Source organism: Lampris incognitus, chromosome 4 (genome assembly GCF_029633865.1).
Source record: "Lampris incognitus isolate fLamInc1 chromosome 4, fLamInc1.hap2, whole genome shotgun sequence".
NCBI classification, from domain to species: domain Eukaryota; kingdom Metazoa; phylum Chordata; class Actinopteri; order Lampriformes; family Lampridae; genus Lampris; species Lampris incognitus.
Window position 1 is genome coordinate 51,141,526 of NC_079214.1, and position 72,089 is coordinate 51,213,614.

At 43.0% G+C, this 72,089-nt stretch overlaps 2 protein-coding genes across 5 annotated transcripts; one reads left to right on the top strand and one right to left on the bottom strand.

The window, feature by feature from the left end:
* Nucleotides 1–6,730: 6,730 nt before the first annotated feature.
* Nucleotides 6,731–17,173, bottom strand: khk (ketohexokinase). 4 transcript variants are annotated; one of them, XM_056278905.1, is made up of 8 exons: nt 16,961–17,173; nt 16,482–16,598; nt 15,508–15,642; nt 11,807–11,879; nt 11,454–11,558; nt 8,781–8,869; nt 8,353–8,510; nt 6,731–7,468 (listed from the first exon to the last, which is right to left on the bottom strand). In XM_056278905.1, the coding sequence occupies exons 1-8, from the start codon at nt 17,104–17,106 to the stop codon at nt 7,377–7,379; spliced, it is 915 nt and encodes a 304-aa protein (XP_056134880.1). In that variant the 5' UTR covers nt 17,107–17,173; the 3' UTR covers nt 6,731–7,376. The 4 variants fall into 4 exon arrangements, with proteins under 4 accessions (XP_056134880.1, XP_056134879.1, XP_056134878.1 ...); XM_056278904.1 differs by lacking the exon at nt 15,508–15,642 and adding an exon at nt 14,676–14,810 and having other exon boundaries at nt 11,412–11,558; nt 16,961–17,172; XM_056278903.1 differs by having other exon boundaries at nt 11,412–11,558; nt 16,961–17,171.
* A 1,724-nt stretch (nt 17,174–18,897) lies between these two features.
* Nucleotides 18,898–34,045, top strand: LOC130112064 (ankyrin repeat and EF-hand domain-containing protein 1-like). The gene is made up of 13 exons (XM_056279366.1): nt 18,898–18,951; nt 19,303–19,476; nt 19,674–19,809; nt 22,378–22,571; nt 24,343–24,492; nt 24,667–24,790; nt 27,076–27,386; nt 29,113–29,457; nt 29,658–29,827; nt 30,555–30,781; nt 31,101–31,273; nt 31,953–32,093; nt 33,887–34,045. Exons 1-13 carry the CDS (start codon nt 18,898–18,900, stop codon nt 34,043–34,045), a joined length of 2,358 nt encoding a protein of 785 aa, XP_056135341.1.
* The last annotated feature ends 38,044 nt before the right edge of the window (nt 34,046–72,089 follow it).

Here is a 72,089-nt window from a genome sequence, read left to right on the forward strand (position 1 = left end):
TTATGTGTGCGAAACTGTAACCACAGCATGCAGTTGCACAACTCAGTCCCTTCTAATGATATCCTAATATAGAAAGAAAAAGATCTTGAGGAAAAAATGCTCGAGACAGATCATTAGGGTCCTACCATAGCTTGTCCCTCTGTGTGCTGGTAAAACAGGCAGGGACAAACTTGTTCCTCTCCTAAACTCCTCCATCCCACCCATGCCGAGTCCCTCCAGGCACACGACTCGCTGAACAACTGCCAAGGAAAACATGAGAAGATCATAAACAGCTTGCAAAGGGCCATCATTAATGGAGGGAAATTGGAGTGTTTACACACAGCAGTAGATGGGAGGATGAGTCTTTGTTCCACTGATTTTAGGAGCAGCCTGTTGACTCTAACCAGAGGCACTTCAACAGCCTTCTATCTCACTTGGCTCAGATAGTATGTGCAAAGAACTCAAGTTCAAACAATGGCACTTGTTTTATCCTGCTTGATGTGCAGAGGGGTCGGGTCAAGCAAACTTCCAATCACAGGAAAGCACACTGCCGTGACTCTAAATTGAACTGTACGGCTAATAGTGTTATCCTGCATTGCAACACCCATGCACCTGGTACATTAGAAAGACTCAACACAGACCCGGGTCAAATGATATTTGACCCGGGTCTGTGTCTCAAGTTCCTCGCAGGAGTTGTGAGGGATTCTGATCACTGCTCTACCTATGTAACCACATAACGTGCTCTTTTCTAAGTTCAAAATTTATATTTTATTGTAATCAGTGAACAATTCATATAATTTTGGGTGGTAATTATGGGGGTCCCCTGTTTGGACCAAGTCCATTTCATTGGTACCAGTGGAGAAGTCTTAACACAATACTTCCCTGAAGGTCATGGTTCATCATGTAGCAGAGCAGTATTACTCATACTTTTACACAGGACTAGGGAGGTCAAGGTGCTAGAAAGTTAAAATTGCTGTCATTAAGATGAACAAATGAGGGTTCGCTTAAAAAAATAAAGTCACTGAAAAGGAAAAATTGGGGTTTGCTTATTCAGACTGGGCTGCCAGATATAGGGAAGGTAGGTCAATTGGTTTTTAATTTGGTAGCCAAATTCAGTCATTCCCAGAAATGCATGTGATAGGAGTGGTTCAGACACATACACATACATCAGAATCTCTTTGTCTGCCAAGGACAATAAATGTACACCATAGGAGCATGTCATGATGATGTCAGTTCAGAGACTTGTGTATGGATAACTGACACGGTTACATCAGTGTGTAATGACCCATTTTACAGAGACAAATAGTGTAAGAAAGACGTCAGTGTCTATTTTCACTGAGGGTATTATCTTTCTGACGGATATTGCTGTAATCTTAATCTTGCCATATGCTATACGTTAGATGTATGCTAGACTTTATGGGCACGAACAATTGCTTTCATATAAAAAAAGGACATTGTTGTTCATACAAGTAAATTGCAAAAACACACTTTAACTTTGAGCAAGCACAGATGTTTTTCAATGATACCTTGATTTTCTGCCTCACTTTCCCACAGTTACACACATGCCCACCTGGGAACTACAGAGTATAGCCACTGCCTTCTACTGCTATCCGCCAAGCAGCTCCACTAGAGGTGCCTTGCACGAGGGCACTTTAACATTCCTTGTTAAGACAAGTTTGGGGAAAGTGCACCCCACCATACACACGCACATACACTGCCCTCAAGCATGCTGGGTATTTGTGTTGAAGGTGAAATCTGTCATTTCCCCGATCCGTCCTTCGCTGCGGCTGCTAGAACTACAAACAAGGTGCACGCAGCCATAGCCGCCTGTGTGCTGTCAGCTCCAGTTCCCAGCCCTTGTTAAAAAAATGGCCTCCTCAGACCAACGCTAACACAATGTCAAACTACATGGGAAAACTGTTGTACTGTAATATTGATTGTAGAATTGGTAGATTAGCTGTCCAACAGAAGCATCGCCATCATGTTTTAATCCTGTTTCCTGTCTGAGTAGGAACGTGTTTACTATTGCACCAGCCTCCTACTCGGTCAACTATTTCAACAGCGTTACTACATGGAGAGTGTCTCCGACCATGGTCAAAGATGCCAGGATGTATTATGTAACCTGACTCCGTGGTCCAGATGGATAACGTAACTATTTTCTTAATGGAGGAATTACCAAGACGTCAGCTTTAAAGGCCTGTCAGAACAACATTCTTCCGAGAGCACTTCTTTTGCCACAGTACACACGCAGTGTTATTAGGGCACATGTGCATACTTGAAACATTCTTTGGTTTAGTGTGAATGATTAAACTACAACAGAACGAGCGGAGCAGAAACTTGATATTCTGCTTCCAGGAAGTGGAGAGGAGCAGAGCGACACTATAGCGAGAGAAGAAGAAAAGATCTCCCAAACAAGATGGACACCACTAAATAGAGAGGTAGCCAACATAACGTCAGCAGTAGCAGTCATAACAGTCATCGTTTAAACATATTTCAAGTCAGATCAGGTCAGGTATCCATCACGAGTGTTGTTAAGGTTTGAAATAAGAGTTGAAGGATTTTTTTTCAAAGTTCATGTAACCATTTTTTTTAAAACATTGCTGCGTGAAACTCCTAAGTCAAATATCACCAAAATATAGATGACTCTATCCACAGAGAGAGCTATTTTTGTAAGCAAAGGACTTGAGATGGTATGCAAGTAAATAGGGTGTGCCAACATGTGTTTTACTTTCAGGTTAGCGATCATTTTGTAACAGCTGTTGTCACTTCCTCCAAATAATGGACATCCTAACTTAAAATGAAACCATTTGATTGTTCCTCATGTTGTGTCTTCCAGCTCTGCCATCGCCTTGCCATCTTGAATGTGTCATTTTGCTACACGTGTGGTTCAAATAAAGATATTTAATTTTACACAGCCAGGTCCTCTTCTCTGTGGTTTGTCTTTCCTGATACATGAACCTGGAGGGAAGAATTTGCAAACACTTCATTGTTCAACTCTCCCATAGCTAGACATTGCTCTAATCCACTACTACTTTTGGCTGCTCCCGTTAGGGGTCACCACAGCGGACCATCTGTTTCCATCTCTTCCTGTCCTCTGCATCTTCCTCTGTCACGCCAGCACCTGCATGTCTTCCCTCACCACATCCATAAACCTCCTCTTTGGCCTTCCTCTTTTCCTCTTCCCTGGGAGCTCCATATTCGGCATCCTTCTCCCAATATACCCAGCATCTCTCCTCTGCACATGTCCAAACCACCTCAATCTTGCCTTTCTTGCTTTGTCTCCAAACCATCCAACCTGAGCTGTCCCGCTAATACACTCGTTCCTAATCCTGTCCTTCATCACTCCCAATGAAAATCTTAGCATCTTCAACTCTGCCACCTCCAGCTCCGCCTCCTGACTTTTCATCAGTGCCACCATCTCCAAACCATACAACATAGCTGGTCTCACTACCATCTTGTAAACCTTCCCTTTAGCTCTTGCTGGCACTCTTCTGTCACAAATCACTCCTCACACCAAAAAGAAAAAAACTTCAGTCCATCCGCTATTTCCTTTCATAGCACTCCACTATTGGACATGACCATTCCCTAGCCATGTGACTAATATTACATCTATCATCAGGAAACTGCCATTCCCTCGCCATGGGGCTATTATTACATCTATCATCAGGATACTGTGTCAATGGTCTTTGCACGCAGGATGGTTAATTTTTGGAAATTGGGAATTTAAGCTTTATCCAAGATAGAAAATAGCTGCAACTAAATGTCACAAGAATGTAAATGTAATTTGATTATGAATACCCAGTCTAGAACATACAGTACGTCAGCATGTGTATAATAGATACAGATATCAATGTATTGTATCTCTTATGCCTTTTTTGAGACTGTAAACATATGTAAATAAGTGGAGACATCTGTAATCCTGTAAATATCATGAGAACTAAATCTTTTTAACCACAACTCTTCCACTAGTCAGTTTTGTTTTGAGCCTTCCACTTTATAATCTCAAGATCACTTCTCTTACCCCTGACGTCTACTCAGTTTGTAGTCAGTTTAACTTCCTACGTATTTACAGAACAAATGCAGTTTTATTGTGAAGATGTGTGGCACCGTCTGCTAACATCAGAAACTCAAACAAGCGAGCTTAATCACACCTACCAAAGGCCTTTACGTTGACATCGCCCAGTGGTGATGCCGTCTGTCAGCACCGCTGTGCAGTTCAGACAGACTGAGGTGTTTTGTCCAGCAGGTCACTGCAGATATGCTAAGGCACATTCCTACTAAGCCTATTTAGGATACCCACAGTTTTTTTTCCCACCCAGTGCAATGTACCCTGACTTCGTGGTGTTTCATTATATAGATACACCATGCACTTATTCTGCATCAGTCCCATATAAATACTAACAGCTCTTAAGTCCATATTATAACATAATACAATGGTGCATCACAGCCACCCAGTTGCAAAACCATTTTCTCTGATTTTTAGTGGACGCAAGACTTGATTTTTAAAACAATTCATCCTGGGAAGAGAAGGTGCAGAGGAACTTCAAAAAGCATGCAGAAAAATATATATTTAACAATTAAAAGACATGGCTATTTAGATATATTTAGCACTATTTCGATCTAGGTTTCTCACTTCATCATGGATACCTTCCTGGGATGATTTTCATTGTTAGTTAGTACAAACAGGAACAGGGAAACTCATGGAAATACATTATTGTGATGTGTGTACTTCCAGGGAATTAAATAATGGCAGAATTTAACTGATTTTTATTTTGCTTGGGACCCTCCTAAACCCCCTGTCAAGGCCCCTTAGTGCTCTCAAGGCCACAGAATGGGAAGCAGTGATCTAGACCAAAGGTTGGAAAGGAGAGATGAGTTTTGTCTCACGCTGGCTTATTTCATTATGTTGTATTTTGGTTTTCTCTGATGTGGTTTGGAGGAATATTGGTTGCTTTTGACTTGTACTTTTACTGTTGAGCTCTAAAGCCTTAATGTAGTCCCCAGGGGGCAGAAGAGCTGTGTTCTGTGTATGCTACTTGGAAACCAAGTAAACTTTCTCCCAGGCGTACACGTACACACACACACATGCACACACACACATGCACTGCATGAGTGTGTGCGTGCATGAGTCATGCACGCTCACCACGAAACACCATTTCTGTTTCCTTTCTTCTGACAGTTGTCTTCCTCCAAATAAAAAAAAAACTCTGTTCTTAGCCTTATCCGTCCAAATACTGTTGTCCATCTTCAGCGCTCATGCAAACGAGAGAAAATGAACTGCCTTCAGCTGCTGGTTCGAGTCTCCAAAGAGTCTCTTTCCAGCCGAAAGGTCGAACAGCAATTAAAGCATGATATCAAATGTTGGAAGGAGCCCAGTGGTCGTCCTGCAAAGCGATGCCTGAATTGGGATTAAGCCTCAAAGTCTAATGAGCAGCTTTATCCGTAAAGGATACTGACTGAGTCACTGGCTGACTGAACGCCAGCCAACACAACATCAAAGAGGGCCCTTTTTTTGCTGAGCTCATATCCCCGTTTCATTAAGGAGGCTCTGTGTGCAAAAAGCCTGAGCTAGATTACTGCAAGAACCTGTAGCCCATTAGACCATCATGGCCGCCCTTCAACAGTGCTTAATTGTCGTGAGGTATTAACGCCATTCACCTGCAACATAAAAGGAGGGCGGAAAGGATTACCCCGTTCTGTTATAATGTTGGATTGTCCAGATGAGGTGATCCTGTGCACAGCGTTAACACTGTGACACACTGTATCCGGAGTGTGTGTTTTCTTCTCTGTCGTCTATTGCATGTGTGCATTTTCTGCCCTTGCACACCCCTCTGTGTGTGAACCAATCCAAGACTGCAGGCATCGCTTGTTTGTGTTGTTGTTTTTTGTTTTTTTGTTTTTTTGCGCGTCTGCTGTAAAGTGTGCGGCTCGGAGTGTGAGGGTGTGGGGATGAACCCTTTGTATCGCCAGCTGTGTGTAACCAGAACAGGGCGGGATACTAACAGATATCCTGTTTATCTTTCATCTTCACAACACAAACACGCACACACATTGACGGCGGGTGTATCATCAACACATCTGTTTCAGCCATGGAAACACATCAACAGGAGGGATTAAGCGCTGCAATCCATCCCCCTTTTTAGGGAAACAAACGTGGAGAGGAAGGAGCAGATGTCTGCTCACTGGGTAATAATTATCATTTAGTTGTTCAATGAGGAAGATTATAGTCTTGTAGACTAAATGGATATGGAGAACAAAATATTAGAATCGTAATCATGTCTCCTCCCGGGTCACTTAAATATTTAGCAGACCATGCAGTACAATTAGGTCTTTATAGATTTTAGTGGAAAACTTGATTTTGTATGAGAGTTATTTATGCTTGAAAAACAAAAAAGACTACTGTTTGGTCCTCTGTTACATGCCTAATTATTCTGTATTTAGCCTGATTAAGTTTCTAGAAATATCTACATGGCTGGGTATTGAACAACACTGATAAGGTCTGCAAAGACTTTTATCTATTAGTATAAAAAATAAAATAAAAAAACGTCAGAATACTGGCTTGCAGAATGTAGTCTGCTGTATCTGATATGTTTTAATATAACTGAGTTTGCTTCAATTATATTTCAGCGGCATGGAAGATGTGTTACACATGACACAATTTACTCCATGATATAAAATCTGGTCTTTTTACACAAAAGAAAGTCGTCATAAAAAAATAAAATAAATCTAGTACAAGTATTATTGTAGAAGACGTATTTAATTTGATATATTAGCCATACTGTAAATTTTTGAGATAACTTAACCTAGACCCAGCTGAGTCTCCATTGTTCTCCTCTACAAGATGGGGCTTGCTGTGTGTTCAATGTAACATTGACAAGTAAACATGGTGAATTGAAATTAAAAGAAAAGTCATTAAAAATAAAAGTCTTTAAAAATTAAAAGAAAAGAGTAAGAGAAAAGAGTAAAAGGTGAATTCAATTAAAAGGCAGTAGCAGCAGCAGTGGAAGTTAATCTGTCTGTTCCTAGCACACAATATAACCATGCATCACTACTTTGCAGCACAACTTGCACTGAAGACACGTCACAGTTTGATGGAGTGAAACTTGGTGCTGAATGAATCAGTCTGCTTATTCAGAGAGAGGATGAGTTTGTGTTTGTAGGCTGAATAAATTGGTTTAATTGCACCAGAAAACTCCACTAAATCAAAGCAATTAAGAGGATACCTTCCATCAGCAGCATATATTACACATGAAGGCCCTGGCTTTCCTTCATCACAGCATAGGCGGGCTCCTTTTCAACACAGCTTTGTGCACGAAATGTTGGTTTTTATTTTTCTGATGGCTCGTTGTCTTTGTTCATTTTCAGTTGTTCCGTTTTGATTTTTTTTTTTTGTCACATTACTTTGCCACGATGCCATCATAACCATGGACACCACATTTCCTCCCAGCCACTTGGCAGCCAAAGGTCAGGGCATGCTTTAAACTTCCACCTTTAACAAGACAGGCAAAGAGAGAGGCAGGTGTGATAATGGTGTCAATGTTAGAAAGTGAATTCAGGTTAAGGCTACACCTCGTTCATTTAACAGCTTATTGTGCAAGTTTTTCCACTTAATCGAGCCTACAGTCCTTTCGAAGCTCAAACATCACTGTGGAACTACTAATATTTGAATTTCCCACATGGTTTGTGGTGGCCCCCTGTATTCGGCTTCATGCATTTTTCCATCCATCCATTATCCAAGCCACTTATCCTAATTAGGGTCGCGGGATGCTGGAGCCTATCCCAGCAGTCATTGGGCGGCAGGCGGGGAGACACCCTGGAAAGGCTGCCAGTCCATCACAGGGCCCACACACACACACACACACACACATATTCACATTCACACCTAGGGACAATTTAGTACAGTTGATTCACCTGACCTACATGTCTGTGGACTGTGGGAGGAAACCGGAGCACCCGGAGGAAACCCACACAGACACGGGGAGAACATGCAAACTCCACACAGAGGATGACCTGGGATGACCCCCAAGTTTGGACTACCCCGGGGCTCGAACCCTGGACCTTCTTGCTGTGAGGCGACCATGCTAACCGCTGTACCACCATGCCGCCCTTTTTACTTATCTATATTTTCTATTTCTTTTTCATTTTTTTAATTAATTAATTTTCACCTGTGCCTGCAGGCAGGCAGCACTCTACACAGTTCACTTGGAGATCAAGGGGCTCTGAGAAAAAATGATTAATCCTTCTACACAACCCACACAGGTTTCACAAAAAAAGAGGGAAAAAAAGGAGTACATTACAGAATTCCTAAGAAGTTTTGTCCATTTTTGTTTGGGTCTTAATAGTTGCACCATACTCACTCCTTGTGTGACTCACCATTAGACAGGGTGAAGATCACCGCTGCGTTGAAAGTGTCCCCAGCTCCCAGAGTATCAACCAGAGCCTCCGGAGGAAAAGCATCTGAATGAACAGCTACCCCATCAGGACCCATGGCATCCGCCCCTTTCTCTGCCCAGGCACAGATCAAGACAGCCCTAGAAAACAAGACGGATCCAGTTAATATGAAGGAATCGGTTCTAGCTGTGTGCAGCATGTAGACGGTACACCAACAGACGATGTACCTTTGTTTCAGCAGGGAAAGAACATTTATTCAGTGTGCCGCTTTGCTTTCTAATCTGTATTTCCTTTATTTATTTCCTTTATTTATCTTGTTTAATGACCTCATTTCCTCAAAGGAGACAGTTTGGTCTGAGCTTATCTTATCTGAGTGAAGACATCCGACCTCCTTTTCCCGACTAACTCACCCCTTCTTCACTTTGCTGTAGAGGCCTTTCAGCGCAGCTTCAGCCGAGCAGAACCCAAAGTGCCTGGCCACGTCCTTACTGACAAACACCTGGAAACAGGAGAGCAAATAAACCATTGGAATAGAAAAGAAAGAGAGATTGCATCTGTGTTGCACATAAAAAAAGGAAGAAAAAAAAACAAATGCAGTAAATGCTCAGTAGGAAGAAAATCCAGTCAAGTTGAATTTGATCCTGTTCAGCAGAGATGCTTCTAATAATGATGTATTGGCAAATAAAACAGTCGAGGGTGCTATTAACTTGTGTGAGCGATGACTATAACTGGAACAACCATCAATATAAACGAATTATTTTTTATCTGATAGCTACATAGATGGTAGAAAAACACTGATGTATCATTGTAATCACAAGGGACTCCGCTGTGAGACTGAGATTGTCGAGGACAACTATAAATGGAAGCAGAGTTGCCCTTCAGGATACTCTCGTGTCTGCTCACAAGCCAATCCAAATGCACATGCATGCATGTGCATGCATGCACGCACGCACGCACAGACACGGACACGCACACACACACACACACACACAAGTGTCTTATAATTAAAGCTGCTTTGATGCCTGATTGGATTCCACACTGCACAAAAAACAAAAACTTTATATGCAACACAGTCAAAGAGTTCCCAAAATTCCATTTTGTATGAGAAACTTAATGAAATGAAACATTTACTAGGTTCCAGTTTATGTCTGTAACCCAGCTGGAGATACAAATACATATTTCTCGGTCACAGATGTCTTAAGGAAAATAAACCCCAGAAGACAAGCTCCTGGATCAGAAAACCCAGTCACGACTTCTGGTGTGACCAACATGTGCCTCGTGCAGCAACACATCTCCTTCACATAGCGTTTCATTTGGTTATCAGCTGTAGCCTCTGGAATGGGGTCACACTCTTCTTCGGTGCCTGTGTGTCGTTTCTGTGCATCGATGAGTATTCTAACACCAATCCCGAGCATCCCCAACACAGTCCTTTTTTTTTCTTTTTTGATTTTCCCCACTTTTTTCTCCCCAATTTTATCTGGCCAATTACCCCACTCTTTTTTTTTTCCTTTTTTGTTTTACCCCACTCTTCCGAGTTGCCCTGGTTGCTGCTCCACCCCCTCCGCTGATCCGGGGAGGGCTGCAGACTATCCCCTCTGCTTCCTGCGATACACGTGGATTCACCAGCCGCTTCTTTTCACCTGACTGAGGAGTTTCGCCAGGGAGACATAGCATGTGGGAGGATCACACTATTCCCCCCGGTTACCCCTCCCCCCTGAACAGGCGCCCCAACCGACTGGAGGAGGTGCCAGTGCAGCGACCAGGACACATACCCACATCCGGCTTCCCACCTGCAGACACGGCCAATTGTGTCTGTAGGGACACCTGACCAAGCTGGAGGTAACACGGGGATTCAAACCGGTGATCTCCATGTTGATAGGCAACAGACTAGAGCGCCACACCACCCCGACACCCAACAGTACTTTATTTAAACACAGACGTAATTTTTTACGGTGTAAGCAGACCGTGAAAAACTCGAATGTTTTCAGCTCCCATGAATTGTGTACAGACAAATCCTCATGACATTTGGCTGTGTATTATTAAGGAAACACAATGGTGGCTGCGGATGAATGGCTGTACACCGCATCCCAAGATTTCATCAGAGTGTCTGTGTGCCATCAAAATTTCATCAATAAAATGTACTATTATTTGTTGCCCCTAACCTCTGCCTGCCAAAACCACAGCATCACAGCCAGCATAAAGCACTCAGTTTTCGTATAAACAAAACACCAATAAAGACAACATCAGACACGCTGTCGGCCATCTGCTCGCTGTTCAATCTGGGTTCCTCCATGCAGAATGCGTTTCTCTGCATCCTAATGGGCATTGAGAGCGAGTGACATCCGATTAAAGTCTTGGGTTTGAAACGCTGGACTTGCAGCTGGAAAAGCATCATGAAGAGGATGATGAGCGCACAAACAAAAAAATTGAGTTTTTCTGAAATGGTTACTGACTGCTGTCTGGGAAACTGGTCTCAGGCAACCCTGCAGGTGTAGAGACCAGATGGAGAAGTCCTGGACTGGTGTGATTACACATGCTCTCTGGTTGTAAGGTCAGCTGGTTGTACTGCCAGTTCTTCTGAAACAATGTTGGCAGAGTCTTAAGGTAGCGATGTGAACGTTCAACAGGCTCTGGTGGACATTATTTTAGTCTCCAGTTTTAACACATCTGTGGCATGGTGGAGGGTGAAAACATTTTATAGTGGATTACTGCCCGAACCCTAATGTGCCCCATGTGTTATAATCATACGGTTTAATCTGAATCTTAGCATGTAAAACCTGTCAGGTGAACGGATTATCTTGGTGGTCTTGGCAGGGAGAAATGTTCACTAACAGAGATGTAAGTAAGCGTTCAGCCTTTAGAAAAAATAGCATTATGTGCACATGGGAAATTCTGAGATGCCTTATTTAAACTCATAAACATGGCATTAAATCTCAACAACCTGCTTTTTAAACACGGCCTACTTTAAAAGGGGATGTACCAGTGAACTGTAAGGTGTGTATGTGATTGGAGTGTACTGGAAACTTAAGAAAGGTTCCTACCACATCACCATGGGGAAACAGCTGGAAGAGAGGCTCTCTGACCTTCTCTATCTCCACCGAGATGGTGATTTTATGTTCCTCTGGCAATTTGCTGTTATAGAGCACCACCTTCTGGATCATCTTCACCTGCTCGTCTGCATTTCGGCCCTGCATGGGTTCAGGTCAAAACACTAAAGTGAGAGAAACATAGAGCAGTGGTTCTTATCCTGCAGGGCGGGACTGTATGAGCTTAAATGTGTCTGTACTGCCAGATATACGTATAGGTGGCACTTAATGCAGCTGTTGGTGCTGACGAAGTTATCATACAAATGATCAATGAACTAACTTTCAATTCCTTTACAGTTCAAGTAAGACCTAAAGAGCCGATCCTGTCATCTGGCTCTGCAGCAGCTTACCTCCAAGTGGATCCATTTGTATTGACTCAGGTCCACCTTGGAGAAGTCATCTGCTGTTACATCAGGCAGGTTCCTGATGGACAGCAGAGAGAGGACAGTGTGTGTTTCTCATTGATAAAACACAAGGTAAGGAAGAAGAGCTAGAGAGACACTGGAAAAGACAGAGAGCAGAGAGGCAAGTTCAAAACACACACAGTGCACCAAATATTTAGAAATAAGATATATCTATCTTCCAACTGCATACTTCCTCTCTTACATAAACTGCATCTCAACTGTCTAAAGTGTTAAAACCCTTCTCAAACCAAACTCTCCTCTTTCAGCTACATGTCTGAAATGGATTTCACAGTCTAACAATCGGTGTATAAAAAAAAAATTATTACCTTAATCAGTTAATTTATTAACACTGTTAAAAAGACATAAATATATGCTGTGGCTATAATGGACTTAGAGGTAGTAGCAAATAAGTATTTCAATGTCTGTTATTTTAGCATCTGAATACCAAACTTACTTAGATAACGTCACATCATTAAACAAGGCTCCACATTAATCAGTACAAATCTACATTTCAAAACCAATCATATATTGCAAATATGCATCCTGATTTTGAATCAGATAAATTTGCTTCAATCATGGTGGTGATAAATGTGCTGGCATCCCTTGGGACTGCATACGTAGTATTTGGAGTGAATGCCATTTTCATTAGACTCATTGCCTATTTTTTCTTTCTTTCTTTCTTTTTTTGCTGATTTCATGTTAAGTGACTTGGTAGATTTGAAGAGTTTGCATTCCAGAATGAAATATATTCATGTAAAAACACATTTTCTGAAGTGTATTATTCATCTTTAAACTATAAAGCCCACGTCCTGTGTGGTACAATAGGTAATGTGTGGTGGTATTTCATGACCCTAGGATTTAAGTCATGCCCTTTCTTTTATCGGACATGATTTGTTGGAATTTGTTTGTGCTTTTTATGAGAGCAGTTGTCGCTTCTACTCAAATGTTTGATATCTCATTTTGGAACATAACTCCTCTTTGAAGGGAAGGAAAAAAAATTAAACCAACTTAATATGGAAAATATCAGCGTGATATTAGGCATGCATTGACAACTAGGACCAATTGATAATGACTTCCAGAATTACTCCCACACCACTGCAGAGACTGCTGCTGTGCCAGTATGAGGAAAAGCCTGACTGATGCTCAGAATGTTTATCTGATTCAGATCTGTGCTTCTTACACGGTCAGTTATCTGGCCCTGTGTTATGCTGGCAGATCTGGGTTTGACAGACTCACATCAGGGAGACGAAATTGTCTTCACGAGGATGAAGGTCGTTTTCAACACTTGGTCAATATATCTACTGACTGCAAGTCGAAAGCAATCCATCTAAATTCATACTACAGTATTTAAGGTGTGGAGAAAGATGCAAGAGTCATAGTTACTGTGGTCCATCAATTTTCCTGTAATCCTTGGTTGACTGTGTACTACAGATGAACAGCTTGGTAAACGAACAAGAATTAAGGGGAGGGAGCAGAGGGGCTACTGTTTTTAGAATTTCTTTTCCATTTGAGCCAATTTGGGCACAGTCTGACCACCCATAATAACAGTGCACCTGCACGGATCTTAATGCCATTGTGGCCACTGCCAAGTCCTTTCTCGCATGCATGTATCCATCTTAGCCCGTCTGCATTAATACTATTTCTCAACCAGCTAGTGACCGGACCAAAACCACTGACAGCCATCATCAAATATTATCTCTTCCAACTCTACAGTACATCTCTATTTAACCTCTTTCTTACACTCAGGTCCCTCTCTGCACACAATCTCAGTCTGTGGTGAACCACATCTAAACACTTATGTTGTATTTTTGTTATTCTGACAGAATTTAATGTGCAATGAATCTGTTTTCATCATGACTGAAAAATCTTGCAGCCTGGAACTTGCAATTTTTCCAATGGTAAAGGCCATAAAAATGAGCTGGTAGCATCATTCAAGAATTAGTTGCACTTTGTCAAAACAATGTATGGGCTGGATGGATCTATACCCACATTACCTCTCTCTCTTCCCCTTCAGTTCTCTGCAGTGGATAACTTGTCCTGTATTAGACCCAAACGTGATATCAGAGGAATCCACCATGATTACATTTGTATGGATCCCCTGTGGACCTGGGTAAATAGCATTTGCAAAAGGATTTTAATTTTGCTTTGAGCTGCTTGGAGCGATGAACTGGTGGGGTATGACAACTGATGTGTCAGGCAAGCTGTCAGTCAAAGATACACCAATGAATGGCTTTAATTTTCCAGTCCTGATTGTGAAACTCATTTTGTTGTCCTGTGTAACTAAGTCAGAGATGTTGGGGTAAGTGGTTTACACAAAATCTCAGTTTACACACAGCAGCAGGAAGCTGTGGTACTTGCCAGGACATAGTGTACTGATGTGGTCTAATACTACCAATATGAATTGGTGAGTTAATCAACTCTAATGTACTGTGTGAAATTAAATTGATATAAGATACATATTTCTATCCAGCTGGAGATTTTATGCACTGTTGTCTGAATTAAATGATCAAATGTTAATGTTAAAATCAGGTAATGGCCCACAATTCACTGTCACGCTACAATCCAGACAAGCCAGGCATGAACCTTGCTTTTTAATAGACCTGGAGAGCTGATTATAGGCTTGATTCCAGCTGTTCATTACTTCTGATTGGTGGAATTAACGGCAGTCTTTAGACTTGTGCACCTAAACTGTCAGGTACAAGCTGCAGTTGAATGTCTGCGAGGACATGCAAGTAGCAATCAATACAAACAGTAAAAGATGTTTGCAAATACTATTTCACCCAGGTCTGGCGCCTTCTCATTCAATCTGTCTTACATGTCTGAGAGCAAGACCGTGCGTGAACCGCTGGCAGGACACACCACACAACATGCACAAGGGGTCTCCCCCTCCTGTTGCCAAGCCACGGCAGAAATGTCCACCCCTCTCTTGGTGAAATCCCCCACAATGAAACTGACAGATATAAAGAGAGAGAGAGAGAGAGAGAGAGAGAGAGAGAGAGAGAGAGAGAGAGAGAGAGAGAGAGAGAGAGAGAGAGAGAGAGAGAGAGAGAGAGAGAGAGAGAGAGAGAGAGAGAGAGAGAGAGAGAGAGAGAGAGCGAGCGAGCGAGCAAAAGGAAGGCCCAGAGAGAAAACTCTCTCCATCAGTTCTGGGCTCATATCAGCAGGAAAAGAAAAAAAAATGACAGAATGGTTCTCCAAAATATACCCAACTAAAAAAAAAGGAAGACTCAGTATCATCTCCAATCACAATGACGATGTTAATGAGCAGCACTTGTATCCTGAGATAAAGCGAAAAATGAAGGTTTACATGGAGGCACCACAAGGAATCAGGATTTCAAGGCGTTCCTGAGGAGAGACTGTGAGTGAGAGTGTAGCTCCACCTAGAGGCTGAGGAGAAAGACTGCAATGCCCGCTGGGGAAACGAGAGTGACTGAATTGTGGATTAGTTGTTAAGCCAACTCAAGAGGTGCCACACAAAAAAAGGACACAGACATTTCAGCCATTCAGGAAATGTTCCTATCCAAGCAAACCTACATTGAATGTGCAGCTACAGTGTCAGTGGCGAGAGTCCAGTTTGCTCAGTGACTGGCACGGGACCAGCTCTCTACTAAACCACCTTTTCGCTTTGTAAACACGTACACACAAACCTGTTCATGTGTAGAATGGTGCGACTTCCCGTGGCAATGTTGCTGATGACAACAGAGGCTGGAAAGGAGCACTGAGCATGCTCAGACAGGAGAGAGACATCAATGTGGTACTTCTGGAAGTCATCAAGAACGAAGCTACAAATACGGGGCAATTACATCAGGGTGAGAGGAAGAGAGACAACAGTGAGAAAAAGAAAGATACCAATGAAAAAAAGCAATAAAACAAGTGAGGTAATCTGAAAATGTTAATATTTGAGATGGATTAAGAAAGAAGACATGAGCATGAGAGTATATGAGAGAGAAACTTGACAGAAACCAAAGTGACAGTATAATAAAAGTGCTTTGGCAGTTGTGGGCAGTTGACAGATTTGAATTTTTCATTTATTAGACTTCTGTTAGACCGCTGTTATGTACTGTTATGCTAATAGAGCTACTGTTAACAAAACCTGCAAAAGAAGCAAGCGATAAAGAGTCATAAGAGAGACAGATAGAGAGAGGGGAAAATGTTAACAGGTGAAGATGTGAATAAAGATTCCCACAAGATAAACTACAGAGGCAGAAGACAGAGGCAAAGCAGATCAGAAATGATCCTTCAAGAGGACAGGAGGCTACAGCTGGCTGTAGCAGACATCCATCGCACCTTCATCAGCTTCGATGAAGGCCAAAACGTAAGGTGCATGTCAAAATCCTAATGGCATGACAGAGGAATGAATACACAATGTTGTTCAAAATAACATGCTGGAGATGATAAGTCTAAAAATACATTTTGTGACAGTTATGTTGCAAATCAAATAATTTATATTAATATATATATATATGTGTGTGTGTGTGTGTGTGTGTGTGTGTGTGTGTGTGTGTGTGTGTGTGTGTGTGTGTGTGTGTGTGTGTGTGTGTGTGTGTGTGTGTGTGATAATCAACATCCTAAAGCAACAGGAAGTGAATAAATACCAATAAACCCAGTACAAGATACTCACTCTGCCACTGGCCCATGGGCCAGGGATCCCATAAACCCGCACGGAGCACCAAGAAGAGATAGAACAGTGCACGAGTTGGATGCGTTTCCGCCTCGCTGCCAGCGCTGGGACAAACACCTAAGGCGCATGCGTGGATGGAGGGGAATATTGAATGAATAACACAAATCGACTGCGTTAACAAAACACAACGCCTGTCAGGTTCGACAGTCAGCAAACCTTCTCAACGATGCACTAAAAGTCTACACACAGTACCAGGACAAACTAAAGGCATTATTTGTCGATCCTGCAATTAAACATTTTTTCAAACCGCGTCGATCTAGTGTTAACAAGATAAAGTCGCAGGGAGATGAAGCAGCACATGTAAATGAAGTGCCAAGCACCGATCTCCAAGGCGCCCAGCAGTTGCGTTAACTACTGACGTCTAAACACTGAATTAAGCGAAAGTTAAATGTCGAGAGACTTATTTCTGCTAAGCAAACCTGCTGTCAGTGTCCTCTTCCGGGAATTTGTCCACCACGTTGATAATATCCAGACACACCAAACCGGCACACAGAATCTTTTTGTCGCCCATGTCCCCTGTAAATATTAGACGCGACGAGTGAAATTTGGACTTTGAACAAGACATCGCTCATTGTACGGCTTCTGACCGATGCGGGCACCCGAGCTATGGGTCGCCTCGTTTCCGGAAATCCACGAGTCTGTACGAAGGTTGAATAGTGGATTGTGCGTTCAGCGATTTATTTGTAAACCAGTGTTAACGCAAATTTGAAATGCACCTTTAACTGAATAACGTCGTGTCTTTCTTTCGGGTGGTGTTTTACGGACTTTATAAAGCCCACTGTGTTAAAAAAAGTTCTATCATAAATATTTAATAGGACCTCATTCTTGGCTTTTCCTTACAACACGCGTAGCCGCGGTTAGCGCTGCCGGGCTGGCTGGTGCCGTCTTTAAGTCTGTTGCTCTGGTGACTCTTGTTTGGGATCAAATATTGTGTCCGGCAGCTGAGACACTTCCAGGGAGAAGTCACCTAGCTCGTACCAAACGCCGTCTAGTTTTCGTAAATAAGGCATAAAATCATGGGCTTTCGGTTAAATCCAGCCAGTTAAAGCTTTCGAGAGAATTAATCTGGTAAGTTTGAAAATAAATCAGTTTAAAAGTAAGTTAGAAAGTAAGTCACAGGGTTTGGCAACCGCGTCTACGCAAGGGCAGGGGTCGTTCCTGTTATCTTGGGTTGTTTGTTGGCCTTGTGTTATTCGCTCTGCCAGTTTTTCCTACTTTTTCAAAGTCTCCTACGGTATATAACAAATTAAAGTACCCACAACCCTAACCGTAAACCTGCGCGTGCGCAATAACACTTGAAGGGCCACGGTATATGTAGGGAGAAATGACAGAACAATATTGCATGTGACATAATCAAATAAGATACTGTAGCCTATTTACTTTGCATTTCTCGGTAGTTTTGTACGTTATTATGTGTGTGTGGGGGGGGGGTTGCTGTGAAGGTCTACAGACTTTAAGATGGGGTCATGTGGTGATGAGAAATCAACCCCCAATATAACCCTACTGTTCTTAGGCTACCGAGGTACTGAGAATACTACTTGCATTTAATGATTTTTTTTAAATATTAGGTTAGTGTTTTCATGCATAATGACTCAGCATTATCTTAGCACCCCAAATGGGTTGATTTTTCATTCATAAGTACTTGCTTCACCTATTGTTTAGTGTGTTTTGTTGCCTAAAGTTACTGGGTTTAATTTAGATATCTGTTTGCCCTCTTGGTTTTATTTCTTTACTTTGTTAAGATGGAGATAAGAGGCCAGGGGTTTGATTGGCTCAGCCACCGGTTTTGTATTGCCTATTTATTTTCTGTAAAATTGCATCTCACAAAGCTGTTATCTCAAAAAAACATGTAAATATTAGATATAATTTGCTCTTATAATGTTTATTCACTGTGAACCAATTTGGAGGCCGGGCCTTGTTGTGCTTTGGGAGTAAGGGAGTCTTTGTATAGTTTTTGCTTGTTTTCTTTTCCAATCAATAGCACGCAAAATCCCTCACTGATATTTACTAGTGATATGCTTCAGGAAAGCCCAAATATCCCTTAACAACCTTAACTTGTTCATGCCACCACTAGAGGACTCCCCAGGCCCTCTGGCCGCTGACTCCTTTCTCCTGTCTCTATTGCAATAGGACGGATGTGCTCGTCACACTGTCCTAACAGAACTGTGAATTCAGCAAGTTTTAGGGTTAGGGGTTGAAAATGAACCAAATTATTGCAAGCAAGACAAACAAAACAGCAGCCTAAATAGGCCATCAATCTACAATCAGCTGCTTTGAACTGCCATGTAAATAAATGCGAGATGTGTCTGCTTCACTCTTCTCTGTAGTTCAGGTGGCTCAGGCCTGGACTGGCATCATGGATCCTACACAGATGAGGCGAGTGGCAAAAGATCGTGTGGAAATCCTCCAGGTGGATTCTGCAGCCACAACCATACAACTTCCCATTCTATACTCAATAGTGACTTATGTGACTATTCACAAAAAAAAGAAAAATTCCATTACAACTAAATAAAATAGATTGTTGTCTACTCTTTTAAGCAAACATGCATCCATTGATTCTTTATTCAGACTAGGATGTGCTTATGTTCATTGAAATGCAGATATATTGGACTATTTAATGATTTTTCTCAGTCATTATACTTGCATGTACAGTGTTCATCCAACCATCAATTCTCTATTTGTTTAGTCATTCATTCAGTCAGACATGATTTCATTCAAATTATTTTCCATCCTTCAATTTATCTATTCGTTCATCCTTCAGGTGTATCGTCTGTTGCAGCTTGTTCATAAACGAGACAAGGCCCAGATAGAGAGATTCGTCCGTCTGGGTGTTCCCAACCTTGTTAACCTGACAGAGCCCAGCGAAGGCAAGTCCGCTTTGCACCTGGCTGCCGCTGCCAATGACACATATATGGTCTCCTTTCTTCTCTCTCAGGTAAGTACTCAGTCGGTCAGTCATTTAGTCAGTCCATCAGACAGTCCCTCAGCAATGTATGTAATCATTAATCCACCCGACTGAATTTGACTCATTAAATTCATTTCAGTTAAAATAAGTCAGTCATTCATTCACTTAGTCAACCAACTATAAAAGTAGATGGCGTAATGTTCTATTGGGTTTGGCCTTACCTCCAGGGGGCCCACCCCAGTGTGCAGGACAAGAAGGGCCGGACCCCAGTGATGCTGGCTGCTGAACTGGGCCATGACACCACTGTTGCCCTGTTAGCTGAGAGCGATCCAGACATGGATATATTAGACAACGAAGGCAAAGGTATGGTACACAGATTCGCATAAACGTTCTTTGCATTGTTGGTGCAGCTCTAATGATTTTCACTCACATATGCAAACCTTTCTGTGAATGAGTCTGTGCTCTGTCCTCATCAGGACATCATTTCCTTTTAGTTTGGTTTATCTTCCCCTGTTGGCAGTTCCTTGTATAACATCAGTTTATGCATTTAAGCATGTGACCTTTGTATCATGTGTCTCAGTCAGGAAGTTGATTGTGAGTAGAACAGCCTCATGGTTTTTGTCTCCATTTGCCTTTTTCAAATCCGCTTCAATACGGTCCATGCCTTTGGGTAGCATTCTCATTTCACCCCTTCTCTGTCAATAAACTGACGCAAGACGATCCCAGTATCCAGTGATTGATGGGAGAAGGTGTTTAGCTGCTTGTCAGATTGCACAGGGTTACGTGCATGCAGGGCAAGATAGTGAAACGAGAGCTTTCTAGCAGGCTGGACAACAAATTTGAGCTGGTTTGAGTTACTGCTGCTACGTTACAGCTAAGAGAGAAGGCTACAACAGAGGCAGCACTAACACAAGTAATCTCATCCTTTACCTTATAATGGAAGACACACGAGCAACCACATTTGAAACCAGGTCTGTTGCCCCATGCTCTGGGAAAAGCTCAAGCAGTTCATCTATAAGTAAAGCAGCAGCCATTGTGCATGCCAAAGCAGAAGCAGCAAGAGCCTGTGTTTCCTTTGCTAAAAAAGAAATAAAAATGAAAGTAGAAAGGGCACGTATAGATGCATCACTAGATGTATTGATCACGGAGAAACAAGCAGCAGCTACCATTGCTGTGGCAGAAGTCATTGGGGCAGCCACAGACACCAATGAGGAAAAACGTAGCTGCAAAGTCGACCTCCCATTCAAGCCCAAAGACCCCAGTGAACGTACTTCAAAATATGTACTTCAGCATCCGAAATCTCACAATGCCGGAAATGTAACCCATCCGTGGTTATGAGTTAGGATATGGAACCTCAATGCCTCAACAAGATAGCACTGTTCTAGCTCCACACCACAACCAAGAGAATGATGACAACACTCCCCTCCAGAGTAACGACCCCACACACCAGCCAGTAAAAGTGGAAATTAGAACAGATCGGCCCTGTCCTGCTGAAGAGAGACAGGATGATGGTTGGATCAAGGCACTTAATGTAAACCAACCAGAAAGAGGGCTAAGAATGGTGTGGAAGGAACTGGAGCACTGCTATGGATTACCAGAGGCCATGGAGCGCGCACTCTTTGGGAGACTTGATGGGTTTCCCAGGATATCTGGTGGAGATTCTGGGAGTCTGGTAGAGCTGGGTGATCTGATGATGGAGGTTCTTTCTGCCAAAACTGAGGGAGATCTACCAGGCCTCACCTTTCTGGATACCTCACGCAGTGTCAACCCCATCACACAAAAATTGCCTTGCAGCCTACAGGAGAAATGGATGGGTGGAGACACCGAATACAGATAATGGGGTAGAGTGCCATTTCCACCATTCTCCTTTTTTGTGGACTTTGTCTGCTGCCAGGCAATGACTGGGAATGGCCCTAGGTTTGACATCGCCATGTTCAGCATTGCCCTGTCTGGCTCAGAGAAACCTGTCCTCCAGCACGGCAATCGGAGAACATCTATTTCAGTCCATGAAGCTGAGGCGTGTTCCCACTCCAACGCTGAGAGGACCGAAGGTGGGACTGAGGAGCCTGGCGGGCAATGGCCTATGCATGGGAGGCCTCACCCTCTCTGGGGATGTCACGGTTTCAGAGAGAAATCTCTTGAAGATCAAGGAGCCTCCCTTGGGAAAGGTGGAATCTGCTGCAGATGTTGCGTATCGGCATCACATCTTACCGGACACTACAAGACAGGTGTCAAATGCTCAGAGTGTGGGAGTGAAGGTCACAACACAGCCTTACATCTTGGACCTCCACCCTGGATCACAAAGAGTACAGACGGAATAGGTTGTCACCGTGCTGTGCTGTGCTGTGTTTAGGCGGCCCAGTGGCACAGTGGTTAGCATGGTTGCCTCACAGCAAGAAGGCTCTGGGTTCGAGCCCGGGGTAGTCCAACCTTGGAGTTTGTCCTGGGTCATCCTGTGTGTGGAATTTGTATGTTCTCTCCGTGTCTGCGTGGGTTTCCTCTGGGTGCTCCGGTTTCCTTCCACGATCCAAAGACATGTAGGTCAGGTGAATCGACCATACTAAATTGTCCCTCTGTGTGTGTGTGTGTGTGTGTGTGTGTGTGTGTGTGTGTGTGTGTGTGTGTGTGTGTGTGTGATGGCCTGGCGGCCTGTCCAGGGTGCCCCCCCCCCCGCCCAGTGACTGTTGGGATAGGTTCCAGCATCCCTCTGACCCTGAGAGCAGGATAAGCGGTTTGGATAATGAATGGATGGATGGATGGAATAGGTTGTATCTATATGATGACTACCTACAAAGAAAATATCCTTTAGGAATCCATTTTATGTCAAGTATTTCATACGTGTCTCTCTTTGAATGTATTTGTTCACGTTTGTCTGTGTACATGGGTTCATATGTGTGTGTCAGATGAAATCTGTGTATTTATACTCCCCAGGAGTGCTGTTTTACTGCATCTCTCCTACCAAACGTCGCTGCCTGCAGGTGGCACTCAACAGCAAAACCAACGTCAACAATGTGTCTCTGGCAGGGATGCCTCTGTTCCTGTTGGCCTGCCAAAATGCTCGCGAGTGTAGCAGCATGTGTCTCAGCATACTGGAGAGGGGAGCCAATCCCAATGCTGTTGATGAGGTGAGAACATGGCACATCACAAGATTCTTGTTACAAAATGACATATCTCGTATCATCTCATCTTATCATCAGCTGCTTCTCCGGGGTCGGGTTGCGGTAGCAGCAAGCTAAGTAGGGCACTCTAGAGTCCAGACATCCCTCTCCCCAGCAACTCCATCCAGCTCCTCCTGGGGGATCTCAAGATGTTCCCAGGCCAAATTGGTCGTGTAGTCCCTCCAGCGAGTTCTGGGTCTACCTGGGGTCTCCTCTCAGTTGGACATGCCCGGAAATCCTCCAAAGAATGGTGCCCAGGAGGCATCCTAATCAGATGCCCGAACCACCTCAACTGGCTCCTTTCAACGCGAAGGAGCAGCAGCTCTACTCTGAGCTCCTTCCGGATGTCCGAGCTCCTCACCCTATCTCTAAGGCTTAGCCCAGACATCCTATGGAGGAAATTCATTTCAGCCGCTTGTATCCGTGATCTCACCCTTTCGGTCACTACCCAAAGCTCATGACCATAGGTGAGGGTTGGAACGAAGATTGACTGATAAATTGAGAGCTTTTCCTCCCAGCTCAGCTCCTTCTTCACCACAATGGTCCAGTACAACATTCGCATTACTGCTGATGCTGCACCAATCTGCCTGTCCATCTCCCACTCCATCCTAACTCTCTCGTGAACAAGACCCCAAGATACCCCAAGATATACCACTTCAAGTGACATATCTACCATTTGAAAAAGTGGAATTTGTTCCTGCCATACAATCAGTAGCATTTACTATGGCATTTTCAAAAGATGGGAAGTAAGCTTTTAAAATAAAATGTTTACAGCGTTGGTCCTCTATAATTTTGTAGTATTTAGATATATTGTCCTCTTAAATATAAATGTAACATTTTGGAAATGAACTTTGGGACTAAAGGTTAACAGACGTTCGGCTCTTTGATGGCCTGGCGGCCTGTCCAGGGTGTCTCCCCACCTGCCGCCCAATGACTGCTGGGATAAGCTCCAGCATCCCCGCGACCCTGAGAGCAGGATAAGCGGTTTGCATAATGGATGGATGGAAAATATTATAAATTAATGATAATATACTTCTGCTGCTACCGCTTTGAATGATTATAATTGTCATAAGAATTAGAACCTTAAAACCTGAACAAAACAGTAGCATTGCTCTATAGGATGATGTAAAGTACAGTAACTAGAGCAGTTATTTATTTTATGATGCTGGTTGCTCAGGAAATGCCTGTGACAGGCAACTAATGTTGTTTCAGTGTGGCTGACATGGCTCAGGAGGTAGAGCGGGTCTAGTAATTGGAAGGTTCGATCCCTGGCTCCTCCAGAGAGTGTGTCGAAGTGTCCATGAGCAGTACACTGAACCCCTAACTGCTCCTGATGAGCAGGTTGGCGCCTTGCATGGCAGCCTCCACCATCAGAAGAAGAAAAGAGAAGAATACTCTTTATTAGTCATTTTGTACATGCATACAAATGAAATGTACTCTCTGCATTTAACCCATCCTAGCTGTGTAGCTAAGAGCAGTGGGGACCAACTTGTTATTTCTTCCTATTGCCTTGGTCAGGGGCACAGACAGAAGTATTAACCCTAACATGCATGTGTTTTTTGACTTTTTTTTTGTCTTTTTTTTCAGTGTAAGAATGCATGGGTGAATGTGAGGCACACATTGTTAAGTGCTTTGAGTGGTCGGTAGACTAGAAAAGCACTATATGAACGCAGTTCATTTACCATCTTTTTTCTTTCTTTTTTTTAATCAAAAAAATTCTGCCATTCTGTCCTCCCAGAGAACGGGTGTTACAGCTCTGATGGAGGCATGCAGGGCCGGGGCTGTGGACCTGGTCAGGGCCATTCTACAGCTGAGAGGAAACCCCAATGCCCAGGATAAAGAGATGATGAGTGCTGCCCATATGGCAGCTGAAGGAGGCTTCTTTGAGGTAGGACAGGAACCTACATAACCACTGACCCACCTCCCATACCCGCTCTATGCTGTTTTTTATTATTTTTTTCATTTGTCTCTACCTCCATCTGTCCATGTGAGTCTCTTCATCCCTTCATTCATCCATCTTCTAGTACATCTCTGGTTACAGTCCCCCACTCTTCCTCCATAGGTGATAGTGTTGTTGTCTGCATATGGAGCAGACCTCGGCATGGTGTCACTGAACCTCACTAATGCTCTCCACCTTGCTGCAGCTGGAGGCTTTGCAAAATGCTGCAGGTTCTTGGCTCAACGAGGTGGGTGGATGAGTTCTCACTACACGTGTTTTTGGGGCACCGGTCGTCTCCAAAAATGTCTTAACCTGCAGTTTCCTCATTTCATTTCACACCAAGGCAAAGACTTGGAACTAAAATTGTACCAGAAACCATAACACTTCACCTAAATCCTCTTATTAATGCAGATACGCATTATTTTTTTCGAGTATAGCAGCTCATTCATAACCCAGTGTAGTGTCATCAGAGACAAATAATGCTAACTAAATTGGTCAGTAGGAATTAGTCACACAGTGGCTGATTCAAAGTTTGCAGGACCTGCGCTTTTACCCACTGAATGCACAGGTTTGCATCGAAAAACATCATGTTGGTGACGTGCGAGTGTGTTTGTGAGATTTGGACTGGTCAGGTTTATGCAAAGAAAATATATTGCGGGCGTCCGGGTAGCATAGTGGTCTGTTCCATTGCCTACCAACACGGTGATCACTGGTTCGAATCCCCGTGTTACCTCCGGCTTGGTCGGGCGTCCCTACAGACACAAAGGAGGGTCAGGGGGCCCGTTGAGGGGGAGGGGGGACTGGGGGAAATAGCATGATCCTCCCATGTGCTACGTCCCCCCAGTGAAACTCCTCACTATCAGGTGAAAAGAAGTGGCTGGTGACTCCACGTGTATCAAAGGAAGCATATGGTAGTCTGCAGCCCTCCCCGGATCGGTAGAGGGGGTGGAGCAGCGACCGGGACAGCTCGGAAGAGTGAGGTAATGGACCAAGTACAATTGGGGAGGAAAAAAAAAATATATATGAATGTATTGCCATCTGCGTTATATGCACTATGAATTTTACTTGGTGATAGTACAATTAAGAATGCAAAAAAAATACTGTCTTAAAATAAAAATAAGAATGTGATATATGTGTGTGTAAAAAATATAAACAGTAAAAGTAAAGTAAATGTACTATTCTTTATACAAATAGTAATATGTATGTGTGTGTGTGTGTGTGTGTGTGTGTGTGTGTGTGTGTGTGTGTGTGTGTGTGTGTGTGTGTGTGTGTGTGTGTAGCTGTTGGGGGGGCAGTGGGCCTGTTGATTAGTCTGACTGCAACAGGAAGAAGCTGTCTTTGTGGCGTGAGGTTTTGGTCCTGATGGACTCCAGCCTCTTGCCATAGGGCAGAGTCTCAAAAAGGTTGTGTCCAGGATGGAAGGGGTATCTAGATTATCAGTATAAATCAATTTGCAGTTAACGTCCTAAGCTACCTGAGCTAATTTCATTTGGATAATTTATCCTAACCAATGCTGACCTACCTGAGCAGCCAATATGTTCAGGGTTTCAGCCCACACTTGCAATCAACAAAACAAATGTGCAGTGTACCTGCTTCAGATGTGCTGATCAGATGCAATGATTTATTTTGCTCCCATTACATGCGGAGCACACACGGCACCTGCAGTTTAGAGCAACACGCGACGTCAACATTTCCCCAAGCTTGGACAATTCTTGTTTCCATTGTAGGGTTAGTTCCTTTATAGCCTATTAATAGATCATTTTTCTGAGTTTCAACAATATGCCTAAAAAGCTTACTAAGCAAAGATCCAATCTGGCAGCCCAAGACTGTGGTATAGTCTACCATTTATGTAAGCCTACACAACTAAATCTATGAGCAGGGGAAAAAAAAGATTATAGCATTTTCTAAAAACCGGGTTTGAAATCACAGGTCGTACCCCGGTTTTCCGTTTGACAACCGTGGGTTCGGATGCAGGAGGAACCGTTAAAGCTGCAGACAGGTTCAGGTGGCTCCAGAGCTGACCCGCGTATTACTTGTATAAATGCCCAATGGGAAGATTTAACGATAAGCCTGAGAATGGGTGAGGTGGACCCAATGATTTTATCATTGTAAGTGCTGTGGGGGTAAAACCTGTTCCACTGGTAGTCGACATATGACCTGCTGCTGGTTTCAATCCCCAGGCCAATCATAAAAATCTGGATGCTTAAAGTAAAAAAAGAAAAAAAGGCTATCTAATTCAGCAACTTTCACTGAGGTGTCCTCGCGCAAGACATTTAACCCCAGTTCCTCATTGTCCCTGCCCATCCATCCATTATCCAAACCACTTATCCTGCTCTCAGGGTCACGGGGATGCTGGATCATTGTCCCTGTGGCACACAAAAAGACTACTTCTAATGGGTGGCTCCCTGGATGGTGGGAATATGTGTAACAGTGTAAATGTAAAGCAAGACCATGCTGAGAAAGAGCATGCATTCTCAGCAAACCTTCCTAAGATAAATGATGGGGGTCCATGTCTTCTACTCTCCTGGGTAGGCTGTAATGCTAAGCAGAGGAACTCGGAGGGTCTGCTGCCTCGTCAAATAGCCAAGGACAAGGCCACTATCAAAGAACTGAAGAAGGCTGAGCGTCTGCAGGGAAATCTGTCAAATCCCGACACTGTGGACCCAAACGAGCCCTGGAGGCTGTTGCTCCATGACTGGTCCTGTGAGCACCAGGAGGCCTTGCGTCGTGCCATGGAGTTACTGGAGGAGGCAGAAGGTCCGTTGGATACCATCACCAAGGACACATTTATCACAGCCATGAAGGATAACAATGTGCCTGTTAATGATGACCAGCTCCAAATAGTAAGACCTCTCTTTCAGTTATTTTCTTGTTTTCATGAATTGTTTTCACCTTGTAAGATGTATAAATCTGTTTACTTTTTCATTTTATTTTTCTGTAAGCTACAACATGCAATTACAAGGAGTCTCTTTGGTCATTTATCCTGATTATATCACACATTTTGACTTCAGACAGTCATTGCACAATTAAATTAGAGTATTGTAACACAAAACAAATATGTCTCTCAACCAACTAGCATGTAAACTATTCTGTATTCTGAAAAAAGAGCGCGGTTTGATTTTTCTGCACAGTTATTTGTAGAGATGTAGCTAGACTGCACTTTGGTAACTACATAGAACGTCTTCAGCATTGAAAGCTACACAGAGAGTAAGTAAGTTAGATATTATGCATGCCTTGTTTCAAAAGTAATATCATCTGTTTCTCTATGAAGCAGTAATTTGTTGCACCATTTGTCAAATTGGAGGTCAACTCTTCAAATTGTGTGAACACATGCATGCTTTCGCATAGCTAGTCACTAGTTATGTGAAAAGCAATTCAGAGGATAGGCATCAGATGCAGATTTTATTCAAATTCAGTCTGATATTTACTGGAGATGATAACAAGGCTAACCTCGTTTTTTTTCACCTGCAACTTAACTTTATGCTAAGCCTATGGGGTAAGTTGTCCCCATAGCTTATGACTACTACTGCTGCTGCTCTCAGCTGCTCCCGTTAAAGGTCACCACAGCAGATCATCCGTTTCCATTACTTCCTGTCCTCTGCATCTTCCTCTGTCACACCAGCCACCTGCATGTCCTCTTTCAGCACATCCATAAACCTCCTCTTTGGCCTTCCTCTTTTCCTCTTCCCTGGCAGCTCCATATTTAGCATCCTTCTCCCAATATACCCAGCATCTCTCCTCCACACATGTCCAAACCACCTCAATCTTGCCTCGCTTGCTTTGTCTCCAAACCGTCCAACCTGAGCTGTCCCTCTAATGCACTCGTTAATAATCCTGCCCTTCTTCATCAATCCCAGTGAAAATCTTAGCATCTTCAACTCTGCCACCTCCAGCTCCCCCTCCTGTTTTTTCATCAGTGCCACTGTCTCCAGACCATATAACATAGCTGGTCTCACAACCATCTTGTCAACCTTCCCTTTAACTCTTGCTGGTACCCTTCTGTCGCAAATCACTCCTGACACTCTTCTCCACCCACTCCACCCTGCCTGCACTCTCTTCTTCACCACTCTCTCTCTCTCTCTCTCTCTCTCTCTCTCTCTCTTTCTATATCTTTTTTTTTTTTACAAGTTAGGTTGGGCAGAATTGTTCTGTGAGTATGGTTCAGTTTAGTTACATTGTATCCTATGTATTGGTCAATGCCGAAATTGAAATCAATTTTTTTGCTTTATCTACACTTTACTTCTGTAAAAAGTAATGACATTACCACATTACAATTCCCTATTGGTGGACAGTAAAGGGTTAACAAATGGGTTATTAATAAATTTGACAACTGTTATAATTTTCTCTATACTTAGAACATCCTTGTGTTGTTTTTTTTTTTTTTTGTGTAAATCATCCAAAAGAATGACTTACATGGCTGTTGGTGGTCCTTACCCATGGCTTATTCATTCCTTCATATATCCATACATCCATCCAGCCAGCCATTCATCCATCCAGCCATTCATCCATCCATCGATGCTTTTAACTGCTCTCCCTAAAGCTAAAGCTTTGCTCATGTTTATTGTACAGATCATCCAGGAGCACGACAAGAGCCGTGAAGGTTTGATTAATATCACAGACTTCTTCAAGGGAGTCCACTTTCTGCAGAAGGCCTACACCCTCCCATCCTATGCTCCTAAAATGAAGAAGGTGGGTAAAGGAAGGAAGGCGGCAAAGAAGGGGAAATTTGTCCTCCCCATGCCCATCTGTGTGCTCCCCCCAGCACTCAACCTCCGACGCCCAGACGGCGGCCCGCCCCAGTTCATGATCGAGAGTTACCAGCTGTACACTGACAAAAGGCGCTTTGACCGGGACCATCCGCCATGCCACGCCATGCAGGATGACTCACCTTGGTATATAGAAGAGCCTGAAAAGGTATGTACCATGACTGGTAATGGTTGCTTTCACATTAGTTGCTCTTACCCTTATTACTAATGCTTTTAGTGGTAGAAAGAGAAGTAGTTCAAGTTATCATGGTAATTGTAGTAGCAACAATGGTATTAAGTAAAAGGCATTTGAATTGTAGTAGTATTAGATGTATATGTTGGTTCTATATTCAAAAATTATCGGGACAGGTGTTTGTCAGCATCAGCAACTGTGTGAGAAAAGCTGACATGGAGTCCCTGAGCTTGGCCTTCAGTCAGGGAGTACCAGTGGATATTAAAGATCGCTACTACAAAACACCACTCATGATCGCCTGCAGCAGCGCAAACCTGGAGGTGGCCAAGTTTCTCATCAACCTGGGGTGAGAACACTGTTAGCTCACAGAAGACTAGGGTCACATAGCTGCATCCTTTGTTGGAAAGGCAGACATGCGTATAGAGAGGATGTGTGTGTGCATGAATACATTTGGTACAGCTGTCATACATATGCAGGTACAAATATGTAAACATATATAAGCACATACCAATGTGTATAATAGTGCAATGTGTGAAGAGTATGTGTAAACTGTTTGTACATGCAAATACATTAATTGTCCATACCTGTGTAATCAATTTCATGGTCATGGGGAGGCTGGAGCCTATCCCAGCAGACAGTGGGCAGAAGGCAGAGGGACACCCTGGACAGGTCTCCAATCCCCTATTACAGTGCCAACACACAAAGCCACTTACATGCCATTCACACCTATGGGCAATTTAGAGGCACCTAACTTGCATGCCTTTTGATTGTGGGAGGAAACCAGAGTACTTATAGGAAACTCACACAAACAAGGGGAGACTATGTAAGCTCAACACAGATAGGCTGGAATCCAATCCAGGACCCTCTTGCTGTGAGGCAACAGTGCTAAACACCAAGCTACCATGACAGCCTCATATATAAATATGATATATATTGTACATGCATACAACCCACATACAAAATATGTGGGCATAAATTTATTAATTCTCTTTGTGGGATCAATTCAATAATTTATTCATACATTAGTTTCTTGATTACTGATCAGTGTCATGTACCTCTGCTCTTTACCAAAGTGCTGATGTGAACGAATGTGACCAGTTTAACTGGACACCACTTCACCACGCCTGCTACGCAGGCCAGGTGGATATCATTGAGCTGCTGGTGAATTCTGGGGCGCAGGTGAACGCAGTGACTATGAATGGAGCCACCCCACTCATGAGGGCCATCCAGAGTTGCAGGCTTTCCTGTGTGGACTACCTGATCAAAGCTGGCAGCGATGTACATGCCAAGAACAAGATGGGTATCAGCTGCTACAGAAACATAGAAAGAAGCGAAGCTGGAGAGGAAACACCTATATAGCTACATGTAGAGAATACATTTTCCCAGGAATTTAGCAAATATAATCTGATTGGAAATTTTACATTTAATTGTCTCAGTCCAATTGACTCATAATTGGGCAACACAATTATTAGCTTGTACCTACCGTTGTGCTGCTCTTTTACCAAGATTGCAGATCCAGGGATTAGCTTACGTTGATGTGTTATTTGTAATGGAAGCTAGACAAAAGAGCTGTCAAAAAGTGTAGAATATAGATGGTTATTCCTTTTTTCTGACTTCAGAGCAGAACAGCTTGGATATTGCCAGAACCTACGGTGACAAGAGGATTGCTGATCTGGTCCATAACAAGTTTGACAGCCTGCCTAAGCTCAAGGAGCAGAAGGGGAAAGGTGCAGGGAAGGTGAACAAATCAAAACCTGCCAAAGCCATAGCCTCTGCCTCTCTCAGCACCAAAGTATGAAATTATTTTTATTATTATTATAGTCAGAAGCAGTGATTAAGGGATATAAGACCATTTGGAGAAATAGCGTGTAGAGATGGGTCACAAATCAGTTGACACTTCTATCAGGATAGACATTAGCCAATGTAATAGATACTTACAGGGATGAATGGTTCATTGGTAATGAAGTGGAAAGACATAATTTTAACTATTTAGCCCCAGAGGATTTGTATGATATGTTGTGGAAACTCAGTGTATCTACGGATGAGGAGATACATTTTACTGAAGTCACTGCCAGTAAGGTGCAGTAAGGTGTAGAGGAGTGGAGAGGAGTGACCATCTGAAGTACTGCAGTCAACAAAGATGTGAACAACTCCAGGGGTCTTCTGAAAACTTCACCTCCATATCATGAGAAAACCAAAGCCCACCTGAAGCACAGGGTGTATCTTGGCGGATTGGGCACCAAAAACCAGATGATGTCAAAACTTAGTACTGAGCAGAATAGTACAAAAACAACAAATATAGAAATGACATGTGACAAAAATGAGGAAAAAGTAAAATTTGGAGGACGTGATAAGGGAGAGTGTGTGCACGTGTGTACTCAGAGTACACTGTGTATGTGTATGTGTGTGTGTGCATGCATGTGCATGCTTGTGCATGTGTGTGTTCACATGTGTCTCGCATTTGTATGTAGGAACAGGAGACTGAAGTTCCATGTCTGCCTCCATCGAACCTGAACCTGAAAGGCTCCCTGAGAGAGAACATCATATTCCTCAACACACACATCACCAGCACAACTGCCAACAAGCACGACGTCAGCTATGTGCCGAGAACAGTAAGGAACTCTCTCCCTCTGTCTCTCTGACTGCCAAAAACAAAAACAACTCACTCTGCCTCTCCTTTTTTTCTCTTTATATGGATATCAGCTATATGGCATGAAAAATAGGCATCTGTCAGAGGGCGGGAGGGACTGTCTTGACTGTGTAGGCGAGCACCCGTGTTCTACAGTATGTCTGCAAGATGGTATTTGCATGTTTCTAGAACAGTGGCCAGTTGATCTTGACTTCTTCTGGGGGTTTTAGAGATCCAGGTTAGGCTCATTAGCTGTCCACTGATGGACAAGTGATGTTGGTGGTAGTAATACTGTTAGTAGTGTTGGCATTGTAACTAAATTGTCTTGTTTTCAATTAATCATCAAACAGCAAATATCCAGTGCTACCATTGCCCTGTTGATTTTGGAGTTTTTTGTTTTTTTAACACCAGTCGACATGCTGCTAGATCAGCATTTGACATGATGTCCCTGGGCTGTCAGGGGTAGGGAAGGTTAGCCTGAGGTCAACATATCAAATTGCATATTAAATTATCAATCACTTGCAAAAATGAGGACATGTTACCTGTGATAGATAGATAGTTTATTTTCCTTAAAAGAGGATATCTTAAAGGGCATCTGGGTAGCATAGCAGTCTATTCCATTGCCTATCAGTATTGGGATCGCCAGATTGAATCCCCGTGTTACCTCCGGCTTGGTCGGGCATCCCTACAGACACAACTGTCCGTGTCTGCGGATGGGAGCCCGGATGTGTGTATGTGTCCTGGTCGCTGCACTAGCGCCTCCTCTGGTCAGTCGGGGCGCCTGTTTAGGGTGGAGTGGGGACTGGGGGGAATAGCATGATCCTCACACGTGCTATGTCCCCCTGGTGAAACTCCTCACTGTCAAGTGAAAAGCGGCTGGCGACTCCACATGTGTCGGAGGAGGCATGTGGTAATCTGCAGCCCTCCCCGGATCGGTAGAGAGGGTGGAGCAGTGACCGGAATGGCTCGGAAGAGTGGAGTAATTGACTGGATACAATTGGGGAGAAAAAGGGGGAAAATTCCAAAAAAAAAAAAAGGATATTTGGTTTCACCTTTTGCACAGAGAAATGGGTCAGAAGTCAGCTGGCATACAATCTTCATAATTGTGCTGCATTTAAAGACCTCTTCCAACAGCTTATTCCCCCTCGTCCTACCCCTTTTTCTTCCATGAATAGTTTTTTTTTTTATGGTCTGCGCTCTGTGACATTTGTGAGTCGGAAACCATGTGACCCACGAGGACCGCTAATTTGAATTCTCAGTTGGTGACTTACAAATATACAAATATGAAAAATGTTGGGCAACACATGCAAATTCAAGGTTTGTGCAGTAGCAACAGCAACTACAGTTACAGTGGTTAAGTTTAGGGTTAGTGTTAGGTAATGAGGCCGCCATACAACAGTTCAGCAATCTTTGTCTAATGACGTGGTTTCTGAGAGAAAGTCTGTATGAAAAGTGGATTTTTATTATAGATGTGTATGTTTGTACTTTATCATACTTAAATAGCAACATTGCCTTTGAATGTTGACCACTTGATTTTCCCTGGTCGGGGTCTTTAACAATACTCATTACATTTTACTAGGTCTTACCTGAGAAACATATTCACTACTTTCTTGGCCCCTATGCTTTCTGTCTTTTCTCTCTCGCTCTGTCTCCCATTTTTCTTTTCTTCTCTTTTCCTTCTCACTCTTTATTCATCTTATCGCTCCTGTCTCTCCCTTTACATTCTTTTCCTCTCATTCGTTGGTTCTTCCTCTCTTTCTGTCGGCCTGTACACAGATTTGGGGTAGGAAGCTGATGGGTAATGCTCAGATGGCTGCCAGGAGGAAGGAGAGCAGCCAGCATGGATCCCGTATGTTGGACTTGGATGACTCCACGATGCCTTTGCCCGACAGCATGCTGGAGATGTCTCAGGACCTGGTTAGGGTGGAGGACTAGAGAGGGAATTAAAACAAAGAATAAGAAAAAAGACCAAAGAACAATAAAAAAGGTACTACTCTCGCAAAACAGTCGTGCTCACATTGTGTAGCTAACTTGCCAGTGTCTATCAATTGATAGCTCTAACATAAGAATTAATTTCACCATACCCTCTTTTGACATCAGCCAAATATTTAAACCTCTTTTTGCATGTCACCTTAGATTTTTTTTTTTTGTTGAGATACAGGCACACTTCCAAAGGTGATGTTCTGTTGAGACACAGATGCATGTGCCAAACTATTGAAATCATAGAAAAGAAGTTATTTGTTCATGACACATTAGGTTTTATATCCCTGTGTTTCCACTACCACTGCCTTGGGGAGATGGCCTATACGATTAAATAGATAGGATGATGATGCTGATGATAGAAATAATAGTAATTGTAATATTAGCTATTAATGATAGGGTTGTTGCTATATTCCTTTAATGGAATACTGACACACAGAGCATGCAGTACCATTAAGCCTAGCGCAGCATCAGGATGTGAAGGACGGGCACAGGTAGTGAGCCAAATACATCAAAAATATCTGTTTTCCACATGAACTTTAAGAAAAACAGAAAATGTGGATGAGGCCTTATGTGTACTTTGTGAAAAGAAATTTGCAATGAAAGGTAGAAACACAAGCAACGTATGACCCCAGCTTATGAGCAACCACGGTGCAGCCGGTTGCTTTCACCTCAGCCTACAGTGAGTTGTACACTACATGTCTCATGAAAATAAAGGAGAAATCTTTCCCAATGGTGGCAAAACTTGCCCGAAAGTGTGCATGACTAGTTTCGCATCAAAGAGCATTTTCAGAGAGGCTGGAAATGTTAGGATTTGCTGAAGCCAGAGAATGATAATTTTTCTGGCCAAAATACATAAGGAACACATTTCATTGAGGTTTGTGATTATTTAGGCATCTTTGCATCTGTGTTGGTCTTACTGGCACAGTTTAGCCTGTTGTTTGTGCAACATTTATTTTGTTCACTCACAGTCTAAGCATACATTTGTTTGTCATCATGAGGCCAGGGTCCACGGCAGAAAAGGTCATAGCCTATCCATCGCTGTACACGTGTTTAAGAGTGTTTTTCAATTAAAAAAAAAAGTAAAATTATGATTTAGTGTCTCTAGTGAGCAGTATAATTGGCTAATGTGCTGTAGTCACGCGCTTTGCATAACTGTGTGTAAAAACTCAGTCAGAATCAAAATCACTTTTCTATTCCAACATGCGCAACGTATGCTCGGCTGAAACTTGGTTCAGAATCAGGCGTAATAAATAAAGACACATAGTACACGGGAACAGTTTAGTGCACGCCATTCTAGTACTGCTAAATACAAACCTGTTAAAGAGCCACATACGCCAAGATAGTCTCTGAGCATGTTTTCAGCTGAACTCACGGCAACAATAATATATCTAAATTTTGTTATCAAGTGTAGGAAGCTGGTGTTCTCCTGTATCATCAACAGGGAAATGTTGATCTCGCTGAAGCTGAGTGCAGATAAAATAATATTTTGTTGATATTACAGTGGTAAATTTCTCAAATTGTATTTGTGTGAGGGTCATTTCCTCTCAGCTTAAATGTACCATTTGATACAAACAACAACCTCCCTGCATGTCAGTGCCAAAATGGTGTAAACCTCGTTTGTCTGTGACAAGTCATCCACTGCTGCAATGGCACATTTGGCTTTGGGGAGCTTACCCCATCGTCTGAAAAAAATAAAAAATAAAAAAATCTGGGGAACACGGTTAATTAAGTTAATTAATTAAGTTTCCTTTATTAATCCCCTTGGGGAAATTCCTTTTACTGCAAATCAACGCATCCTAGCTGTGATCTGTGTAGCTAGGAGCAGTGAGCTGCCGCCTTGATGCAGCGCCCGGGGACCAACCCCACTTCTTTTCCTATTGCCTTGGTCAGGGGCACAGATTTGTTTTGATGGTGGGGGAAACTGGAGCACTCGGAGGAAACCCACACAGACATGGTGAGAACATGCAAACTCCACACAGAGGACGACCTGGGATCACCCCCCAAGGTTGGACAACCCCGGGGTTCGAATCCAGTGCCTTCTTGCTTTGAGGCAACAGTGGTAACCACTGGGCCACCATGCCACCCATCCCCGTATCACTTCTATGAAAAAAAGTGCTAAAATTTGATTTAATTATGTGATAGTAGTTATTTTGTGGGTTTCCTCCTGGTGCTCAGGTTTCTTCCCACGGTCCAAAGACATGTAGGTCAGGTGTATAGGCCATACTAAATTGTCTCTAGGTGTGAATGTGTGTGTGTGTGTGTGTGTGTGTGTGGGCCCTGTGATGGCCTGGCGGCCTGTCCAGGGTGTCTCCCCGCCTGCCGCCCAATGACTGCTGGGATAGGCTCCAGCATCCCCGCGACCCTGAGAGCAGGATAGGTGGCGGTTTGGATAATGGATGGATGGACAGTAGTTATTTTGTATGAAGAGGCGTTGCATTTTTCAAAAAGCTGGACTTCTCTTTTGGGAGGTCCCTCCTCTAAGAACTCACAGAATGGATGTGTAGACTGAAGCCTGTGTGGGAATGTAGGACATATAGCCAAGCTGATTTATACACCCTGAAAACTAACACATGGATGAAGTGGAAGCCTCTTCCGTTCTGTAAGATTAGTCTTCTAATGTCGGGGTAGAGTTTGTGGCGTACACGTGGTCGCTATAAACTGATTTCAGTGAAGCAAGCTCACTGTTCAAAGACACACGGGTTGATAATTTCCATAAGGCCTAGGATTTTTTCTCGTGAACGCCTCAGTACTGCTTATGGTACCGTGCCATGTCTTGTTGTTGGCTGTGTCATCGTCTTACTTGTTAATCAGAGTACAGAATGCCCACCCTGTCACACACATACACACACACACACACACACACACACATGCACGCACACATGGACACTCATACACCTCATATATTCGCCTCTCATCATTCCCTAAACCAACAGATAATAACAGCAGTTTTTTATTGCGTCATATATATTTTACCAGTGTGTCTTCGCTTCACTAGTGTTGTGTACTTGTAGGTTGAATTCAAGCTCTTTTCTCATATAAGCCAAACTTCAACTGCTTTATATTATTTTTAGAGGGCAGTATGGTGTAAGACATTCACATTGTAGAAGTCCCACTTCATAAAATATCCATAAAGTATCTTTATTAAACGGCGCCGCAGATGATGCTGTCATAGATGTGTCACTATGACATAGTAGAGTTGGTGTGCTATAACACGACAAACAGGGACGCCGGGCTATTCCAGTCACTGCAGCAAATATGGAAGAAGTAGAAATGGTAAATGAACTGTATTTACACGGTGCGTTTCTTGTCTACCATCTAGCGACTCGAAGCGCTTCACAGTGTATGCCTCACATTCCCCCATCCACACACACATTTGTACACTGATGGAGGAGGCTGCCGTGCAAGGCACCAACCTGCTCATCAGCAGCAGTTAGGAGTTCTGTGTCTCGCTCAAGGACACGTCGGCATGCTCTCTGGGGGAGACAAGGCTCGAACCAGCGACCTTCCCATTACTAGACGACCCACTTTACCTCCTGAGCCATGCCGCCCCAGGGCTTGGACTTGTGTAATGACTTCAACCATATGGGACTGTGTGAATCTTTGCCACGACATTTGAGCACAATAAGGGAACAATCAAAGTCAAGCAAAACAGCCTTTCAAAATGCTTTATTTATTTTATTTTATTTTATTTTTGGTTTGCGTTAAGCTCTGAGGTGCCAAGAGGCTGGGCGAGGTCACAGCGACGTGCGGCGGGGTCAGGGGCCAGGTAGGCATGGCTGATAGGAAAGTTAGGTTTGCCACTATCAGACCTAAAGACAGCCCATTACTTCCATCACTGATACATCTTGTATGTATTCGCACACATCGCCAAGTCTCAATGAACAACACATACATGTTTATTTCTTCTCTCATGTGTGCACAACAACGAGCACTTTGCGACACCTAAGGCTGTTAGCATCACAGTACCCAGCACTCATCCACTTCCGGGTGCTGATGGAAAAGAGCGGGTCAGGGAAGCAAAATGGCCTCAGCCTTTTTAAAATCTGCTTTTGGGGAAATAGAACGGGAATGTTATTTACATGGAGGCAACCAGCAGATGGCGTCAGTAGACCCTTTCCCTCCCTCCTAATACTTCCCCTGTCAGTCCTGCATAACACACACACACACACACACACACACACACACACACACACACACACACACACACACACACGCACACACCTGATCACCCAAACACATGAGCCCATTTACCGTTCTTATAATTATTTGTGTTTGTTTTAAGGGGTGCATTTTTCTCGTTTGTTCTTTGTTTTGTTTTGTTTTTTGTTTTTTTTTGTCAAGCAACAAGCAATATGGGTATTCTTTAAAACCACTCCATAACATTTTAACAAATATGACTGAGACAGTCTGTATTTTGTATCTTTGCTTTTCTGTGGTTTGGAAAAAATAATACCCAACATTAAGTGTCGTTACCGAAAACATTCAGTGTTCTTCTGTAATAACAGTCATTACTGTACCTATCTTATTATATGTACCCTTTTTCAAAACAGGCTCTTGCTCTTGGTAGGTACAGTTGTGAGCATAGAGTATGCACACATGCATCTTTTATGTAAAACATACTCATAAACATCATTAGCAAAGAATAATTCCATTGTTTATGCTGTATGATATTTGTTTAAAGGCAATTTATTCTCACAGTATTAAATGAATGCTCATCTCTGTCATAATAAGGAATACGGTTTTGCATTATTCATAGTATAGCCTTTTTTCTCCCTTCATAAGAAGCATGTTTTCCCAAATAAACAATATGCTCAGACTTATTTATCTTATTTAACTTCTCTTGCTGTTCAATATGTTTCCCTGTGTCCATACGAGCCTTTTGATTTGAAGCAAAGGATGATTTGTCCAGGCCGGCCTCCAACTGCAGTGGAATACTGAACACAATCTGTTGTATTTTAGCAGATTAAAAGTACCATCAAATTAATTTGCCGTCGCCTGCAATGCAAATGAGATCAGGTGCCAAGACACAGTGTGTATTCTGCACACTGTCTCGGAGGCGCATGCAGTATGGGGCGAGGTAGTGTCTGAATAGGATACCTGCAAAAGAGGCCAACAATGTGAAATACATAGGTAAAGCACTCTTTATGTTGTGCTGCCTACCCCACCTTCTGATCATCTGTACATAAAGGACAAACCTTTTGTGAGGTTGGTGAATATGGTGGAAAATCAGAGGTGAGAATAGCACTCTTCTGCTCTTGTAAATCCCACAGATATCGAACAGCATTCACGTCTATACCAAACGCTATTGACACAAACATGTCGAAGTGCGAACATGACCGGTTTCCGAGATATGCATGGGGTTGTGATGTCACAAGCAAAGCATAGACGCAGTTGTTCTACACATGCTGAAAAAGCGGTGATATTGCTTTTTCTACAAGAGGCAATTTTCTCGCCACTTTGAAATCCAACCCAAACCTTTAAATGGAAAGTAAATAACTTTTTGTTCCCGTGGCTGGATAATTGCAATGCAATTGAATGCAAAGCACATCCATGTATTGCGCTCTGTTTAAGGTCACATTTGCATTTCTCCGAAGACTGCGGTAATTGTGCCTAAACTCAGTTTAGAGATCGTTAATTGGTCGCATGATGAAAGAACATCCGGACAAGTTGAGTCGATGCATGTGAATGTGCAGACAATTATGTCTCTAAAATGGTTCTTAGTCCCACCATCGGGGCGTAGTATAGCTGCTGGGTTTTCTATTCTGGATCAGTTTGCACTAGTCTCAAACTTACCTGGAAATTTACACAAACCAAACAACATATGATAGCAAATAAGACCTAAATATCTTTCACTATTCATTACTTAACTACATTTGGGTTCATTTGGTTGCTAAAAGTACAAGTAGGGGGGAATTAGGTGCATGCAAAATTTGTCAAGTAATGAATTCAAAATCAAACATCCCCCCCCTTTATGCTGTTGACACTCTGTATTACCCTCTCTCTGTGGGGCCAAACACAGCACACATTGTGTGATGAGGACCTGCAAGGTGTGGCTGGGCACCGGGCCTATCACGCCACACCACAGTAATGCTCTGTGTCATGTGAGGCAGGGGTAAAGTGGAGATAGGCGGGATTACTGAACTAAACATGGCTACAGCCAGGGATTTCCCCCAGCCCCCCCCCAGCCCCACCCCCACTCCTCCTGTACCAGGTGTCCTCAACACACACCCCACCCCACCCCCACCACCAGCTCATCTTCTGTCCGACTGTCACTTTCTGTCTGTTTCACAGGGCAGATTTTCCCCTGGTGCACGGGATGCTGGGTAATATGACATATGGAAATTAGGTCAAGGATTGTGGATAGGGTTAGGTGGGAGGGTGCGTTACGGGCAAAGCGTGATAATTGTTGAAATTATATATGAACACGGGACACAAAGTGCGGCCTTTCTACATGATCAGGAATTGAAGTCACGAAACCAAAGTTTGAAGCGGCTATGGGAGGCTACAAGCCTCCTGCGCTAACATTTCGGCTGGTACCGCTCCAAGTACAGTTTCTCCTCAGTTGGAAATGGCAAGTAATAAATTTTGTCCGATGTAGAATAGGATTTATTCAGGCCAGCACCTGTAAATGTTCAGATCCTCTGGTGATCTCTTGTTTTTATCTGTTCCGGTACACCAGGTACATCACTGCACTCGATGTGAGGACCTTATACCTCCAAGTTGCCCATTTATAGGGAAATAAAAAATGTGTTTTTCCTCAGCTTGCTGTGCATGTATTATTTAGCTTGTATTGGATCTGGGTAAGGCTTTGTGGGCCCCAGGGGTATCATATTTTCTCCACCTATAAGAGAAGGAAGGAATTCATTTGCAAATAAATTCACCAGAACTGGGGAAAACACTGCTTTACCCTGACATCAGTGGTATTAAGGCCGTGGCAAGTTTGGGAAAAAATGATTATGTTTTATTTAGCATGACTGCACATATTACTCACAATCAATCATTTGAATGAACTTTATGCCATCTACGCCAGCACCTTAACTATTTTCCTCTACGTCTGTAAGACATTTAAAAAAAGAAAGAAAAGGTTTTAACACCGTCCATCTTTTGAAAGTGCCACTGAGAAAAACAGAATGTAGTCAGTCTGACAAGCTTTAACAGAAGGGTGGTTTCACCACACCATTTTATCCTTACACACTTGAAGGTAGAGCTTATACTGCAGTATACACACATATATAGCATAGTGTCTGTGTGTGTGTGTGTGTGTGTGTGTGTGTGTGTGTGTGTGTGTATATATATATATATATATATATAGTATCAGTGAAGTAATTAGTTATCTTAATTACAAAACTCGGTCGAAAACGTTACTGTCAGATTCTATAATAAATAAATAAATAAACTCTTAATGTGGAGCATTTGTTGGCGATTTGTATGACTCTCCAGATAAAACTCCAACAAAACACGTTGACCTTTGTCGACTCTGCGGTTTTATTATTGAAGATAAGACATACAAGTACAGTCTGTGCAGTGCTATCATGACTCAGCAACATGTTGCAGACTTGGCAGAACTGACCGGACCATCACAGCTACTTACGCCAGAGTTGCTAAGCTAACTCGCTACAGACCAAGGACCATCTTCGAAGAACCAACGTGGTGTTTTTTAAATATAGAAAAATACTGTTAGCCGCTTCCAGCATCAGTAGTATACACTTTCAAACTTCGTAAAAATGTTTATGGTAAGATTTTTCCTTTAAGATTGCTGCTCATTATGTTGTGGCGTATTGGAGGACACAATCATAAGGATCACCATAGCACTTTAGAATAAACCTGGTACAATTTCCAGCAAGGTGCCTGATAATGTCTTACCCACCCATGAAAGGATGACACATGGACCTTGAAATAGGTTATCAACCACTGAGATGGTTTAAAGGCACAATGAAAATCAATTTCTATTGTATTTTTTTAATCAAATGTTGTTCAATAGACAATTCCCCTCCTTCACCAGTGTTCTCATGAAGCATGAATGAGTCAAATTGGCTACTTTCATTGTTAAAACTCAATACTATTAAGAAACAAGGGAGAGACGGAGTACGGAAAATGGAAACAAGGAATGATAAAAGAAAGAGGGAAAGGAATGAATGATGGGAGGGATAAGAGGAGGGGTGGTGAACAGTAGCAACTACCTGCAGGAGTACAGGATGGTGATGGAGACGTGCTGATGAGGGGACTGACCTAGCTGGTCAACGGCAAAAACAGACAGATCAGAGGGGGCTGAGAGAGGATACAGACAGACAGGAGATGAGAGGAAGGTGAGAGATAAGGATAGGGTTCCTGTCCGCATGTAAAAACAATCCCTTCTACTTCCTTCCTGTGTCCACAACCCTTCTGAATTGACTTGATTTAGGCAACATGTGGTCAGGCCTGTTGGTGCACAGTGGCTCGGAGTCGGAGCCTTACTTACCTCAGAGCACTCCCAACTTTCCTACCACTGTATTATCTCTAATTAACTGGAGATAATTGCTTCGTCTTAATACACTTCTGCAGTGATGACGTCAGTTTGAGTTCTTCAGAGTGCACTCCATTCAGTTTGTCGTCTATGGGGAAATGAATAGCAGGGTCTGATGCCATTTGCCTAGCTCTCTGTTCTTAAAATGTTTAATATAGCAATATTTTTCTACATGCCCAGACACACGACGATTTTCACCTTTCTTAGTGTTGGTTTTCATAAAAAAACAAAAAACAAAACAAAAACCAAAGATGTACGTCAGTAGTTCATACTGCTGTGATAGCACACAACATAAGTTGAAGCACAGCGATGAAGGACAAAGGCACTTACGTGATGAGAACACAGAAGTGGTGACATCAAATTAAGCTGAACTAGGTTAGGCTACAGTATGATAGACAGGTCATGTCGCCTTACTTACCTATTTTATTTCAATATCGTCACCCACTGGAATCATTATCATCAGGTAGCGAAATGACTAGCTGTGGGCAGCTGCAGCATCCGGGGCCCAACTCCAGTTCTTCTTTCCATTGCCTTGCTCAGGGGCACAGACAGGAGTATGAACCCTAACATGCATGTCTTTTTGATGGTGAGAGGAAACCGGAGCACCCGGAGGAAACCCACACAGACACGGGGAGAACATGCAAACTCCACACAGAAAGGACCTGGGATGACCTGGGGATCAAACCTAGGACCTTCTTGCTGTGAGTCAGCAGTGCTAACCACTGGGCTACCCTGCCACCAAATAGTGAAATAATGGTATTGAACGTTGTAAGGCAATTTTTTGCATTCATACATGGAATTGAAATGTGGCTGGTATCAGGTATCCTCTCTGCTGACATCAAATCCCACTTGAAGAAAGTCTCTGCCTTAAATGTAAAACACAAAATGAGAGGATGGCTATGGTGATGGGTTTCACAGGAATTAGAGAGAGAAAGTGGAAACCCGTTTGAGACCTTATGGACCAGACAAGCTGTTGTAAAGGCTCGGAGGTTTATGACTCCAGTCTATCCCAATGAGACTGAGCTAGACTACAGGAGCCTTGCCAAAGGTTTTATTTAATAAAACATCACTTGTCACTTTCAATTTAGTGTCCTGGGTCTCCCTGACTGAAGGAAATTAACTGAAGGGTTTCCCGAGCAGGCACTGAACTAGATTTATGAGGAGAAAATTGCAAAATGGATAACCTGAAATGATGCTGTCAGGGTTTAGTGGGGCCAAAGGAACCATAAAGGTCAAACTCATGATCAGAAAGTTGCAGGTTTGAGTTTCTTGCTGGTGAAACCTGAAGTTAGGAAAGTGCATAGTATCTGTGTATGTAGCCATGTGAATGAATATGAGTTGAGACAGCACTGGCACTAAGCTTGCATACTCGGCAACACTCCCTTCTATAGATGATGCATAAATACATAGATTATTACACTAAGACAAGCAAAATCAACCCAAAGGAATATGTAAAATAGATGTTTGGACTTGGTCCACTGACAAACCCCGGTTTACATGGGGCCATTACAGTGTTTTTTCCCTCTTAGCCCCGTCTCTCAACTGCATGTGTAGATGAGAAACAGTGCTGAGATTTCATGCTATATGGCTTAGAGAAACAGCTCTATGACAGCTTACATTTATTCATGCAAAAGACTCCAGGGACAACCACCAGAAACCATTATACACTAAATATGTATTCATAGAGGCTGCCATACAATGAGCATCCTGCCAGGGAGTTTTGTGAAACTGCATGTTGCATTTTGTTCCTATGTACATGACACACATATTCATATGTACATGCACATGTAGTACCACACACACACACACACACACACACACACACACACACACACACACACAATCATACACTATATACACTACCGTTCAAAAGTTTGGGATCACCCAAACAATTTTGTGTTTTCCATGAAAAGTCACACTTATTCACCACCATATGTTGTGAAATGAATAGAAAATAGAGTCAAGACATTGACAAGGTTAGAAATAATGATTTGTATTTGAAATAAGATTTTTTTTACATCAAACTTTGCTTTCGTCAAAGAATCCTCCATTTGCAGCAATTACAGCATTGCAGACCTTTGGCATTCTAGCTGTTAATTTGTTGAGGTAATCTGGAGAAATTGCACCCCACGCTTCCAGAAGCAGCTCCCACAAGTTGGATTGGTTGGATGGGCACTTCTTTGAGCAGATTGAGTTTCTGGAGCATCACATTTGTGGGGTCAATTAAATGCTCAAAATGGCCAGAAAAAGAGAACTTTCATCTGAAACTCGACAGTCTATTCTTGTTCTTAGAAATGAAGGCTATTCCATGCGAGAAATTGCTAAGAAATTGAAGATTTCCTACACCGGTGTGTACTACTCCCTTCAGAGGACAGCACAAACAGGCTCTAACCAGAGTAGAAAAAGAAGTGGGAGGCCGCGTTGCACAACTGAGCAAGAAGATAAGTACATTAGAGTCTCTAGTTTGAGAAACAGACGCCTCACAGGTCCCCAACTGGCATCTTCATTAAATAGTACCTGTTAGAGCCTGTTTGTGCTGTCCTCTGAAGGGAGTAGTACACACCGGTGTAGGAAATCTTCAATTTCTTAGCAATTTCTCGCATGGAATAGCCTTCATTTCTAAGAACAAGAATAGACTGTCGAGTTTCAGATGAAAGTTCTCTTTTTCTGGCCATTTTGAGCATTTAATTGACCCCACAAATGTGATGCTCCAGAAACTCAATCTGCTCAAAGAAGTGCCCATCCAACCAATCCAACTTTTGGGAGCTGCTTCTGGAAGCGTGGGGTGCAATTTCTCCAGATTACCTCAACAAATTAACAGCTAGAATGCCAAAGGTCTGCAATGCTGTAATTGCTGCAAATGGAGGATTCTTTGACGAAAGCAAAGTTTGATGTAAAAAAAATCTTATTTCAAATAAAAATCATTATTTCTAACCTTGTCAATGTCTTGACTCTATTTTCTATTCATTTCACAACATATGGTGGTGAATAAGTGTGACTTTTCATGGAAAACACGAAATTGTTTGGGTGATCCCAAACTTTTGAACGGTAGTGTACATGTGTACTCATGTGCCTATATATGCACAAACACAGAGACACGGACATACATTTTTGATTATGTAATGTGGTCAATATCTACTGTATTTTAATAGGTCAGTTAAGTTTTTCATGAACCATTTATACCACTAAAGTAACTGAAATGGTGGGGCTGCTTTTATATGCTCTGTAAATTACAGAGCATTCAATAAGTTATGGCATTGCTTGTGTCTGATATAGATCTGGTAGTGAGACAATGCCTCGAATGAGAGCAAGAGGACGTCTCTGTGGTGGGTCTGTGAATGTTCTCCTTCATACAGGTTATGGTTATCCAAAGGAATTAAATCAAGTGCAACTGGACTTGGTATATATCCGTGAAGACGTTTCACCTCTCATCCAAGAGGCTTCTTCAGTTCGTGCCTTTCTGACTAGACCAAGCTAGTCTCTGCAGTGTGTTTTGGAGTACGATCTTCAGGACTTCAAAGTTGTCATTAATGTTTTCGGTTCTCTCTCTCTCTCTCTCTCTCTCTCTCTCTCTCTCTCTCTCTCTCTCTCTCTCTCTCTCTCTCTCTCTCTCTCTCTCTCTCTCTCTCTCTCTGTTTGTGTATTATAAAGTTCAAGTGCCTTGTTCTATTGCTACCTGTATAGCGTGCCTGTGGCTCAGTCAGCAATAAGTCATGATCTGGATCAGGAATAAACCAGCACTCCGTGTGTGAACTGTCTATAGCTGAATACGGTACTATGTTGCTTTGACATACAACATTTTGGTGTTCAGGTTTGCGGTCTATTGTAGTGTATTTTCTGCCCCCTCCCCACCACCCAGTTTCAGTTTCATGTACCCTATGAAGAAAAAAAACAGCAAAAAAAACCCCCAAAAAACAAAAAAGGCAGAGATCCCCGCCTCATAACAGCTATGTGTTTCAGGACCATGGACAGCGCTGCTTGTTATACGTTGTCACAGGAACCTCACGGCACGCTGTGCACGGCGATGTTGCGCAGCGCTTAAATATGACGTCATATATGCCGTCATGTAGCCTTTCTCTCAGCACCCCCAACTCCTGCGTGACTTCCCGCGCCCCTGTCTGTAATGAAATATCAGACTTAAAGATCACTAGAAGAAACACATTCAACACAGCTTAAGTAACACAACTTTCTGCGATGCCTGTGCAACCATACCCATCATCCTTAATGACCACGGAGCGATACACCTCCCTCAGCTTCACAACACTTTTTTTTCAATCCGGAGAGATGACAAGGGAAAGGCCAAAAAAATCAAAAAAAAAAAAAAAAAAAAGTCAAGTCAAGTCAATTTTATTTGTTTAGTCCAATATCACAAATTACAAATTTGCCTCAAGGGGCTTTACAGCAACACAACATCCTGGCCTTAGACCCTCGTGTCGGATAAGGAACAACTCCCTAAAAATAAAACAAAAAACAACTTCAACAGGGAGAAAAATAGACGAAAAAAGACGAGAGCGAGAAAGAAGCAGCGGGTTAGACGATAGAGTCAGAAAGGGTTTTAAAGGGAAAAGGGAAAAGGGAAATGGGGGGGGGGTAACTGAGTGTGTGGAACAGGTCTCAACCGGGGAGCTTTTAAAGCGCCATCAGACCAAGTCCTCGCTGTGAGAGTGAATCATGAGTCTACTGGGTATACTAACTGAGACCCTCTGAACGACGGAGGGTTCAGCGTCTCGTGCACTATCAGCATCTGTCAGGCGGTACCCGCTGAACGTGCGCCCTTTGAGGTGCCCATGTGGGTCATTTCCTGCACCGACATTTGGAGGATGGATAAGCCCACACACATATCGAAAAGGAAGAAAACAAGTAACACATTCCGACTCCGTCGTTCTCCCACCGCTTGCCTCTGTTGCCCCCACTCCTTCCTCCCTTTCTCCCCCACTCCTCGGTGGGGGAGTGTTTCTGTTGCTATCTCTCTCTCCACCTATCTATCTATCTATCTATCTATCTATCTATCTATCTATCTATCTATCTATCTATCTATCTATCTATCTATCTATCTATCTATCTATCTATCTATCTATCTATCTATCTATCTATCTATCTATCTATCTATCTATCTAACTTCTCATTTCAAAATAAAGTGCTTTTGGATTTGACAGATATCTCCAAAACAGCACTCAATATGTGACACCTACTCGTGATATAAGTAAGCCACATTTTTGTGGCCGAAGTTCGCCCCTCGACGACACTGTCCACAGAAACGCTGCCCAGCGAGCTGTCCACGTGGCTCGGACATGAACTGGACCGCCGCTACCTTTATTAAAGGGACCCGTGACGTCACTGGGCGCGGCCATTTTGAGGAGGGTGGAGGCTGTCCGGTCTGGGCGGGTTCATCTCCACGAGTGGACGAGAGACGGGAGACGAGACGGGAGACATTTTAGCGCTGATCTAACGACGTCCTTCTGACACTACTTCAGGTAGGTTTGATTATTATTATTATTATTATCATTCGCCTACTCTTCCTTTCTCAAAAAGAACAAATTAAAAAAGAAAAAGAAATGCGGTGCGGCTTATCAGCCAAAGTTTCCTCTAAATAAAGGCTTCATAGTCGCGCAACTGTGACTTCTCTTTCTTTTACGAGAAAAGCTTGGCGTTGTTTATCCTCCGCGAAGCTCTTTAGCCTGTTTTATTTCCCCCCTTTTCTTTGATTTATTGTTTGGATAAGCTTTGCTCGAGCTTGTTTCGTGTGTGTGCGTGCGTGCGTGTGTGTGTGTGTGTGTGTGTGTGTTACAATAGCTTACAAGTTTCAGGGTTCTACGAAGCTTTCACGTGATAAAATGGACCCGGCATGGTATAGGCGCGCGGTGGGTGGGTGGGGAGGGGTTAATTCCCGGTAAAGCCAGCGAGCTCTAAGCTTGTTGCCGTGCGGAGCGGGGTGAGGTGAGGTTCAGGACCGCGGACAGCGCTCCCGTTCCCGCGGAGTTTACAACACAGCCCCACTCGTAGATTCAACCAACAGGACGCACACTCTTGCACGTAACACTGAAGGCGTTGTTGATAATAGTTCATCGTCCTTTCAGTTGACCCCTATAGGGGACAGTTTAATCCCTCTTGTGTTAAATAAAATGAATTTAAAAAATTTTTTTTAAAAAAGATCCGGTGCTTTGGTGGCTGATTTTTGTCCCGAGTCATTTGTAAACAAGCCGTGAGGCGTGACCTTGACCCGGGCTGGAGAGGGACCTGACTGTCATTTCTCCCAAGTGGTCGTCTCTTAAGCCTTCGTTCATACAGCTCTAAAGCTGACATATTGACCGGTGGCTTATGGTGAAAGATGTTCGCTCTCTACTCTTCTCTCTCTTTCCTTCATCCTCAGCTCTTTTTTCTCTCTTGCCATCCCTCCTTTCTCCCCATTCTCTCTCATCCCTCTCGTTCTCTGCCTGCCTGTCTCTCTGTTAACCTTGCTTTGCCCATGCTCTTGACGTCCCTTCCTCCTCCTGTAAGGATTCACTTTGCTGGAAAGCGGACATTTTTGATAGGTTTCAATTGTCAATATTTCAACATGTAAGAGTCAACGTGGTTTTGCTCTACTAATCTAGCGGATTCTTGTCTATCTATATCTTGTTTTGTTTGTGTGTTTGTCAATATTTATGATCTATCTATCTATCTATCTATCTATCTATCTATCTATCTATCTATCTATCTATCTATCTATCTATCTATCTATCTATCTATCTATCTATCTATCTATCTATCTATCTATCTATCTATATACATATCTAACCCCTTTGTAATGTTGTTTGGAAAATAATTTGTATTTAGCAGCTAACAACTCAGCATTTATACATTTGATTCTATTCCGAAAATATAATTTGCCACTAAAATTGTTACAGTGGCTGGTACATTTTGAGATTGACCTGTCACCATCATTGGTGACAGACAGAGCGGACTAAAATTAGCCTTCTGCCTTCCCTCTGACTCTGGCTGTCTGTGTTTATGTGTCAGTGCAGACAAAGGGCTCAGGGAAACCTGATTTAAGCAAATCAAGAGCCAATCATTGTGCTGGTTGCCGTTGTGTATGACCATCTGAAGGCCTTGTGTTACTTTAAAAAAAATCTACTTGGTGGTTGCTAAAATGGTGCCACGGACAGGTAAATTTTGCATTTGCACAGCTACAGTTTCTAGCTTTTGAATAAAAAAAAGTTGCCCCTACTTGACTGTAGGAAAACGGTGACAGTAGCTGGTGAAGTCTGGAACACACCATCTACGGTGGCTTGTAGACAGAAAGTTGACTTTCTCATTCTAAGTGAGTGCTTCGTAGGAAATCGCAAGGGATTCGATGCTGAGACTGGACCTAGGGGGAAACAAATGAGGAAATGGCTCATGTTTTGACTGCCGCGACAGATAACTTGATAACAGGCAGTGAGAGCACTTGCAGCCTGTAATATGTGCTGACACGGCATCAAACCTGCAAATATAAACCACCACTGCCCATAGCCTCGCCACCCCAGTCCCCAGCAAAGGAGAAAAACAACCACCAGGGTTCCCACGGGTCCTGGAATTTCTGCAATATCATGGAATTTTCAAAAGTCTATCCCAGACATGGAAAGTCAGGGGATTTGATACATATTTTGGGCCAAGTCATTGAATATCAGGGAACTTTGGTTGTGGCATGTTTGGATTTTAGTTGCCATTTATCAAAATGTAATATTTTTCATGCAGCATTGTTCTTTATCAGGTTATTTCATGCGTTTCCCGTATTGTGTGAGGGGTTGTTACGGATACTTGATTTTTCAGCGCCCATTTATCCCCTTTCCACTCACAAGATATGCACTCCCCTGTACCTGCTAATGAAGGAAAACATGCCCAGAAAATGTTAACTCCAATAACTTTGGCTTCAAAATGATTACTTCAAAGACTGGATGGCGACATGAATTCATATTTGCAGCGGCCTCACCCAGTACCGGTGTGGGAAGATGGCGGTGCGAATTCACGTTTGCAGCAGCCTCACTCAGTACCGTCCATGCAGTGTCTTTGTCCATGTCTACATCTAAGTTATGTCTTTGTTTGATGGCTGGGAGAGCTGGCACTGGATTGGCTGGGAGAGCTTGGTCTGCTGCGTCCTGTGGGCCCAGGGACCACAGCTCTGTCCGGAGCTGCACCCGTGGAAGTAACACCGAGGGCGGTCTGACAGGACACAGAAGCGAGGCAGGCTAATCTAACTACTAGCCCATGCAGACCGGCAGTTCCCATAACACTGAGGGTGGTCTAGCGGCGGCCTCGCCTGGTGTTGACTGTGGTGTTTTTGGTGTCGTTGTGTGGAGTGCAGGGAGATGTATCGCGGGTGTCTGGCTGGGAGAGCTGACACTGGATCAGCTGAGGGAGACTGGTCTGCTGTGTCCGGTGGGCCCAAGGACCATGGCCCCTACCCGGAGCTGTGCCCAAAGAGGACACACCGAGGGCAGTCTAAGCTAACTGTTAGCCCATGCAGACCAGCAGTCCCAACAGTCATCCTGGCTGGCGCACGTTCCCTTGGACAGTGATGTTTTATTTAGTTTGGATATAGTGTTAGTTTGGATTGTGGATAACTGGATATGGATATGGATAATTTTATCAATTTTATCAAGCCTGTTGGGGTTGGCTATTGCAAACAAAGACATCAAAATTGATGTCAAGAGATGTTACAGACAAAAACGATCTCATCCATGCAAGTGGAGTTGGTGTGGGATTCTCTGCAGGCAAAATGCTGAAGGAACCTGTGTCATCATAGAAGATTAGAGAGAAGAGAGAAGCTGGAGGCTGGGATGGATTGCAGAAAATCCTTACTGGCACTTGCGGGGAAGTTACAAGAAAAATCTCCATTACGGTACAGTCTCGTGACCAACATGGATTGCCTAGATCCAAAGAGGATGGCAGGCAATGAAGTCTCGTGCATCAGCAAGTGGGAAAGAATCCCCAAACTGCCCAATGAGAACAAACGAGTAGATGAAAATGATAATGATGATATTCTCAAACAGTACGGGATGTTCATCAATGAGACTGTGCCAAGAAGGAAGGCAGATTTCACTGACTTCATCCTGCCACAGGCCAGGTAGATACCCTATTCCATGAAACAATGACAGGAGAGGAGGTCTGAGAGATGAGAGGAGGTCTACGAAACACTGTGGAGTGTTGTGGCACTCTTAACGCCCTCACATGGAAATGCAACCGTGAAGAAAGGGTTTTTTTCTCTCTCTATTTGTCTATTTGTCAATAAACAACAGACAATAGACAAACAGAGGTTGAAAACATGAAGGAAAGTACTTACAGTGCATAGTGTCTTGTATGCAATCATTTGAGGTCAGCGGGGGGAATTGATAAGTTTGTGGTAAGTAAGGCCTTACTTCAGTCTGCATCCTCGCCAACACAGCAATACCGCTCTCATCTTGAAGAACGGAGAAAACTTGAAGAAGCAGAAAAACAAAATATGAAAAGGAAAGCTCTCTGAGGAGATCGGTGAACTAAAGGAAGAGAGCGCGCCTCCAGAAAGATGCCTTGGCCATGGAGCAATCTGCTCATGAACTTGCATTAAAGGCTGAAAAAGTAGGGAATCTTACATTCATCGCCCGGTCAAACAGTCTAATGCCCCTTTTCCACTGCATGGTACCAGCTTGACTCAACTCAACTCTGCTCGCTTTTTTTGGTTTCCCATTGTGCAAAAGTTAGGGATAGTACCTGGTACCAGGTACTTTTTTTTGGGTATCACCAGTTGCAAGTGAGCTGAGCTGATACTAAAAGGTGACATGAAAATACCACTATAAATAAATAAATATAAATATATGTATATTTATTTAGGTGGCACGGTGGCACAGTGGTTAGCGCGGTCACCTCACAGCAAGAAAGTCCTGGGTTCGAGCCCCGGGGTAGTCCAACCTTGGTGGGTCATCCTGGGTCGTCCTCTGTGTGGAGTTTGCATGTTCTCCCCGTGTCTGTGTGGGTTTCCTCCGGGGGCTCCGGTTTCCTCCCACAGTCCAAAGACATGTAAGTCAGGTGAATTGGTCGTACTAAATTGTCCCTAGGAATTAATGCATGTGTGGTGTGGTGTGGTGTGGTGTGGTGTGGTGTGGTGTGGTGTGGTGTGGTGTGGTGTGGTGTGGTGTGGGGGGGCTGGCCTCTGTGATGGCCTGGTGGCCTGTCCAGGGTGTCTCCTCGCCTGCCGCCCAATGACTGCTGGAATAGGCCCCAGCATCCCTGAGAGCAGGATAAGCGGTTAAGACAATAGATGGATGGATGGTATATTTATCTTAATCTAAAAAAAACTTATGAAATAAATAAATTAATTAAAATATTTAAATGTAAACATAAATAAAATATAAACAAAAAATATAAATAAATTGATCTACATTTATTTAAATATAAATAAAATCTGGCCACTGATTGGTCAGAGAGAAATTGAAATTGTTCATAACCAGGAAATGCCAAAGCGAGTGCTATGAAACTTGTATTATAGCTGATAATCTGCCCATGTAAACATTACTGTTTTGTCAGCGAATCTCTTAGTTACGCTAATATTGTTCACGCGAAGCACACATTTAGAGTTGGTCGTGTTGATTTTATTTTATTTATTTTGAATAAACCGCTCGTGTGGGGGCGCTGGTGGGGACGGGAGGAAAAACTAGTCAACACGCCCACAAATGACCAGCGGGGCGGGGTTTCGCCTCGAGAGGGCACTATCTGCCGCGGGAAACCCAATCCCAAAAAGTAAAGCGAGTAGAGTCGAACAGAGTAGAGTCGAGCTGAGCCAGTACCATGCAGTAGAAAACTAAACGTGAAGAAATAAAAGAGAGTGAAAAATGAGCTCGACGATAAGCAGCAACTCCTCCGGAGCGTTTAACGCCTGAAAGAACACAGCGAGGCGCATTTAACGGGTCAGGGCGAACAAAGCGGCAGCAGCAAGGAGACGCGGTGTGTACGTGTGTTTGTGGAGGCTAGCTTGATTGTGCTGTGTGTTGTTAAAGGCAGTGTTATCCGAACCTCGCGTGTTTAATGTCAATCCGAAGCATTTGATACTTCAGAGCTAAGTTCTCATAAGTATTCGAGGAAGTAATATCCGTTTAAATTCGTCAGTTTTGTTCCCATTTATGGACAAATATTTTGCTCAAAATTTGTTGCATATGGGCCAATACCTTTTTTTTAACCAAAAAAGTAAACTTTAATCTGCAGGTTAACTATTTAGCGCAACCTTAGCCATGTCTTTGAAAAATTAACGCTGAATAAAACGTCCAACTTTTAACCAATTAAACCCAAGACAAAGCAAATCCCCGCTGCATGAAGAAATGAGGCAAAATGATTGACTGAAACAGGTGTCAATCAAAAATAATGATTTTTTTCAAAAACATAGCCAGATAGATAGATAGATAGATATACAAATTACAAGCAGAAATTAAAAATAAATAATTATGAATGCAACCAAAGCCATTGAAAACAGAGTTGGTGGACACTGTATTTATAGTAAATAGATGAAAAAGATCAAATACGTAAAAAATAAAATCTTAACCTTCACCTTCAAACAGTTGGAGCTCATTTTAGTTCAGTGTTGAAGTCCTTAAATCATGATAGTGTAGAGGAGCTCAAGACCACTACAATAGCATATTAGGCTGTAGCTTCAGTGGCTTTGAGGTTTGTCAAAACGTGCATGGATTCAAATACCTTCATTAGTGAAGACTCACGCAAGAGCCCAAAACCAATATCCTTATAATGGTGTATAGGCCTCGTTGTGTGTGATCATAATTGAGCACAATGTTTAAGCTGTAAAGACTTGCAATTTTGAAACTTGAATGTTTTGTACTGAAAACATCTGTGAACTAGTAAATGAAGCTTGTAAATGGATGGGTTTAAAATGCTGTGGCTGGTTTTTAGTCTTCTCGGCACGAAGGCGTCCTGTTTTCCCACTAGTTATCGGTCATGCAAATCAGCTTTTTAGTCAGGGAAAGTCAGGGAAAATTACATTTGACTTGGAGTGGGAACCTTGCAGATAGGTGGTGCTGAATCTCTCTTCCCTCTTGAAATCATACTCAAACAGATGCACACAGCAGCACAACCCATTCCCCACCCCTTCTTCTCTTTCAATGTGTATGCAAACACAGTCACCATTAGTGATTTAATGCTCACTGTCTACCTTTTTTTCTCTAGTAAAGCACAGACACACACACACACACACACAGTCCCCATTCACCACCACACCCTAGTTCATTCTTATTTCTGTGACTTGTTAATTTTACATTTTATTTATATGTACCATTTTCCCCTTTGTTTAATTCCTCTTGGTACTTTCTATCTATCCCTTATAATTAGTAGTACTGACCTGACCTGAAATAAGCTTAACTAAACTAAAATAACATAAAATAAACATTTACACTGACTGATGGGCTTTTAATTTGACAAGAAATTTGGCCAGTAACCAGTTATTGGTTGCAGGCCAATAGACACACACACACACACACACACACACACAGATACACAGGGACATACATATCCGTATGGTATTCTGACCCTAACGTTCGATCAACTGAACAGATCATATGTTAGATTTTTCAGAAAGCAATCTGCCCATCCCTTTTATACTGCATACAGCTGCAGTAACCTGATCTTTATGGTCGGCATGCTGTAGCACCCTAGAGGGAAAGTCAACCATCCCACCCCTCCCCTGCACTCACTGCTGCACCACCCCAAACACAGACAAAAAAAACAAAACTTCATTTTATTAGAAGGTATCACATTTTTTAGTTTCTAGTTGTATATTGGAAAGGTTGTTTGCATGAACTGTATTTATGTCTTGTGTGTGTGTGTGTGTCTTTCCCAAGTGACCTTGTACTAGTAACTGAACCCCTATCTTACTCATTGCAAGAAGCTGAATGGTTCGGTATTGCCCAGAACCTGCAGCCGTTGTGCTGAAACCAGCAGCTGTACACAGTGTCGCTGTCTGTCACATCTGGAGCAGGAAATTCTGCTCAGGTGCTTTGACATTGTCACACTTCTCTCTGAAAACCAGAGCTACACACAAGGTTGTGCTTGGATCCATTAACAGATCGAGAAGCAACAGTTGTGTTGTTAATTAAGAAGAAAAAATATCCTAAAAGATTCCTTGAGAAAATCCTGAGATTTGATCAGCTCTTCATGTTAGCTAGTTATCCATCCTCAGTCTGTTGTGATAGCTGATTGGTGTGTGTAGTGTGTGTGGGTGTGTGTGTGTGTGTGTAGTGTGTGTATGGGCCTTTGGTTTTATGTGTGTTTACGTTAAGCGGGATAATAAAGTGCGTGTTTGAGAGGAAATAGTAAGAGCGGCGGTGGTGAGGGCGTGCTAGTGGATATGGAAGGGAGTGATCACAACAGAGGGTGCAAAACCAAAACTGTGTGAAAGGGAGAAAGTGGAAGAAAGTGGAAGAGAGAGTGGGCCGCTTGTTACGCAAGTGTTGTGAGGCGGCTGTTTGCCAGCTAATGGAGAGTCCACTGTGCTGCGTTGTGCTGTTCTGTGTCAGAGACTACTGTAGGCCTACAGATTAATACTGCGGGCTTTATCCCCAGTGAATGGGACACTGAGGCTTTGCAGCACTAATCCCTTCAGGGGAGAGATGATTGCTTTGAATCTTTTGAATGCGGTGTGCACTCTCTAGCCTGTCTCTTCCCCCATGCTACTGAACTACCAGCGGTTCTCCTTCCTAAAACCCAAACCCTGACTTGCTAGCTGTCATCCTGGCTGTCTTCTCCATTGTTTTTTATCCAGAGTTCACAGCCTCCTTGCTATTTTCGTTAACCATATTTCTGCCTGCCACAACATCTCGTACTTTTTTCCCTTTTTGCAGCCTTTTCTTCTTTCTTGTCTTTCTGCCTGTTGTCTCTCCCGCGGGTGTATTGCCTCCTCGCCAATCTGTTGGTACACATTACTGTCTCCCGATTCCTCTCACTGATAGCGATGCATACCTATCTGTCTCTCCATCTGTCTACCTGTCACTCCCAGTCCGCCTGCTTGTCTTTCGATCCGCCCGCCCGTCCCCGCATTTGCATGCCTGCTTTGGATTATATAATGAGGAAATGTCACAAATGTAATCTGCTCCATCATCCCTCTCATTTGGTGCATGAGACAGTGGCAACGTGGCTGAATGGTGGGAATTTGTGCTTTTCCAGGGCACAGTTTTGTTATTTCTGATCGAGTCACCAATACGCTGTCACAGCGAGAGTGTTTTAGAGGGATAGTTATAAAAGAATTTGCTGAAATTCGGATGTAGAATATTCCCGAAAATTGGGAAAAATCTAGGCATTTATCTGAAAAAATTGGACTGGTGATGTCACTGGATTTTCAATCCCTTGAACTCACTTTTAATGAGTCAGGAATCATAATCATGCAGATCATGGGACATTTTGTGTCTCCTTTAGCATGGTGAAAGTCATTCCACCAAAGTGCCACACATAGGAGGGACGCATGTTTATTTCAAACAGTCTCTTCAGTGATTTTCCACAGCAGATTTCTCTCTGTGTGTCCCTCCTGTCTCTCTATGGGGAGCGGTTGTATTCTGCAAGACCATATTGTCACAGCAGGCTTTGTGCGGGCAGTGAAGCAGTTCTGTCCACATGTGCTGTTCTACTCTGTCCTTTGCCTACATTCCTCCACAGCGAGCAATCTGAATCCTAATGAAACTATTATTAGACCTGATCTGACAATCTATCATAGGCCGCTTTCAAAGAATGCGACAAAACACTCACACACACTCACACTCCCACTCAAAGACAGAAAGAGAGAGGGAGAGAAACCGTCAAGTGCCCTGCATGCTTTGAAAGAAATTAATTTGCACGTCTAATCGTCCAACCACATTAGGCGGCAGTCATTCATACCTTTTACAAACCGCTAAAGTTGAAGGTGAGGCAAGAAGCTGTCTGTCATAGACAGGGGGGCTGGATCATAAACAGGAAGTCTTTGTGATCACGATACAAATGAGCATTTTGAAGTATGTTGCATCCGTAGTGAGAGGCATGGGTGCAAGTCCATGGATACTGGGACGGCATCCAGTGCTTTACCTGTGCCCCCGTCCATAGGGTTAGTGGTTGTGTCAGGAAGGGCAAATCAGTATGCAGCTTGACAAGACCATACCGGATCAGTCAAGGCCCAGGTTAACAACGGAGCCATTGTTGCTGTGCCCTCACAGGGTACCAATGAGAACTGTAAAATCCACTGTGGTGACCCCTGAGAAACAGGGAACAAGCCGAAAGAAGAAGAAGACGCATGTAGCATCCCTAAGAGTGATGCGCACAACCCTCACCGCAGCTCTTTTCTGATGAAACACTCATTAGACGGTCCTGCACTTTAATTAGTGTGCCGTTTGCTCAGCCAGGTCCACGCTACCCTTTCTTATAGGTACAGCAGTTAAAAAACAAGAGCCTTCTTGTTGTCTAACGGCTGGAGTTGAGTATCGGTCAATGGGGTGCTTTCCAATGGAAAGGTTAGGAGTCTGCCTCACATGTACGAGGGACAAGAAACTGACCGATAGCAAGGATAAGAGAGAGAGCTGGGGGCAAGAATTGTAACGGAAAGACAAGAGTGAGAGAAACACACAGAGAAGTATATCATATTACCCAAAATTTAACAAGCCTCTCTGTCAAAATCAAAGGAAACACAAGTAATGCAAAGGAAAACAGAAATAAAAGAGTGAAAGAACTAGGGAAGAAGAAGAAGGAGAAGAAGAATCATTACATTTTTAAAGCGCTTTTCTAGACACCCACCAATCAAACAAGCAAATAAAGAAGAAAGCCATTGTTTTGTTTCTGGTTTAGCTCCTGCAGTAACATGGTTCTGTCAGTCAGGCCCCCCTACCCCCTACCCCCCACCCCAGCTCGCTGATGGTCTCCATCACATCACTCTCTGGCAAACAGCCTCAAATATTTAAAACCAGGACAAGGAGCACAGGGAAATTGGAAACGCTGGGAGAAAAAAACAAATGAAACACACAGAGAGGGATAGATAGATAGATAGATAGATAGATAGATAGATAGATAGATAGATAGATAGATAGATAGATAGATAGATAGATAGATAGATAGATAGATAGATAGATAGATAGACAGACAGACAGACAGACAGACAGACAGACAGACAGACAGATGTTTGAGAAATGATGAGAAGTAATACAAGAAGAGAAATTGAAAAAGAAAGAAGGAAGGAACCGAGGAAGGAAAGAAAGAAAGAAAGAGGCTTTCCTAGCCCATTTCCTCCAGCTTTTCTACATTTAATGTGCCTCATCTCAAACATACATAATCAATTCAAACAGCTTCAAATATTTAGTTTCGGGTGGTTCTACAGCCTGATTGTCCTATAAACAGTCTGCTCAGCCAGCACAGCACATGCTAAATGCCAGGGTAGAGTTAGAGGGCAAGGTGGGACATCGCCACCGTTACCGTTTCTGGTGAAAGATTATTGTGGCAGCCTACCCGATGTGTTGACAGGGATACAGCCATCAACCGGAGGTTCTGTTCCAAAGGTCTATTATACTTTTAAAATCGTATAGGTTTTCGGTGAATATTTTCAAAAATTTTCCATCTGTTTTTCTGGCTAGCTACCTGTCTGTCTATGGCCAGGTGTCTGATTTAGCAGACCAGGTGTGTGTGTGTGTGTGTGTGTGTGAAAACTTGAACTTATGTGTTTCTAAGACTAAGTGCTATGCTGTGTGTATCTGCTTGCACCATCGAAAATGCATGAGGGCGAAGGGCAAAAAAATGCCCCTAAATAACACAAACTAACACAGCTAACCCTAAATAATACAACGGACCCTGAAAACAAAAGGACAGGGACACACAAAAAATCCACAAAATGACCTGTAATAATAATAATAATGATATTAATAATTTGATAGCAATTAGTGTCACTATCACACTAATAAAACGAAGTCTTGGTACTTCTTAAGAAAGTTCCATTGTGTATCTGCAGCCCTCTTCCCATCCACCGTCATCTGTTCCCCATGTTGTTTCCATCAATGTTCAACCTGCTTATGTTTATGCTTTTCATGCTCCTCCCTCACCCTGACTGTTTTTGTCATTCATAAAATGGACTGGTCATTATCAGACTAGGTAGCAGTGTTAAACCTGCTGAGACTCCATTCAGGAGGAGTCCACCAACACAACAGACTCAACACGACAAATCACATAGGTGATAAAGCATCAAAATGAATGAATCAGTCAAACTACCATTGACCAGGTAGTTGCACTGGCAGTGTGTGGAGATGGGCAGGGCTCGACATTAACTTTCTATAATTTTCCCCAATTGTTAAGACACATTTCCTGAAATTATGAAACTATACGCTATTAACACAAAAACTGAGATCACACACTAATCTGCACAAACCTCTAATATAACAGACTCTATGCAATACCTAGCACAGACTGGTGAGATTAATTGAAAACACCACTAAAACACCTGTTACTGCAGTGAATCAGGATCATAGCATAACCATGGGAGGACATCAAACCGGCTCTTTATAACCCTTTTCTGACTATGCATAATTATTTTTATATGTTTCCTCTACTGTAGCTAGAAATGGGCCGGCCTCCCACTAATCATGAATACCTAAACACTAATCCCCCTGTTTTACTGTACTATAGAATTACAAGGTTTTGTGTTTTGGTTTTTTTGGACCCCCCCCTTTTTTCTTCTTTTTTTTTTGTGCTCTCCAATTGTACTTGGCCAATTACCCCACTCTTCCGAGCTGTGCCGGTCGCTGCTCCACCCCCTCTGCCGATCCGGGGAGGGCTGCAGACTACCACATGCCTCCTCCGATACATGTGGAGTTGCCAGCTATTTCTTTTCACCTGACAGTGAGGAGTTTCACCAGGGGGACGTAGCACGTGGGAGGATCACGCTATTCCCCGCAGTTCCCCCTCCCCCCTGAACAGGCGCCCCAGCCGACCAGAGGAGGGACCAGGACACATACCCACACGGCCAATTGTGTCTGTAGGGACGCCCAACCAAGCCGGAGGTAACACGGGGATTCGAACCGGCGATCCCTGTGTTTGTAGGCAACGGAATAGCCCACTACACTACCCAGATGCCCCGAATTACAAGTTATGAAAAGAACAATCTGTAGCTCGGTTTAATTTGGTCAGGAAATGTGACAGTGTCAGATGTTGCAGCAGTGGTGACAGCACAGATGTGCCACATCGTCTGGTGCTGTGTGTTGAGCAGACTGCTGTGGAGGTCTGGTAACACAGTGGCTGCATCATGTCATCTTTCGCATTCAATATTTGCATTCCCCAAAGATTGCCTCATGTTCAACACAGCTGAAAGTTTTCCACAAGTTGGAAGATGACTCACTGCAGGACCAGACTGCTCTTTTTTCATATTGTGTGCCTCTGAAAAAAAAAAAAAAACTTTACTGCCGGGCGAAAACTGCACGTTTATAAATTCAGTGAAGTTTCTTTTTGTCACATAAAATGAATGTACCCTTTTAAAGCCCGCATGAAATGAAAAATATATTTTCCTCCATTTTGCCCCTTTTATCTGCACTGAGTTCTCGGTGTGTCTTATTAGGTGCCAAAAACTTTCACAAAAAACATTGCCCTTTTTATTTGTGTCTAGAGAATTCTGTGTTTTCTCTTCCTGGAAAAGGCATCAAATTCATAATAACGTCTCTTTGTACGTGTACGGCAGCAGGCACCACCAAGTCCAGCAGTCGTTTGGGGCGGCAGTGACTCAGGAGATATCGCAGGTAGTCTGGTAACTGGAGGGTTGCTGGTTCGATCCTCGGCTCCTCCTTGCAAAAATGTCTAGGTGTCCCTGAGCAAGACACCTAACCCCTACCTGCTCCTGATAAGCTGGTTGTTACCTTGCACGGTGGACACCGCCATATGTGTATGCATGGGTGGATGTGGGGTATTAACTCGTTGTAGTTCTTTAAGTGGCTGTTGCAGTTGGAAAAGTACAATATAAAATGCGGTCCATTAGATTTGAATTTCCCCACCTTATGAAACTCTAAATGTGCACGTCCACTCTCTCGTAGTTTGTTTTTTTTTACTGCCTTATTAATCCTCATGGGGAAATGATGCTTTGCATTTCACCCATCCTAGCTGTGTAGCTAGGAGCAGTGGGCAACCACCGTGCAGCACCCGGGGACCAACTCCAGTTCGTCTTGCCATGCCTCGGTCAGGGGCACAGACAGGAGTATAAACCCTAACATGCTGATGGTGGGGGAAAACCGGATCACCCGGAGAAAATCCACCGCAGACATGGGGAGAACATGCAAACCCCACACAGAGGACGACCTGGGATGACCTCCAAGGTTGGACAACCCCGGGGTTCGAACCCAGGACCTTCTTGCTGTAAGGCGACAGCGCTAACCACTGGGCCACCGTGCAGCCGTAGTTGCATGTTTGGCTGTTCTCATCCAAAAACACTGTTTCCTTTCCCCCCAAAAAAGGAAAAGTGCCGATTAAAAACAATGGTTGCCGTTCATTCACTTTGCCGAGGGAGGCATTTCTGAAAATGATCACCTGAGCAACAGGCATTTTAGTGTAGACTGCCCTACCAACATTTTCTCAGACATGAAGGGCCTCATCAGATTTTATTTCCCTCGAGGAAACGACAGTCCCATCGACTATTGTTTTCTTAAGAGGAATAATAAATAATTTTGTTTCTTTCTAAAACGCATGACATTGTGAAAGCTCGCTACACCCTTACCAGTGTTTCGTGTGGTCTTTAAGGCTTGTGGGTGCCTGTGTGTTCCTGCTGGGTTTTTTCCACTTACGGTAAAGTTATTTCATTTGCAGATACGTGATTTTTGCCCAACATTGACAATGATTATGGTCAGTTTCACTGTGGTCAATAGAGTACTTATACTAATATTGTAAAGTGATAGAGTACTATTGTAATATTGTAAAGCAATAGAGTACTTATACTAATATTGTAAAGCAACTTTGAGTGCTAGAAAAGCATTATATAAGATTGATTTATTATTATTATTATTAATAGAGAACTTCTAAGGGAAGCACTTTTTTTGTTTCACTGCCATCAGTTACAGCCTGTTGTTGGGGACCCTTCCTTCCCCAGTACTTGGCAAGGTTTAGGACAGTGGAAGAACATCTTTGTCCACCTGTCTGGACACAACAGGTAACAGGTGTGGATGCGGTAGCGGGTGGAGTGCACCAGACACTTGCTGCACATTGTCAACAGAGGAGGCTTGATCGGTGATGACACGCGTGGGCACACGTAGCTCAAGGCAATTTCTGGGTCTTGGCAGAAGGCGAACATAGCTGGTAAAACAGAACATGTGTCTCACAGATGAGCGACAAGACTTCAGTCAGTTTGCTGATACTTCCCACTTCGCCTTTGGAAGTTGTTCAGTTGGTTTAGGAATGAGTTAATTTTAGGGAACAGACTTACTAGCTGGCCAGTTAGGTAGCGCTACAGCGAGATAACATAGCCAACGTTACATTAGTAAACCAGGGTGGAGGCTGTCAATCATGTGACCTTTTTTTGCTCATAATGCCAACTTGTGGGGGATTTTGACAACAGTCAGTCGAGCTCTTGTTTATGAAAGAATAGACTGACCAAGATTTCCTAGTTGTAAGTTTAGTTTTTGTTGCAGCTGAGCAGCATTCATATCACACATACATGTATATTTAGGTATAGTTTGTCGGCTATAGAGTAAGATTGATGTAATTTAACCCTGTTCATTATGGTTTGTTTTTATTTACTTTTGTTTATATAGAAGCAACTAGTAATCAGTTAAATCACAAATACCAATTGTGGAGGCTGTTAGTCACATGCAAAATGGGTCCATAGGCAATCACAAGTGAAGCCCAATGACAGATAAGGATACTGATGATGATGATGATGATGATGAACTTGTCCTTATGGAAAGTTCTTAAGATGCCCACTATGCTGCTGATGTAATAAAGTTTCTCATTTATAGTATTTTCATTATCCCTGTATAGAATTACATCAAATATCCCCTTAAATTAAAATGTGTATTCATTTTATCCAAACATATATACAGAATGCTAGCTTTTTCAGAATATGATTGGATCAATATATTTCTTATCTCATATAACATTTCCGCAATGGCAGCATCTGTTCCAGCTCTACAAACAGTCTGTGAGAGATAAAAAGGGCCTTTGAAAAAAATAAATAAAAATCCTACATGCTTTTGAATGTGAGTGTGTTGTGTAGGTAAGGAAGGCCTATGTGTGGGTACACGGGCTTTCTTGAGTGTGGGTGGTTGTGTGTATGTGTGTGTGTGTGCATGTGTGCATGTGTTTGTTTGTGTTTACATTTTGAGTCTGTGTGAATGCCGATCTCTTTTGTACCCATGTTTTATATGTAGACTAGGTGTAAATGGGTGAATTACACACATGTGTGTCCAACTATAGTACACGTGCAGCCAGGGGTGAAGTGGTGTGATGTTGAATAGGCTGTCTGCATAAGCTCTGTCTCTGGAGCTGGCACTTCCAGGACAGTAACGTCTGTACAGCTCCCGGTCACATGTGCTAAACATGTGTACATATAGGTCAGCGTGTAATAGCTGAGAGGGCTGAACATATACTCATGCATGCATTGTACACATGCCCTATTTGCATGACTGCGCCGTTATGATTTATTCTTTTATTATTATTTACCCTTATTTAGACTTGCAAGAAAATCTAAACAGCAGTGCTTCGATGATCACTTACATATATTGCAAATAATCAGTGCACTGGTTTAATATTCTAGCAACATACAAATGCCAACAGAAAGCTTGAACATGTTTTTTCAGAAACAGAAACTCTAGGACTATGTCCTTCTGCTGTGCACTGACTAAACTGTACAACTGTACAATGGAGACTTTCACATGCTGACAAATTGACAATCCATATCCATGTCTGAGCATCAGAGATTATCTTGTTTTGCCTGCGTGGGTGTGAGTATATGTAAAATGCAGAGAGAGAGAGAGGGAGAGAGAGAGACTTTCAACAATACTTTAATAAAAATCACAAGAAAATGACAACACAAAGACCAACATGGTCAGTAACGAGAGAGAGAGAGAGAGAGAGAGAGCAACTGCGAGTGCTGGGTGTACAGGCATGTGGGTGTGTATATGTGTGTGCACGTGTATGTCTTTTTATGAGGGTGCGTATACGAGCCTATTCATGTGATATATTCACATAGACCTCCCCATCACTTTTTATGTTTTGCTGTTGTGATGTTGGTGGTTTGTGTCAAGATTGCTCTTTGCACCTCTAATATATGATCAAACCTCATTCACTCTATCTTAATAATATTTTTGTATTTGCAAATTTCAGTTAAAATATTCTGGTTAACATTCTCAAGTGTTGTGATGTTGGCTGCATGGATGCAACCTGTATTTATAATGTTAGTTGATCAAAATTAATTATCTTGCTAAATATGTCTCTGGTGTTGCTAAGTTAACCGGTTAAAGTTGTATATCCAGTTGCACTAAATAGGAGACACACTGTCCAATTTCCCAATAAACACCATAAAAGTATCATCTAATTCAATGTAGTTTGTGTGTGTGTGTGTGTGTGTGTCTGCTCATCGTAGGTGACATATGGCCTGCTGAGCCTTTAAAATGTTAGATCTGTTGTCTTCAACTGCACACACAGAACCTGAAACTTGACACAGAGCGTTCACAGAGGCAGTTTGATGGTTCTGGGGTCTTAATGAAAACCAAAGCAGGGGATTAAAAACAACAAACACTACTGCCCATGTTGCATACTAACTACGCTATACTGAATCAAGGTGCAGAACCGCCAGACAAGCGGCACAGGCAGGTTCGACCGAGTCTGCAGGCATCGTCCTCTAGGAAGCTCCTCAAGATTAAGCAAACTGCAGCAGAGGCACACACGATTATATAGGAAACGCATCAAGTGCCCACAGCCAAACAGATAATCAGATCATTAATTATTGAGCCAGATTCCTCACGAACAGCGATGGTGACACAAATTAGGCTCTAATGTGTACTAAATGACATTGTGGAGAGACCACAGCAGCACTGATATCGTTTTTATTGCTGTAACCCATCAGAGGTTTAGCTGTAGGACTCTTGGTCAAGGTCTATTACCAGTATACAGGGAAATCAACTACACTGTATGTAAGAGGAAAAGGCATGGGTGGCTTTTTCCAGGGCAAGAGGAAATACTTATTTAGAAATAATCAGAAGCTGAAGGCAACTGGATTTAACCACCTTTTTGACTTTTTTGGTCAAACTAAAAGGCAGAGTCAATAGCTAAACTGTCAAACTACAATGGCGCTACTCATGTGTGTGGTGTGTCGTGTCCTGTTTGTGTGCGAGCAGCCGTGTGTTAAAATAAAAAAAATAAAAAAATGTATTGTCAGACACATTAATATATTGCCGCAGTAATTATGGGGAGCTGGTAGTGAAAGTGCTGCATGCCCTCACACACATGCACACTTGCAGCCAAAACACGTACACATGTACACCCCGACACCCGCACACATGCACCCCCAGCTTTTGCATTAATGATGATGACCCATCTCCATGCCGTGAATAATGAAACATCGCTCTGCTTTGATGTGAGCCAGGCAGATGTGACATGGTGAGACGGTGGCCCCTACTGTCTCCTCACTGGCCCCTCCCCTTTCCCTGCCCTCATCCACTCTGCTACACCCCCCCCCCCCCCCGTTCTTGACACAGTTTTCCTTGCGTGATGTTTTCAGTTCTCCAGCACAAGAGGCATGTTAACCTTCACAACCTGGGGTCCGAGCAGAGACTAATGTCACTGCGGCCGTCCTATAGTTTGTAATCACACACTAAAACACACTCACATGCTTACACAATGACATGCACGCGCGCACACACACACACACACACACACACACACACACACACACACACATACCAATCACCCAGTCCCACTGATACAGACACAAGTGTACATACACATATACACTGCTCAAAAAAATAAAGGGAACACATAAGCAATGCAATGTAGCTCCAAGTCAATCACACTTTTGAGATATCAACCTGTCCAGTTAGGAAGCAACACTGATTTGTGAATCAATTTCACCTGTTGGTAAATTGTCTAATTTCCACCAGGTGGAAATTAGACAATTTGCAAGACAACCCCTATAAAAGGAATGGATTTGCAGGTGGTGGCCACAAACCATTTGCCTGTCCTCATCTTTTCTGGCCGATCTTTGGTTAGTTTTTCATTTTGCTAGTGCCCGCACCACTAGAGGTGGCATGAGGCGGTATCTGCAACCTACAGAAGTTGCTCAGGTAGTGCAGCTCATCCAGGATGGCACATCAATGCGTGCTGTGGCAAGAAGATTTGATGTGTCTCCCAGCACAGTGTCCAGCGCATGGAGGAGGTACCAGGAGACAGGCCAGTACACCAGGAGACGTGGAGGGGGCCGCAGGAGGACAACAACCCCGCAGCAGGACCGCTATCTGGTCCTTTGTGCAAGGAGGAACAGGAGGAGCACTGCCGGAGCCCTACAAAACGACCTTCAACAGGCCACTAATGTGCAGGTTTCTGCTCAAACAGTGAGAAACAGAATGCATGAGGATGGTATGAGGGCCCGACGTCCACAATTGGGGCCTGTGCTCACAGCCCAACACCGTGCAGCCCGATTGACCTTTGCCAGAGAACATCTTGGTTGGCAGATTCGCCATTGGCGCCCTGTGCTCTTCACAAATGAGAGCAGGTTCACACTGAACACATGTGACAGACGTGAGAGAGTCTGGAGACGCTGTGGAGAACGTTCTGCTGCCTGCTACATCCTCCAGCATGACCGGTTTGGCGGTGGGTCAGTGATGGTCTGGGGAGGCATATCCTTGGAGGGCCGCACAGACCTCTACGTGCTAGCCAGAGGTACCATGACTGCCATTAGGTACCGGGATGAGATCCTCAGACCCATTGTCAGACCATATGCTGGTGCAGTGGGCCCTGGGTTCCTGCTCATGCATGACAATGCTCGTCCTCATGTGGCCAGAGTGTGTCAGCAGTTCCTGTATGTCGAGGGCATTGATGCTATGGACTGGCCTGCACGTTCCCCAGACCTGAATCCAATTGAGCACCTCTGGGACATCATGTCTCGTACCATCCGCCAACGCGATGTCGCACCACAGACTGTCCAGGAGTTGACCGATGCCCTGATCCAGGTCTGGGAGGAGATCCCTCAGGAGACCATCCGTCGTCTCATCAGGAGCATGCCCAGACGTTGTAGGGAGTGCATACAGGCACGTGGAGGCCACACACACTACTGAGCCTCATTTTGAATCGTCTTGAGGAATTTCCACAGAAGTTGGATCAGCCTATGTTCTCATTTTCCACTTTGATTTTGAGTATGATTCTGAATCCAGACCTTAATGGGCTAATGATTTTGATTTCCATTGATCATTCTTAGGTTATTTTGCTCTAAACACATTCCTCTGTCTAATAAATAAAGATTTTCAGCTGAAATATTTCATTCATCGAGGTCTATATTGTGTTTTTAGGTGTTCCCTTTATTTTTTTGAGCAGTATAGATTGAGACACCCTTAAAGACAGGTTTGGTCACCTTACACATAGATACAGTCAGAGACAAACACACAAATATAAACACATACACAGCCCAACAAAACATACAATTTCACAAATAAGGGCAATCCATTACTCAAGTAATTATTGGTGATTATATAATTCTGAATATATTTCCATATAACGCTTACATTTTAGGTAGTCTTGAGATAAACAGAAGGCACAATAAGTAAAAGATACTGTGATAACTACAGCAGTACAGAGGCTGCAACAGGGATTATTGACTACTCGGCAACTGCTCTTAGTTTTCTTAATTGACCTTTCGCAAAGTCCCGCCCCCCTTAGTTACTGTTGCTATGCCCGTCAAGCATTTCAGAACTATCCAGGAAGTAGCCGGAAAACACCAAAAGATGAAGGAAGAAATCAGCGCATTGTGTGGGTAAAAGTAACAGTAATAATACGTTAGCTGTATTAGCTATCAATAATAGCTAGTAGCAAGCTTAGCTTGGAGCAGACAGGTATTTTTGTTGATTTTGGATGGATTAAGCTGGCCATGGGGTCTGCTATACTGCGAAATCTATTGCCGACATTGCGCTTCTTGCGTTCTGGGTTTCGGGAAGGGAAAGAAAATTACACCCCCTCCAAACTTTTCAGATAGCTAGTATCCGATTTGCAGATCCCATAGGCACACCGTTTCAGCATTTTGTTGTGTTTGAAAGCTTGACAGACCGTTGCTAAGGTAGGATTGGACAAGCACCGTTCTGGGGCGGTACTTTGCGAAAGGTCAGTTCAGAGCAAGTAAGTTGCTTTAGCTAATGTGTTCCCAGTAAAATAGCTTGTTATAGTAATTTTTGACTATTTCTATCTCTACACCGACTCCACATTGCTTACCATAGTGCTTGTGCTAGCTGAGGCTCACTTATAGAAATACAATCACAACTTTTGAAAAGCTATACAGGGCAAGAGAATGCATACTCAGGTTGGTGGATGGATTTATTTGTAAATGTGTATTCAAAAGCTATATATGTAGTGGCACGTTTTGAATTGGAACAAAGTCCTCCTCCTGGTGATGTGTAGCAGAGACAGGGAGCCAACCAGAGAAAATCTTAAGAGTTTGACCTTTGCATAAGCAAAGTACTCTCTCAGAATCAGAATCATGTTTATTGGCCATGTAGGTTTGCACATAGATGGAATTTGAATTTTGTGGCTCTCTCAGTGTACTTAACATAAAATAACAACACTACAACACAACAATCTTCAGATATATATATACAAGTATTGACTTATACAGGTGAAATAAGACGTTAGATGTTTCTGTCAACGGGCTCTAGATCTTCAGTTTTACTGTTTATAAGGAATACAAGATGGATCCACGTCTTCCTCAAAGTTAGCCAGTGGATTGACTCACCACTAGTTAGTTTGGAGCTGTTCTCCACAGTGACTCAGAATGTGTGCAAAGACAAAATTAGCTGAAGATCAGAAATCACTATAAATAAGCAGTCAGAAATAAGAAGGTCAGTGGTTAGCATCCAGACAATAGAACATAATTCCTGAGAGCTTAGATCCCAAAATATTCACATCTGATAGAAAAGTGCTGAAGAGAGATAAGAGCCATAAAGAAAATTGATTCGCTTTGTACAAACCAAGACCAAGGTCAGGAGCAATTAAGAGGTTGGAGGCAGGAGAAAGCAGAATGTCTTAAAGAGGCCCTGTTCTCATTTTAGTCTAATAACACATCTCACCTTTCATGCCTTCGTTTTTGTTTTGTTTGTTTTTTGTCCAGCACTACAGCAGTAAAAAATAAAACTCTTCCAATAGTTTTATTTCAAACTGTTAATTATTGCTAATTGTGTTCACAATGAAAAAATGAATGAGATGACAGCATGAGTAAATAACTGACAAATGAGTGGTAGGTAAGGCTTGGCAGGAAAGGGCCCTGAATGATTGACTGACCAAGGTAGGGTGGAAGAGGTCGGCACTGGTACATTCTGGTCACCCCCCCCCCACCCACCCACCCACCCACCCCCCCCACCCCACCCCGCCTGGTTTGTGTCAAGATTGCTCTTTCCGCCTGTAATATATGATCTAATCTCATTTATTGTATCTTAATAATTTTGCACATTTTAGGTAGGGTGGAAGAGGTCTGCACTGGTTCGTTGTGCCCCCCCCCCAAACTGGCAAAAAAAAACCCACTACCCATCTTTCTCTCAGATAGCAAACCAAGATGGAAATTTACAAGGATGCATTTGTCACAATTGTAGATATAAAATAACCATGCAGACTAATTTCACACAACTAGGATCATTTACATTCATGAATACACCACCTGGTTTCATAATGTCCCCGCATTTTTTAACTGGTCTGCAAAGTCCAATAAATGAAATGCAAAGAGTATCCAAATATCAAACATATTCAGGTCAGCGCTCCATCATTACCTAAACCATAAGAAAAAAAAAGCTCAACGACTGACAAGCTAACCTACTTTCCTTGACGCATATTCAATGGGATTCTAGTTGCAAAAGGACACTGATGTCCCTGTTTTTTTCCAGAAACGTTGTTTATCCAAACAGAGTAAGGCATTTGATTGATAGCGGTCTTGGGGGTTTGGTAATGAAGGTACTTCATCACTGACAACCTGATGATTTTCTTCAGCGGCAGCCGCTTTAGAGCCCCTCCTCATGCATTTATTCAGCGCGTATCCTGCATTAGCAATGCAGGAATCAGTGTGACTAACTGCCTACCTGACTAACTGATCCTCATAATTTGTCCGAGGTCGGAGCAGAACGGTGACCTTATATGACTTTATTTGTGGATAGATACTTGCTAGAGAGGCTTTAGATCATCGCAAGCATTGGCACGGCACCGCTATCACCATCATTCATGTACTAAATCCACCAATGAGTCTGAAGTACACGCCTATAGTAGATTTAGTTTAACCAACATTGCCACTGCGGCCTCCAAGTCTATTAGGTAATGATGGATGTTGCTTGGAACCATCTGGATGCAGAGTTCCTGTATCTGCTTCGTTTTACCCTTACCGGTCCATGGAAAGGGGTTTGCCAGGCCATTTAATGTTTTTATTTGTTTGTTTGGGTTTTTTTTTCCAGCACCAGCCTGCTCAATATTCATACAATTAAAAACATTTGCAACCTCAGCATCAACTCTCATGTCTCCTCCTGTATGGACACAGTGGTCTAAAGTTCATCTACTCATCTGTTATGTCCTAATGCCCCTCTCCCTCTACCTAGGTGTCTCCTTTCTACAATGTTCTTTAATGTGCACCCCATCATTATGGTCATCATCATCATCATCATCATTATCATCATCATCATTGTCATCATCCCTTTCTCTCTCCTCCATCCTTCTCTTCTTTCATTCCCTCATCCCTCTATTCATTTCTCCTCATCCTCTTTTCCTCTGTTATATATTATTCCAGAGTATCAATCTTACTCTTTTATCATTTCCCAGCACTGATAGAGTAATTGAACTTTGGAGTACTGTCATTGTCGTATGCTGGCTGAATAAGTTCTTTAATTCAGTAATATTGATAGAGGAAAACGTAGGCTGAATGAACAAAAGGACTGGAGTGGGGACGGCGCACAAAGAAAGAATGAAAGGTGTATCTCCTCTCGCCTTTAGATTTTGTACTTTGTGTGTGTGTGTGTGTGTGTGTGTGTGTGTGTGTGTGTGTGTGTGTGTGTGTGTGTGTGTGTGTGTCTAAATGTGGATTAGTGTTCTCCACCAATGTCTGCTATGTAGATGTGTGATCAGTGTGGGAGTGATGATAGGGGTCTTCTCTTCGTCACCAGATCTTACTGGAGGCATCATTAGGCCGGAGAAGCTTTTGCACCAAATGTGTTTTGTGCTGTGCTTGCTGTGGCATAACGCCCCAGATGCTGCTCATCCAGTGCTGGGAGAACATGCCAAATTAGCAGTTTCCGACAATGAAAACAAATAAAATTCAAGTTGTGTTTTAGTTCAAGTATGTTTGTTTCATTTTGT

Excerpts from the sequence above, each read along its gene's own strand:
- khk (XM_056278904.1), bottom strand. The coding sequence starts at position 17,106 with ATGTCTTGTTCAAAGTCCAAATTTCACTCGTCGCGTCTAATATTTACA. Across the intron at positions 14,811-16,481 it reads GCCCATGGGCCAGTGGCAGA|TTTCATTGTGGGGGATTTCA; the intron begins GTGAGTATCTTG and ends TATATCTGTCAG. Across the intron at positions 11,559-11,806 it reads ACAAATGGATCCACTTGGAG|GGCCGAAATGCAGACGAGCA; the intron begins GTAAGCTGCTGC and ends GAACCCATGCAG.
- LOC130112064 (XM_056279366.1), top strand. The coding sequence starts at position 18,898 with ATGGATCCTACACAGATGAGGCGAGTGGCAAAAGATCGTGTGGAAATC. Across the intron at positions 19,810-22,377 it reads ATTAGACAACGAAGGCAAAG|GAGTGCTGTTTTACTGCATC; the intron begins GTATGGTACACA and ends TATACTCCCCAG. Across the intron at positions 22,572-24,342 it reads ATCCCAATGCTGTTGATGAG|AGAACGGGTGTTACAGCTCT; the intron begins GTGAGAACATGG and ends CTGTCCTCCCAG.